The sequence below is a fragment of the Pinus tabuliformis genome, chromosome 9, assembly GCF_031772625.1.
Source record: "Pinus tabuliformis cultivar Carrire ecotype Pingquan chromosome 9, CPIR1, whole genome shotgun sequence".
NCBI classification, from domain to species: domain Eukaryota; kingdom Viridiplantae; phylum Streptophyta; class Pinopsida; order Pinales; family Pinaceae; genus Pinus; species Pinus tabuliformis.
In genome coordinates this window covers 606,135,123-606,207,211 of record NC_142307.1, presented here as the reverse complement: position 1 = coordinate 606,207,211, position 72,089 = coordinate 606,135,123, and the positions used below count along the sequence as shown (strand labels likewise).

The 72,089-nt window shown below is 38.3% G+C and overlaps 2 pseudogenes; both read right to left on the bottom strand.

Annotated features, from left to right (window-relative positions):
• Nucleotides 1-35,464: 35,464 nt before the first annotated feature.
• Nucleotides 35,465-63,698, bottom strand: LOC149150045 (uncharacterized; annotated as a pseudogene).
• LOC149150046 (3-hydroxy-3-methylglutaryl coenzyme A reductase 1-like) lies at nt 45,218-59,413 on the bottom strand (annotated as a pseudogene).
• Nucleotides 63,699-72,089: the final 8,391 nt, after the last annotated feature.

The following is a 72,089-nucleotide window of genomic DNA, read 5'->3' as shown; positions in this document are numbered from 1 at the left end:
AGTGTTAAAGCACTATAAGAACAGAGGGTGCATTCGCAGAAGCAACCTCAATGAAGAAATATTCACCTTCCATGTTAGTATAGTGCTACTTTGGTTTCAAAGTCCCTTCCTACCTTCTATAATATCCCGCTGTGTTACCTCTGCTCAGCGTGTAGACTTCATTTTAAGCCCCCTCCCCCTTCTTACCCAACTCGCTCACCCCATATCCCTTCATTCCCTTCACTCCCTCCACCCAGTGACCCATTGCAGTGTAAAGCCACTCTGAGCATCCACGCCTCCCATCTTCCCCTCCCTTTACCTCAACCCTACTCCCTGACTATTATGTCCAGATTTCGGTCCTCCTTCAATTCTGTCGTTCTCCGGGACCTCATTTCTATCACAATACAGAGGAAAAACATGATCGAGCACTTAAACTGGACTTCAAAAAAGCATCCATTTGCATCTATATCTATTGCCGGGTCCGCTCTCCCAAGCCTTTTTCGTAGTGCTATTTTCTCTTCTCTCTGATCTCCAATCAAATCTGGATCGTTGATCTGGTGCTCGATCTGAGGGTTATCGATCAACCCGTCCAACCAAACTTGTGTGACTCTCCTTCATCGTCGATATGTCCTCAATGGATCTAACCATTCACATAGATTTCTGGTTGACTTCAAGCCCAGAGATTACCCGCCCAAAAAGCGATTTTCTCTCTCTCCTCCGCTGCTACATGTCGTCCGATCAGTGGAATTGGGTAACCCCCCCTTTTTACCACTAACAGTTTCTTCCCCGCCTGAAATACCATCTCCATTTATAAACCTGCCTCTCTCCTTGGTTATCATTCAGACTTGTTCGTGCCCGATGACCGTAGACTTTAATCATCGACGACTACGATGGTTCCTCCAGACTCCTCTTCCACCAGTGCCTCTCGTTAATCTCCACTGTCCATCCCATGATTCCGAACTATGCGACTTAATCTTGGCCGTTATTAATCTGATAACCTCGTTCATTGATTACAATGGTTCCCTTGTCCGACAAAAGGAAAGTAGTCAACATCAGCAGAAGAAGAAGTACCTCAGGCCATACAAATTCAAGGAAGCACAAAAAAACAAGGAGTAGAACGCAAAGCCATAGGAAGAAAAAGAAATCAAATCAAATGGAATCACAGTGGCATATTACAAAAATAATAGCACAAGTAATGAAGGAGAGAACTCGGTCAAATATGAAAAGAAGAACCAGCTAACTCAGGAGCAAACAGTCTACAAGCCATGAAAAACTATCAAAGAATCCATGACATGTAAATTTCTCTTTCTAGTAGGTCATTTTGTTAGGCAGTACACTAGAATACTCATAAAAATACATGAAGTCTTGAACACCATCCTAGGAGAAGAGACTACGTTCTTATCTCATGGCTTAGATGTTTATCCTTTTACCGTCATTTGTAATAGGAGCTTGCTCCAACAAATATTTTGATAATATATCAACTACCCAACCTTGTTAAAAAAAAAATACATGCCCAACAATAATTTTATCATCATCACCTAAATTCTAATTCAACAATGAAAATTTTTATACACAAATTTGATTATTAACAAATAATTTCCTTACATTATATCTATAAATCCTCCCAACAAGGTAGGTTTCACCATCTAATTTTTTAAAAGTAATAAAAAATAAAATTTATATATATATATATATATATATATATATATATACACATTTTGGAATATAATATTAATTTATTTTTTAATTATTATTAGTTTTTCAAATACGTGGATTCTCATTCTATGAAACCACCCCAAAGAAAGAACATAATTCATTTTATACTACCTAGGCTCCTTATAAATACAAAAAATTCCAAATATCCTTCTAATTTTATTTCAAATTTAATTATTCTTAAATATTAAACATTTCATAATAATAAATATAAAAATTCCCCGCGCTAAATTTATTTCAAATTTAATTAACAATGACCATTAAACTCTTCATTTTCCATATTAAAAAAATATTAAATAAGAAATCATATATTTATGTCAAATTGGCTTAACCACAGAGACTAAACTCTTCATCTTATATATAAAAATATTTTATGAACTTTAAACATTGAATTATCTTTTCTATAAAATAATAATAATAAATAAATAAATCTATGAAAGTAAAATCAAAACGCTGCAAGGATTTGTGCTCTTACCAGGAACAAGATGTTTCAAAATAAATAAGGATGGATGTCACGGTATTGATGGAAGGGCCACAAATTTTTCAACATTCAGGTGCTTTGTTCATGGTATTATTCTTTGCGAATAGAAATCCCCAATTCTTTCTACCTTTTTCATTGGGCTCATGAATAGGTTGGGCTGGGTTGGGCTCATGAATAAGTTGGGCTAGTAATTAGGTGGAATTTATCATAAATTTTTTGGTAAAAAACCATTCTAATATTTACTTGGAGTAAAAATAAAAACCAATTAACTCAATCAGTGTAAAAATTATTTAGCTAAATTATATTTGACATTTAGTCTCCATGTTCGATGTAAATTGAAGTTAGGAGATTTGCAACAAGTTAAGAAGTGCAGATTTCTTGGATTTATTTGTTTACTAAAATTGTTGTTGGTTTATTCACTAATTTTTTAAGTTATTGAAGTCTAGAATGTCGAAGATAAAGATGTAGTCTTGGGAGGGCCAGAGCAGATATGGAGGGCCATGAACATCCAGTTCTGGTACCCAATCCATCAAATTAGCAGACCATCCCAAGATAAGGAATAATACACTTTTAATAACTATTATTTGGCGAGAAGCCAGGTGATCTGCAACCTTGGTGAATATATGATACTTTGTGTTTTTGTCTATGTGGAAAGATGTTTGTTAGTTTGAGTTTTTTCTTATTATAATGATGCACATTACCTTTAAATGCTAGGAAAACACCCTTTCATTTTACAATGTGCAGATTACATTTAAAAGCTAGGAATGCACATTTAGTTTAAGTAATTCTATTTTAGGATTTGAAGTTATACTATTTTCACCTGCAACAACATCTATGCATCTATGTTATTTGTGTTTTTCACATTATAATGAAGAATATTCCCTTTAAATGTTTAACTTTACTCTTATTAGCCAGCCAAACTAGCAGGACCTAATCCCAAAGGCTTCGAGGAGATTTGACCCATGACCAATTGACAAGATACTTAGCAATGAGAACTCGACCAACTAAGCTACCCCTTAGAACTAGTTTAACTAAAATCCTATCTATCACATATCCAAGATATTCCTAAATCTAAAACCTATTATTTTTTTTGCCAAATCCTTCCCAACTTAATAGATTTAAGGTGATGAATCTATGCTAATACATAACATTTCTATGACATAATTCCATGGCATCATGTTATAATATGTATGCCTATTAGAAAGTTGGAGGCAGTGTGCAATGCGAAAGCGTGGAGGCGGAGAAGGAGAAGTGTGAAGTTGATAGTGATAATGAGTTTCGAACCGCGATTACATTTACATGAATTACAAGCCAGGCCATTAATAGAGAAGTTCAGTCATTGTCATGACCAGTTTTACTGGCTAAAATTCATGCTGGAACATAATAATTTTCTTTTCGAAAAAATTATCATCTTCTACATTGTTAAATTTACAAGTATTCCATTCAAAATGAAGTGTTTAATCCAAACATATAATTCAGTGTGTTACTTGCTTTTATCGATCTATGTTGGGTGAGCATATAAAGCACCCCCTAAATTTAATGGTTTAAATTGATATTTCTATGTTGAATGGAAAAACTTTGTATAATATTCAATATAAATATTGATCAGTCCATTTCTGTTGAGTTATACACTGTTTACTAGTGTAGATGTTTGTAAATAATTCCACCAATGAAACTAACTGCAACTAGTCTGAGCAGTGTATTACATTTGATCAAGAAAATTTTGAAACAAACATCGTAGGAGCCAAACATCCAAACATTCCAAGCGGATTGTTTGGGAAAAATTACAGGTGTTGCAAATCCTGGTCTGTTGCAATTTAGGAAATGAAGCTTGCTTCCGAGTTGTCGTGTGTTGTAGAGAGGAGAGGAAATTAAGCTTGCTATTTGGTTGTCTACTTGTTGCAGGTTGTCAACTTGTTGATGACAGGAAAAGGGGTGCACTTCCCGAGATAAGAACAAGTGATCAATATTCTGCATATATTTATTTCATATTCGTCGGGTTGCATTCAATGAGAATAGGCGACAGTGGAATGGTGATGGCCTTATGTTATGCATAGATATGGATGGATGTCATGGTACCGTGTCAAGCTCTGTTAAGGGTCTTAAATAACCTATAGCATGGGATATATTGGAAGCCCTAGGGAAAGTCATAAAACCCATGATATGTATGACCATCATATTATGATAAGGGTATGTCCACCAAGGATGGGGATGAATTGATGCCTGGGTCGATGGCCATAGATGGGGACAGATGTATTTAAGGAACACTAATATATCAATAGATACATATATATTAGTTTCCCATAGTTCAAGGATATAGGATATTTAATGCACCTTTTAAGACTAACAAACGATATTTACGGTGGCAAGCCTTATGCAAAAATACATAACCATGGTATGCCCATGTCGTTTGCTGAGATGTGATGCGCTAACATGACCAACCTACTCAGGGCAGGTGTGCATGCCATCAAACATCATGCATGGCATGAACATGTGCTATGTAGATTTCATTGATGATTTGGCTATGGCGTCGTTGTCAAGTCACCGCATAATTCATGCTTATTAGCTTCCAAATTTTGAATTGAATAATGACACTCATTCAAATTTGAATTTTGAATTTCTAAATCAGTCCTACCCTATTTATTTTGAATTTCTAAACCCGTCCTACCCTATTTTTTTATATTAGAAATTTGAAGCAAAAAGCAGATGGGCTCTTACATTTGGGCTAGCAGGTTTGGGCATTGAGCAAATACTGAGTGCTGCCTGAGCTTGTTTATCGCTCTCGCCCTCTCTCTTCACTATCTAGGCTTGGGTGGGCATTCACCATTATGAATAAGAAATGCCTTGCTTCTAAACAAGGTACCTTGGGCCAATGGATTTATGAAGAGACATGGCTGAGATGGAACAGGTTGGCTGCCCGGAGCCTTTCAGGGAGTAGCAATGTGAGATAAACATTTGGAGGTGTGGCCATGAAGGCTCTCTCAGTTTTTGGGTAGAGAGAAAATTTGGTATTAAGCATTAGGTTTCCAATACTGTAGATTTATGTTTTGTAAACTGCAGAGTTGTTCCTACAATGACCTCTCAGAGGAGGTCTCCACATGATCAACAGGGTTAAAATGATGTCGTATTCTCATTTATGGCAGTGTTCATTTTTTATGTGTAGTTGATTGGCCTCATTATCTTACATGTAACTTTGTGCAAACTACTTTTGTATTTTTTCAAATTTTTTGATTATTACCATGTGAAGGATCAAATAACTATTATTATGAAGATCTATGTCCCATCTTGCGCCTTTGTTTTTATTTTTTGGATTATAATGATTTGTCTGCAATAGTTTGTATTTTGCTATCAAGATGGATTAACTCTTTGGACTATTTTTTTGTAATCATGAAGAATTAATGTTGTGGCTTATTTCTATGTAACCATTTATTTTATGATGCGATTTTTTAGCTGCATATGTAATTACTAGCCCAATTAAAATGAATTAGGCCTGGCGGAAGAATCAGGATTGCATTTAAAATTACAACTTCTTTTCTTCCAATTGAATTCATTGAATTAGGTATCCCTATGAGAAACATTTAAATTTTTGTTCATCTAAAAGGAAGTAAAATTAATATACCCTCTGACCCATCCAAGTTGTATACATTTTTTATTGGTAGGATTGTGAAAATTTTCTTTGAATTTATCTGCAAACTTTCTCAGATTTTTAGTGTAATGAGGTCATGATCTTTGTGCATAGGGCGAGAGCATAATATTGATATTAGATTTGTTTATGTATCTCATAAAAATATTTTATGGGAGATGGAGAGAATATAAGGTTATAGTCAAATTTGCAGGTTATGAATCTGACACCATTCCAGAACAAAATTTCAAATGATACGCCATTTCATTATCCTCTATTGTCTTACTTGCATATAGTATCATATATCATTACATTGTCAGCCTTGCCTTTCTTTTCCGTCAGTGGGATTATTATATTTAACAGGCAACACATTCCAAAAGAAATGAAATGAAATTCAATAAGCTGGAAATTGATGCTTTTGATGCTGATGTATAGTTTTTAAATTTGCTTAAACATTAAAATTAAAATTTAAAGATAATAAATGAATTAGGTTAATCAGATTGCGAGATTGACTTGTAATTTCACAAAATTTTTAATGGAAATGTATATTTATTTGAATGTATATTTTTTTAATTGGGTGATAATGTTGGGTAAGATTGTAAATTCTTTAAATGTGTTAGTTATGTTGTTTGAAAATGTTTTTAAATGTATAAATAAATTTGGGTTTTGGAAAACAAAATTGTACATTCATATTTTACAAATTGTACAATTCAAATTTACAATTGCAATAAATCTTTATTAAAATTTGGATAAATATAAAAATAAAAATAAAAATGTCCATAGTTCAACTACATTTATTTCATAAAATATAAATAAAAAATACTAAATAATATATAAAACATAAAAAGGTCAATATTGGAAGTAATGCTTCCATGACTTCCAAGTTGTTGTAGGTTATCATCATGAGTCCCTAGGCATCAATCTAGAAGTAGTTATTTCCCTATGTGTGTGAGTTGTCTATGAGCCATAGATCCACCTTCTTAGGATCTTATCATCTAGAAGTTGGTGATCAACAACTATATACATAATATGTTATTTGCTCAATAATATAGTGTATGATTTTTGTTGTGTGAAAATCTTTGTGCTCTCTCAATTTTTCTAACATGGTATCAGAGCCTATTCTAGCTTGACTCCCTCAAGGGAAGGCCAGGAAGATGTGAGAGTCATAATAGTTGATTTTTTGTAAATAAATAGAATAAGGTAGAAGCGTTGATTGCCTTTATTTTTATTTTTAGTAGAATAAATTATTCTTTTGAGAGGGATTGTCAGATCTATCTGTCTTTGTAAAATACTTCTTGTAAGATCTATCTGTCTTTGTGAAGACTTTCTTTCTGCTTGCTCAACCTGCAATTCGAGTTCAAGGAGCACTATTTTGGAAGAAAATGTGGGAATTTCTCCATAGCCACAAGTTTAACACCAAGAGGATTCAGGCCTTATTGCTAAAGCTCAAGGTCATTGTATGAACGATTGTGACCCACAAATACTGTCATGATTCTTCAGCCTTGAGCTTGATGATAAGCATTTGCTGGTGTGTGGGAAATCATAAGAAGGATCTAGTGGTTTGGTGTGTGTTTATTGTGTGAAAGTCGCATGGGTGTCCAACAAAGCTTATGGACTTGCATTCAATTTTATGAGGATTTCCAGCGTCAACCAACATCCAACATCCAAGAGGTGAAATGGTTCCACCGACTAGAGTACTATCATGATATGGGAAAATAAATGCCTACGTCTATGTGAGGAGTCTGCACGTGTCCCTACAAATGATCCCTACATAAAATCCCTCTAGACGATCTATCATGTCGTGTCCCTACAAACGATCTATCTTGTCGAGCAGTCATGTCAAGCGATCACTGTTAGGTCCCTATAATACTAGTGTATTCCCTCATTGTTATTAGTGTAGCCCCCTTATTTTTAATTTTGTGCCCCATAGAAGCCCACTATTGTTATTGTTGTACCCTTACATTATTATTGTTATGTCAGCTCTGATTATATTGTGACCCCTTAGACTCCTATATATAGAAAGGAGGTTTTGTCATTTGAATTATCCAGGAATTTTTTATTTGTGTAATATAAAGGAGGTTTCCCCCTCTAAGAGGCTGATTTTGAAGTTGTTGATCTATATTTTCTTCTATTTTTTGAGTTGGTTGCATAACATTTGGTATCAGAGCTTTGGATTCTAGGGTTTCGCTACTTCAAACATGTCATCGCTGAATTTTCGCTATAACGTTTTTTCTACGAAGATGAAAAAGATGGAAAAAAAACTCATTTGAGACGACATCTAGAAGAACTTTGTGTCCTAATTTTAGACTGTTTCTCGCAAAATCTTCGGAGATATGAATCGAGGAAGTTAGGCATTTTGCAGGCTCCCGAATTCCATCCCAAATAGGTGACCTTGGGAAACTCGTCATAACTTTCTCTTTGAGCATCAGATTCAAATTTCGTAAAAATATATAGAAAGAGGAAAGAATTTAGTTTGTTGGGTATCGTTTTCAGGGCCGAAGGTGGAAACAGTGACACGTGGCACTTCGTACAAGTTCGCTCTACGAAACTAGTGTATAATCAAGTCATTTTGGGAGATTGGGCATAACTCTTTCTTGAAAAATCCAATCTTGATCAGACTTGTTGGGTTGGAAAGAGGACTCAGTAGTCTATGAAAAGATGAAATTTTAGACCTTGGAGATCCAAAATTTCCAAGATACATCATAGAGTTCCTACATAGAAAAATAAAAAAATAAAAGGTGTGTAGTCATTTTTAAAATTTGCATAAGTTTTGTTTGAAAAATTAGTTTGAAGTGATTCAAAGGGAATAGTGAAGGATAATTATCATTAATTGATACCCTGGAGAAATAAAATGGAAACACATAATAAGAAACCCGAAAGCTCTTCTATGACTCATGAAGAAGAGGAAGAAATGCAACATGATATATCAAAAATTACGAGACTAGGTGCAACAAATTTCACTCTCACAAAAAGTAACAGAAGCTAAGATGGATGGTTTGAAGAATGGCATGGAAGCTAAGATTGATGGCTTGAATAATGGAATCAATGAATAAAAAGGCAACATTGAATATTTGAAGAAAGACATGGGAGGTTTGAAGGGAGGTTTGGCAAAGTTGCTACACGAAATGCTTCCTAGTGGCGAAAAGGTAGTAGAGGAAACTCACGATGAGAAAAAAAGAAATGTTAATCATGATTTCATAGACTCTAATATTGGATTGAAGACCCACCATATTCCAAATATCGATATGAGGAAGTTTGATGGCAAGGATCTCGTAACATGGATACTATAGATGGAGCAATATTTTGATCTCCATAATGTGCAAAACACACAAAAGGTACGCATTGCAATTTTATATTTAGAACCCAATCAGTTTGTATGGTATCAGTGGCTTTTCTCTCATAAACAAATTGTCACTTGGTCAATTTTTACGGAGGAAATGATAGTACGTTATGAGGATACAAAGAGAAACACATTCTTTAACAAATTGATAAATCTCAAACAAAAGGGTTAAATAGTGGAGCACATTGATGACTTCCAAAAGTTGAATATAAGGGTAAATGATATTCCAGAGGAGCATAGGATTGATGTACTCATAGGGACTCTAAAAGATAACATCCAACATGAGGTTCACCTTTGGGAACATGATTCATTGGAGAAGGAATTCAGGTTGGCAAGAAAAATTGAAAGCAAAATTATGGAAACAAGGAAGTCTACCACTCACAACCATAAAGATGGAAGTGTGGTTGCTCCTAGCCTTCCACAACCTACAAGGTTGACACCACAAAAATTGGAAGAAAAAGAACAGAATGGTTTTGTTACAGTTGTGATAACAAGTACACTAAAGGTCATAAATGTGTTGAGAAGAAATTATTTTACATTGATTGTGAAGAGGAGGAAGAAAAGGAACAAGAAATGTCAAAAGAAGAAGATATACACCAGGAACCAACCCCAAAGAAAGAAGAAATGAATCTAACAATATCTTGTAATGCATTGGCAAGAATTACCACTCCTCAAACTCTCAAGATAGAAGGACATATCAAGAAGAAAAATGTAATAGTTTTTATTCATACGGGTAGTACCCATAATTTTATTCATTGTAAGATAGCCAAGGAATTAAATTTCTTCCTATATCTAGCACCAGGGTGTCAAGTGATGGTTGCAAATGGAGGAACCATAAATTTCTCAGGAAAGTGCCATAATATCAATCTATCCATGGGAGAATATGTATTGAATACTCCAATTCTTTCCATTCCAATTGGCGATATTGATGTTGTATTAGGAGTCCAATGGTTACAATCTTTGGGTACAATAGCTTTTAGTTTTAAAGAACTTTTCTTGAAATATTTTTAGGAAGGAAAGGAATTTGAATTAAGGGGTATCACAGGAAAGCCAGGAAAGATAGTCAACTCTAATAGCATGAAAAATATTCTAAATAAAGATCAATGGGGCGTAATTGCACAATTATGTTCACTTGAGGTTCAAACATCGAAATCATCTATTTCTCCAAACCTCCAAAAAGTCTTGGACAATCATTCCAAGATATTTGAGACTCCCAAAGGCCTCCCACCTATTCGTGATCATGATCATGCTATTCATTTGATTCCAAGAATTATTCCTCCAAGTGTCAGGCCTTACAGATATCCCTATGCCAAAAAGAGTGAAATTGAACATATGGTTGCATAAATGCTAGAGGCTGGTATAATTCAACCTAGTCAAAGTTCTTTCTCTGCTCTAGTGGTATTGGTGCGTAAAAAGGATGAATCATGGTGCATGTGTCTAGATTATAGGGAGCTCAACAAGCTCACTATTAAATATAAATTTCCCATTCCTATCATTGATGAATTATTGAATGAATTACATGCAGCAATTTACTTCACCAAGTTGGATCTTTGTTCAAGATATCAACAAATAAGAATGAAGACCAGAGACATTCCAAAAACAACATTTAGAACTCATGAGGGTCATTATGAATTTTTTGTCATGCCTTTTGGCCTTACCAATGCACCTTCTACATTTCAAGGTTTGATTAATTCGATTTTCAAGCCCTTAGAAAATTTGTGTTAGTAGTTTTTGATGATATACTATTATACAACAATTCTTGGAAGTATCATGTTCAACATGTTGACAAGGTGCTTGAGCTATTAAAGGAGAAACAATTATATGCAAAAACCTTCAAATGTTTCTTTGGAGTACAGGAAGTGGAATATTTGGGTCATATTGTATCTCATGAAGGCATTAAGGTAGACCCTAACAAAATTAAAGTCATTAAAGAATGGAAAATACCCACATCCATAGAGCATCTGCGTTAATTTCTTGGCTTGACCGGGTATTATCGCAAGTTTGTTAAGAATTATGGGAGAATAGAAGCACCTCTAACAACATTACTGAAGAAATATGCATTTTCTTGGAATCCATAAAAAACTAAGGCCTTTGAGCATCTTAAAGAAGCAATGTGCGAAGCACTGGTCTTAGATACGCTAGACTTCACATATGCTTTTATTGTGGAATGTAATGCCTTAGGAAATGGAATTTCTGATGTTTTAATGCAAGAAGGAAGACCCATTACTTTTGAAATTCATCCAATCAAAGGAAAGTATTTACAAAAAGCTATTTATGAGAAGGAAATGTTGGCAATACTACAGAAAGTGAAGAAATGTCGACCTTACCTAATGGGAAGGAACTTCAAGGTAAAAACAAATAATGATAGTCTTAAATACTTTTTAGAACAAAGATTATCTTTAGAAGAGTAGCAAAAATGGGTCAAAAGATGTTGAGTTATGACTTTGAATTTATCTACAAAAAGAGAAGAAAAATGTTGTTGCAGATGCACTCTCAAGAAAGGATGAGGATGTGGAAGCATTTCTTTGTGCTATTTCTATTATCCAACCAGATTGGATAACCAAAGAAAGCGATGAATTGAAGAATAACGAAGAAGTGTGGGCACTCATTCAAAACTTGCAGCAAGATCCTAGTACACTTGAGACATTTTTCTAGAATAATGATTCATTATGGTACAAAGATCACTTGTACCTTTGTAAGAATTCCCAACTCAAATAAAAGATTCTTTGGGAATTGCACACCTCTCCTTTAGGAGGGCACTCAGGATTTTTTAAAACATACCACAGGGTTAAGAAGGATTTTTTTTGCGATGGCCTTAAATCTGATATTCAAAAGTTTGTGGTGAAATGTTTGGTTTGCCAACAAAATAAAGTTGAGACAATTAAGACCCCGAGTCTGTTACAAACTTTATCCATTCCAAGTCAATGTTGGGAGGAGGTTTCAATGGATTTTACCACAGGTTTACCCAATTTCGAATGAAAGAGTGTCATCATGGTGCTAGTTGATAGACTTACCAAGTATGCACACTTTTGTGCATTATCTCATCCATTTAAAGCTAGTAAAGTTGCTATTGCATTTATGGAAACAATTCAAAAGATACATGGAAACCCAAAGATTATTGTAAGCGACAAAGATCCTATTTTCACTCAAAAAAATTTGACGAAATTATTTTCTTGTCTGGGTACTCAATTAGCTCATAGCTCATCTTATCATCCTCAATCATATGGACAAACTCAAATAGTGAACAAATGTTTGGGATGATATCTTCGTTACTTTTTATATTATAAAAATACACAATGGTTCAAGTGGTTACCTCTAGCTGAATGGTGGTATAACACTTCCTTCCATACTACAACAAAAATGACCAAATTTATGGTACTTTATGGATATCATCCACTGTCCATCACATCATCTTTACGAGAAAATTATAAGGTTCAAGCAGTGGAAGATCACATCGAGCATCAACAACAAGTTCTCCAACTCTTAAAGCATAACCTCACTTTGGCGCAAAATAGAATGAAATAATAGGCTAATCAACATCGCAACAAAATAAGTTTTGATGTAGGAGACTGGGTATTTTTACGGCTACAACCATACAAACAAATGTCCCTCAAGCAATCTAAGAAGGATAATAAATTATCACTAAATTATTATGGTCCTTACAAGGTGTTGCAAAAGATTGATACTATGGCATACAAATTAGAGCTTCCTACATCTTCCCGAGTGCACCCAGTTTTCAATGTTTCATGCTTAAAGAAGGTTACAGGTGACAATATTGCCATAACTTGATGAGGAAGGAAAAACCATATTGGAACCTGAAGCAGTCACAAAAAAAAGAACTCGATAGCTATGAAATTGATCAATTTTAGGGTATCTGATCAAGTGGAAGTACTTACCCGTGGAAGATTCCACATAGGAGGATGAGAATTTTATACAGAAGCATCCAAAACTACTCAAGCATTGAGGACAACACTTTTTTTTTGAAGGAGAGGGCCATGTTAGGTCCCTATAATACCAATGTATTCCCTCATTTTTATTAGTGTATCCCCCTTATTGTTATTGTTGTGCCGAATATAAGCCCACTATTGTTATTGTTGTGCCCTTACATTATTATTGTTAAGTCGACTTTGATTATATTGTGACCCCTTAGAATCCTATATATAGAAAGGAGGTTTTGTCATTTGAATCATCCAAGAATTGTTCATGTGTGTATTGTAAAGGAGGTTTCCCCCTTGAAGAGGTTGATTTTGAAGTCGTTGATCTATATTTTATTCTATTTTGTGAGTTGGTTGCATAACAATCGCTAAGCCAAAGGATGGTGTGAAAGTCGTGGAAGTAACCATTGCTCAGGATATATCTGTGTGATTCTTTGATGTCGAAGATTTCATCCGCAGATCCTCATAGTGGGATGTTACAGAACTAATTCCTCATGTATTTGATGATGATGTTCTCCAATCTATAACAATCTTCCTGTCATCGCTATCGTTCGACCCAGAGATCTAGAGGCCAAGTGAGAAGATCTGGAGGTCATTTCAGAAGTTGTTGCAGTGGGCGACAAATTGGTGCTTTCATTCATGGATCTACAGGAGAAGGTAGCGGTAACTGAGAACATATAGTAAGCATAGGCTCGATGGATTTGTTAGAGAAACCAAGTGTAGATCTACACAAAATATTCGATGTCAATCAGTAGATATCAAAATTGTTGCAGCCAGCTAAAGAAAGGAATCTAGATCTGCTGTGAGAAGGTCATATACATTTGTTTTCTGAAGAAATCACATTTATTCCAGGATTCAAGAACAAGAAGATGAAATCCTGGTTCCTGTACATGAGATCTCATTTGCAGATGTTAATATATTGCTGGTTTTTTTGTTTGGGTTCCAGATAGTCAATCGATTACTAGACATCATGATGTGTCATTGTGCATTTAATGTTTTTTCTCTTGTTTCAGTGGTTGATCTTGTCATTCGTCTCATTCTCTATGAGCATGGCTTTTCATTTGATCATTCATGGAGTTAGAATGATGGTGATTTATATGTGTTAGTAGTGAGTGTTTATTGTTTTAGAATGGAGTCATATGTGTCAATTTTATTTCATTTATGAAGGAAGGTGTCTCACACTATTAGATTTATGAGATGATCAAATATGCAAAATCACAAAGAATAGGACAATTATTCAACAAACTAATGTGACTCATCGTGCTCCAAGAGCATTGGTCACATGTATTTCTTAATAAGGTCAAGTTGGTGTGACCCCTCGTGCTTTGGGAGCATCAGTAAAGATAATTTATACAAGGTCAAGTTGTAGAATTGTCTGTTGAAGACATTCTATATCCAGAATGTTATCCTAGATAATTGTTGAAGGCTGCGGAGGGCCATGGATTCAACAAATGGTGGCACTTCCATAGGATGGTTCAGTATCGAGACTGACCCGTTGAGCTCTGGGAGGTTGAGAAGTGTCAATTCTGCAAAGCACGTTAACGATGGTCTGAAGCGGTTATGTCTTAAGTGAATCAAGTGGGAAGCTTGAAAGTGTGGTGAAGAAAAGAGCAGAAACCATGAGATTTCAGAGTGGATATGAGTGCTAGTGATGCCCATATCAGACAAATTTTACAAAGATTCATTCATTGTTGTAATGTTTACCTTCTAGTTTTGTCATGTAAGCATTAATGGAGGGTATTGGAAGTAATGCTTCCATGACTTCCAAGTTGTCATAGGTTATCATCATGAGTCCCTAGGCATCAATCTAGAAGTAGTTATTTCCCTATGTGTGTGAGTTTTCTATGAGCCATAGATTCACCTTCTTATGATCTTATCATCTAGAAGTTGGTGATCAACAACTATATATGTAATATGTTATGTGCTCAATAATATAGTGTGTGATTTGTGTTGTGTGAAAATCTTTGTGCTCTCTCAATTTTTCTAACAGTCAATAATTAGAATACATTTATTTGATAGATTGACATAAAATGCATCTGAAAGATTTTTAAGGCCTTCAAACTTTACAAATTACAAACTTCAAATTTACAATTTTAGGAAAGCCTTGTGAAATTTAGATAAAATTGATGAGAAATATATCAAAAAAGAAGAAATTCTATATTACATTTAAGTTCATATGTGTGTGTGTGTGTGGAAAATCTATTATAACTTAGTTATCAAACCAAAAGTGGGGGATTGCTATTTGCCAATCCAAAGTGACTCATCACTATTATTCAAAGAAATCCATGCCACATAAAATTTAATATTAAATAAAATATAATAAACATTTATTTAATAGATTGACTTAAAATTTAATGTTATATAAAATATAATTAAAAAAATTAATAGTTAGATTATATTATGGATTTCATTGAGTAATAGTGATGAGTCATCTTGGATTGGCAGATAGCAATCCCCCACTTCTGGTTTGATAACTAAGTTATAATAGATTTTCCATATATATATATATATATATATATATATATATATATATATATATATATATATATATATATATATATAGACACCCCCGCCCAACACACACACAAATATATATATAAACTTAAATGTAATATAGACTTTCTTCTTTTTTGATATATTTCTCATCAATTTTATCTAAATTTCATAAGGCTTTCTTAAAATTTTAAATTTGAAGTTTGTAACTTATAAAGTTTGAAGGCCTTAAAAATATTTCAATTGCATTTTTTGGTTGTCTATTAGAAAAATTGAGAGAGCACAAAGATTTTCACACAACATAAATCACATACTATATTATTGAGCACATAACATATTACATATATAGTTGTTGATCACCAATTTCTAGATGATAAGATCCTAAGAAGGTGGATCTATGGCTCATAGACAACTCACACACATAGAGAAATAACTACTTCTAGATTGACGTTGAGGGACTCATGATGATAACCTATGACAACTTGGAATTCATGGAAGCATTACTTCCAATACCCTCCTTTAATGCATGACAAAACCAGAAGGTACACATTACAACAATGAATGAATCTTTGTCAAATTTGTCTGATATGGTCATCACTAGCACTCATATCCACTCTGAAATCTCATGGTTTCCGCTCTTTTCTTCACCACACTTTAGAGCTTCCTACTTGATCCATTTAAGACATAACTGCTTCAGATCATTGTTGATGTGCTTTGCAAAATTGACACTTCTCAACCTCCCTACTAAACCACCCTATCGAAGTTCCGCCATATGTTCAATCCACAACCCTCCACGGCCTTCACCATTTATCTAGGATAACATTCTAGATAAGAATACCTTTAGTAGACAATTCTACAACTTGAACTTGTATAAATAACCTATACTGACGCTCCCGGAGCACAACGAATCACATTATTTTGTTGAATAATTGTCTTGTTCTTTGTGATTCTGTATATTTGATCATCTCACAAATCACAAATCTAGTAGTGTGGGACACCTTCCTTCATAAATGCAATAAAATTTACACATATGACTCCATTCTAAAACAATAAACACTCACTGCTAACACATAATTCACCACCATGGTAACTCGATGAATGATCAAATGAAAAGCCATTCTCATAGAGAATGAGGCGAACGACAAGAGAAACCGTTGAAACAAGAGAAAAAACTGAATGCACAATGACACATCATGATGTCTAGTAATCGATTGACTATCTCGAACCCAAACAATAAAAAAAAAAACCAGTAGTATATTAACTTCTGCAAATGAGATCTCAGGTACAGGAACCAGGATTTCACCTTCTTGTTCTTGAATCCTAGCATAAATGCGATTTCTTCAGAAAACAAATGTCTATGACTTTCTCACAATAGATCTAGATTCCTTTCTTTAGCTGGCTGCAACAATTTTGATATCTACTGATTGATATCGGAGATTTTGTGTAGATTTGCACTTGGTTTCTCTCACAAATCCATCGAGCGTCTGCTTACTATAAATTCTCAGTTGCCACTTCCTTCTCCTGTAGATCCACGTGTGAAAGCACCAATTCGCTGCCCACTGCAGCAACTTATGACACGACTTCCAGATCTTCTGACTTGGCCTTCGGATCTCTGGGTCGAACAATAGCGATGACAGGATGGTCGTTATAGATTGGAGAATGTCATCGAAGACATAATGAATTGGTTCTGTAACATCCCACCATGAGGATTTGTGGGTGAAATATCCCACATCGACAAATCGAGCAGATATATCCTAAGCAGTGGTCACTTCGACGACTTTCAAAACATCCTTTGGCTCAGCAATCGCTCAACAGGATTTGTCACACCCCCAAGCCTACGGTGGTCTTTCAACCGTGCCGGCGAGGTGTGGCACCACCGAACACTTTCTTTTCACCAATACTCATGCACATGGACTACGCCTAATTCACTTGTCCTTACTTAGTTTGTGTTTCGCAACCAAGTAAAATGCATTTATCCTTTATACTTAATGAAGCCCATACTCATTCATTATCCATATGCAATTAACCAAGAACATCAACAATTGCAACAAGTATAAAGGGAGGGGCAACTCCTGAACAGTCTACCCAACAATAATATATTATAACAGTTCTTCAATAATACATCATCAAGTATACTTGGCAAAACTCCAAGTCTATACTTAGAATAGTTTACAACCAAGGCATAGACAGCCTTTACAATACATGTGCCAACCTCATACGGTAGGAGGGTGCTCACCCAAGACACCAAGAACTCCACCTCTAAGTTCTGCACACAACCACCTCAAAAACCGCACTTTGTCAACCTACGACCGGCTCCAGTAAATCTACGCACTTCCTCCTTGAGCGCATGAGTTATGCGCACTTAACTGTGCCCTTTTACCCCTGCTCCAAGTGTAGAAGAGATATGCGAAGTGCTTGAGCGATGATGCTCCAAATGAGCTTTAGGCTCACTTACTTATACACATTCTGCGTGAGTTTTGGGAGGGGTGCCCAGCCTTAAGGCTGACCCCATAAGTTATCACTCTATGCCCATATGTGTGCTCTTCACAAGTTGGCCCAACTCCATTTGCCATCGCATATAAAAGGGGGTTCAACACTTAGTTTATTTTAAGTGTTCCCTTTATCGTCGCACTTATGTCGCATAAGTTCGTCGCACTTTGTCGCACAAGTTTGGAGGTTCGTCGTATGTCCGCCCGCTCGTTGCACCCGTGTGCGCCCGCCGTGCCGCGCGCCCGTCGCTCGCCTGCCCGAGTTGCGAAGGCCTTACATCCTCCTCCACCTGAAATCGTTGTCGTCCTCGACAACATACCATCCTGGTAGCTCTCCACCAAGATCATCATCAACCATGATGTCAACTCCTCCACATAAGGCAAACATCCCTGCAACATATGTAGAATCCCATCTCCATCATGCTCCACCTTAGCAACCAACTGTCACCAAGATACTCCATACTAATGTATGTCACATATCAGATGTCCATGATCATTGACCACCCTGTCACAATCTCCTCATGCTGCTCTCCATCATGGAAGGTTGATCCTTCCAACTCAAGCTACATGTCCACCGCAACAATGTGTCAACTCCATCATATGATCATCACCATGTGCAAAACTGCCCATGTTATGTCTGCAAGTGCTAACACACCTCAACCATGTGTCAACATCTCATCTCAATATATCAGAAGTCATCTCAATCCATGATGATCAATCATCATGTGTCACCCTCATGTGAACTACTGCCATGATGCTCCAACGCAATGCTAACATATCTCTCCACACTGTTAACCCTCATGTCTGAACTAGTTGGGTAGCTAATCCAACCGTCACGCCGAAACCATGAGAATGCACATCCTCATGCCACCATCAGTCGTTCCTCAAAGCATCCTGTCACAACCTGAACTCGATCAAGAATCCATCCATATAGGTAAACCATGCTCAGGTCCATGAAGTAGTCCTCATCTCAACTGCAACATGTCATCCATGATGTTTGGTGTCAATGTGCTACAAAAAGTTAGCCACATCTACTCCAACATCATCTATATGTGTGCCTCCTCCATATGAAGAGACCATCTCATCAAACTCCAACTCTCGGTATGCCACATCCAAGTCCATGAAGCTACCTCCATCATATCTGCAATGTGTCACCCCTAAAGTCTGCCATAGAAACAAGTATCTACTTGTCTCATCTATCCATGTGCTGCCCATGATCATAGATCAATCAGCTCTCATGTAAAAAGGTAGATGAGTCTTGGCTCAACTCATGCCCCAAGTGTTCCCACCAAGGTATCATCATCATCGTAACTCCATCACTCCAAAGTGTCTCATATCGATCCTCCACATCAAGTCACTCTTCCAAGCCATGCCCATACATGTACTTTGAAAGTATGCATCCCATACTGCATCAAAGTCACCTGACCTCAGTTCCTCAATGCATCAAATCCTCTAAGTCCACCATGTATGAAGTCCCTAAAAGTCACAACAACCTCATGTCATCATGAGCTCCACAAGTCATCCCCAATCAACACTCTAGCAAGCATACAAGTCTCGGCCCAAAGGTCTCTACAAGATGCCTCAGCTCTCCATGTAGTAGGAATGCTCCATAGTCTGCTCACAACTCCATCCAAGTCCATGGTCTTGTTGCACAAGAGTGTACAATCTCTCCATAGGCTCATAAGTAATAAGTCTCCATGTCCCACTAGCAAATCCATCTGCACAACATTCCTGCCTTGGCACTCCTCCTTGGATGCTCATAAGTGACAGCTCTACAAGTGCTCCCACATAATGTCCCTGCATAAGATTGCCATGCTCCATGCCTCCACCTGATATCCATGACTATGTTGTCCATGTAGTTCAACCAAGTAGACCTACCACAACAATCGGTCATCCTCATCCAAGTTGCTATCTTCGGTCTAGTGAACTCGGTCACCTAACCATATCATCATCATGGCATCACGATTCCCTTCCATCATAGCTCCTCCACCAAGGTGTCCATCAAGACTATCTCTTGGTCTCGGCCATGAGAAGTCCACCCAAGCATCATCAAATGTGTGCCCTCCTCAACCTATCCATGAGTCATGCCGGGCACTTAGCCAAAGTGGCTAAAGCATGACCCAATCATCCACAATGATCATCAAGTTCCACCCTTGTCAAGGGCCTTTGTACCTTCTACCATAAGGTCGCAAGCAGCCCCAACAAGTCTTGCAACAATCAACAATCCTTGCTTCTCCATACAAGGTTCCATCATAGTCATCCATGGTAAGATGTCCTCTTGCCTTGGCAAACTGGTTTTGCCCTTCTCTGTATATGATCCATCTCCCAAATGCCCAAATGAAACACAAGTATCAATACTTACTTCATCATCGTGAGGCTCCTCCATGAGAGTACCCTCATCCATACATGTCTGCAAACTGCACGATCCTGGTCCAACTTGATCAATCTCAAGCTCGTCCTCCATCATGATCATGTCTGCAACATCTTCAACTATCACAGCTTCCTCTTCCTTGTTTGCACAATCTACAACTTCACCTTGCTCTATTGTCCAACCAAGTTGAAGAAGCTCTCCTTCAACATTCTTTCCCAAGACTTCAAGCTTATCTCGGATCCAGGGATTCTCTTCCTTCAACCTTTTCAACATGTATAAGGTAAGCAACAGCTTCCCTTCACCTTCTCCCAAACTTGCCATGCCTTGTACTTCGTCTTCCCCGGTTCGTACTTTGTTTGGTCCACAGATGCCCAAACCGTGTATACCTGCCCACACGCAGTCCCACTTGTCTACCTGACAAGTGTCCAGATCGTATGACCAGCACGTAGTACCGCCTGCCCAACTCTACGATACCCAGTTCCAACCTTTACCAGCTTCACCAAGTTCCCTGCAACCATGAACCAGCCCTTGTTCACTTCGTGTGAAACGGCTTCCTTCACCTGCAAGTACCTGCTTCCACTGTCATGAGCAACCTTGCTCAAATATCAACTGTCAAGTTTCCAAGTGTACCCACACTTGCTTCACCCAGCTTCCTGCAAGACTTCTCCAAGTCTTCAGACCTGCTCTGATACCAACTTCACTTCGGTGAAGTTGTGTAGCAGCTCAATATCCGGATCAGCTGCTCTGATACCAACTGTCATGCCCCCAAGCCTACGGTGGTCTTTCAACTATGCTGGCGAGGTGCGGCACCACCGAACACTTTCTTTTCACCAATACTCGTGCACATGGACTACGCCTAATTCACTTGTCCTTACTTAGTTTGTGTTTCGCAACCAAGTAAAATGCATTTATCCTTTATACTTAATGAAGCCCATACTCATTCATTGTCCATATGCAATTAACCAAGAACATCAACAATTGCAACAAGTATAAAGGGAGGGGCAACTCCCGAACAGTCTGCCCAACAATAATATATTATAACAGTTTGTTATGAAACCAGCTCAAGAAAAGATAGAAAAGAAAGATCAACGCCTTAGAATTCAGCCTCTTCGAGGGGGCAACCTCCTTTACATTACATAAATGAACAATTCTTGGATGATACAAATGACAAAACCTCCTTTCTATATATAGGAGTTTAAGGAGTCACAATATAATCCAGCCGACCTAACAATAATAATATAAAGCCACAAAAATAACAATAGAGGGATTCTATGGGGCACAGAAATAACAATATGGGGGTAATAGGGGCACAACAATATAAATAAGGGGTATAACTACAATAGTAATGGGGTAATCACTAGTATTATAGGGACCCAACATGCCCCTCTCCTTCAAAAAAGTGTTGTCCTCAACGCTTGAGTAGTTCTGGATACTTCTGCATAAAATTCTCATCCTCCCATGTGGAATCTTCAGCGGATAAGTTCTTCCACTTGATAAGATACTCTGAAATTGATCGATTTCGTAGCTGTCAAGTTCTTGTTTCTGTCACTGCTTCCGGTTCCAATATAATTTTTCCTTCCTCATCAAGTTCTGGCAATATTGTTTGAACTGGGAGCTTGTCGCCTATAACCTTCTTTAAACATGAAACATGGAAAACTGGGTGCAATCGAGAAGCTGCAGGAAGCTCCAATTTGTATGCCATAGTACCAATCTTTTCCAACACCTTGTACGGACCACAATACTTTGGTGATAATTTATTATCCTTCTTAGCTTGCTTTAGGGACATTTGCTTATATGGTTGTAGCCGTAGGAATACCCAATCACCTACATCAAAACTTCTTTCACTGCGATGTTGATCTGCCTGTTGTTTCATTCTATTTTGTGCCAACACGAGGTTATCCTTTAAGAGTTGGAGAACTTGTTGTTGATGTTCGATGTGATGTTCCACTACCTGAACCTTAGAATTTTCTCTTAAATATGATGTGATTGATGGTGGTTGGTACCCATAAAGTGCCATAAATGGGGTCATTTTTGTTGCTGTATGGAAGGAAGTGTTATACCACCATTCAGCCAGAGGGAACCATTTGACCCATTGTGTCTGTTTATCAGATACAAAGCAACGAAGATATCCTTCCAAACATTTGTTTACTATCTCAGTTTGCCCATCAGATTGAGGATGATAAGATGAGCTATGAGCTAACTGAGTACCAAGACAAGAAAATAATTCTGTCCAAAAATTTCCAGTGAAAATGGGATCTCTGTCACTTACAATAATCTTTGGGTTTCCATGTAGCTTTTGAACTGTTTCCATAAATGCAGTAGAAACTGTACTGGCTTTAAATGGATGTGATAATGCACAAAAGTGTGCATACTTGGTAAGTCTGTCAACTACCACCATGATGACACTCTTTCCCTCAGACTTGGGTAAACCTGTGATAAAATCCATTGAAACCTCCTCCCAACGTTGGCTTGGAATGGATAAAGGTTGTAATAGACCTAGTGTCTTAATTGTTTCAACTTTATTTTGTTGGCAAACCAAACATTCTGCCACAAACTTTTGAATATCTGATTTAAGGCCATCCCAAAAAAATTCCTTCTTAACCCTGTGGTAAGTTTTTAAAAATCCTGAGTGCCCTCCTAAGGGAGAAGTGTGCAATTCCATAAGAATCTTTTGTTTTAGCTGGGAATTCTTACAGAGGTATAAGCAATCTTTGTACCATAACGAATCATTTTGCCAGCTAAATGTATCAGAAGTACTGGAATCTTGTTGTAGCTTTCGAATAAGTGCCCACACTTCTTCGTCATTCTTCCATTCCTCCTTTGCTTCATTTATCCAATATGGTTGGATAATAGAAATGGAACACAACAATGCTTCCATATCCTCATCCTTTCTTGAGAGTGCATCTGCCACCACATTTTGCTTCCCTTTTTTGTAGATGATTTCAAAGTCATAACCCAACATCTTTGTGACCCACTTTTGTTGCTCTTCAAAGGATAATCTTTGTTCTAAAAAGTATTTAAGGCTATCATGATTCGTTTTTACCTTGAAGTGTCTTCCCATTAGCTAGGGTCGCCATTTCTTAAGTGCATGGAGTATTGCCAACATTTCCTTCTCATAAATATCTTTACTTAAAAACTTTCCCTTGATTGGACGACTTTCAAAAGCAATGGGTCTTTCATCTTGCATTAGAACAACACCAATTCCATTTCCTGAAGCATCACATTCCACAATAAAGGTTTTTGTGAAGTCCGGTGTAGCTAAGACCGGTGCTTGGCACATTGCCTCTCTAAGATGTTTAAAGGCCTTTGTTGCTTCCACAGTCCATGCAAATGAATCTTTCTTCAATAATGTTGTTAGAGGTGCTGCCATTCTCCCATAATTCTTAACGAACTTGCGATAATACCCCGTCAACCCAAGAAATCCTCGCAGATGCTTTATGGATGTGGGGATTTTCCATTCCTTAATGGCTTTAATTTTGCTAGGGTCTACCTTAACTCCTTCATGAGATACAATATGACCCAAATATTCCACCTCCTGGACTCCAAAGAAACATTTGGATCTTTTTGCATATAATTGTTTCTCCTCCAATAGTTGTAGCACCTTGTCAACATGTTCAACATGATCCTTCCAAGACTTGCTGTAGATTAGTATATCATCAAAAAATACCAACACAAATTTTCTAAGGAATGGTTTGAAAATTGAATTCATCAAACCTTGAAATGTTGAAGGTGCATTGGTAAGGCCAAAAGGCATGACCAAAAATTCATAATGACCCTCATGAGTTCTAAATGTCGTTTTCGGAATGTCTTCAATCTTCATTCTGATTTGATGATATCCCGAACGAAGATCCAACTTGGTGAAGTAAATTGATCCATGCAATTCATCCAGTAATTCATCAATGACAGGAATGGGGAACTTATCTTTAATAGTGAGCTTGTTGAGTTCCCTATAATCTGGACACATGCGCCATGATCCATCCTTCTTGTGCACCAATACTACTGGAGCTAAGAAAGAACTTTGACTCGGTTGAATTATACCAGCCTCTAGCATTTCTGCAACCATACGTTCAATTTCACTTTTTTGGACATATGGATATCTGTATGGCCTGATGTTTGGAGGAACACTTCCTGGAATCAGATGAATAGCATGATCATGATCACGCATAGGTGGGAGACCTTTGGGAGTCTCAAATACCTTGGAATGATTGTCCAGGACTTTTTGGAGATCTGGAGAAATAGATGATTCCAATGTGGAAACATCTAGCGAACATAATTGTGCAATTACACCTCTTTGCTCCTTTTTTAGAAGCTTTGTCATGCCATTAGAGCTGATTATCTTTCCTGGTTTCCCTGCAATACCCCTTAATTCAACTTCCTTTCCTTCCACAGAAAATTTCATGAAAAGTTCTTGAAAATTAAAAGCTATTGTACCCAAGGATTGTAGCCATTGGACTCCTAGTACAACATCAGCACCTCCCATTGGAATGGAAAGCATTGGGCTAGTCAATACATATTCTCCCATGGATAGCTTGATATTATGGCACTTTCCAGAACAATTTATTGTTCCTCCATTTGCAATTATCACTTGACACTCTGATGCTGGATATAGGAAGCAATTCAATTCTTTTGCTACCCTACAATGAATAAAATTGTGGGTGCTTCCTGAATCAATCAACACTATTACCTTTTTCTTCTTGATTTGTCCTTCTATCTTGATGGTTTGAGGAGTGGTAATTCCCGCCAATGCATTACAAGATATGGTCGGATTTATTTGTTCTTCATCTAGGCTTTGTTCCTCGAATATATCCTCTTCTTTTGACCTTTCTTGCTCCTTTTCTTCTTCCTCTTCACAATCTATGTAGAATAATTTCTTCTCAGCACACTTATGACCTTTTGTGTATTTGCTATCACAATTGTAACAAAGCCCTTTTGCTCTTTTTTCTTCCAATTGTTGTGGTGTCAACCTTGTAGGTTGTGGAAGACTATGGGCAACAACATTTCCGTCTTTATAGTTGTGAATGGTATGCTTCCTAGTTGCCATAATTTTGTTTTCCATTTTTCTTGCTAACCTAAATGCCTTCTCTAATGAATCAGGTTCCCAAAGGCGCACATCATGTTGGATATTATCCTTTAAAGACCCTATGAACACATCAATCCTATGCTCCTCTGGAATATCTTTTACCCTTATGTTCAATTTTTGGAACTCCTCAATGTGCTCCATTATTGAACCCTTTTGTTTGAGACTTATCAATTGGCTAAAAAAAGTGTTGCTTTTTGTATCCTCATAATGTGCTATCAATTCTTCCGTAAAAATTGCCCAAGTGATAAATTGTTTACGAGAACAAAGCCATTGATACCATACAAACTGATTTGGTTCCAAATATAAAGTTGCCATACGTACCTTTTGTGTGTTTTGCACATTATTGAGATCGAAGAATTCCTCCATCTATAATATCCATGTGGCGGGATCCTTGCCATCAAACTTCCTCATATCGATTTTTGGAAGATGGTGAGTCTTCGATCCAACATTAGAGTCTATGGAATCATGATTAACATTTCTTTTGTTCTCATCATGAGTTTCCTTTAGTACTCTTTCACCCTTAGTGACCATTTCTTTTAGCAACTTATTCATATTTATCTTCAATTCTTCCATCTTATCATCCATGCCATCAATTTTAGCGTCCATGCCATTCACCTTAGCTTCCATGCCATCCATCTTAGCTTCTACGCCTTTCTTTAAACAGTCCATCTTAGCTTCTACACCTTTCTTTAAACCATCCATCTTAGCTTCTACACCTTTCTTTAAACCATCCATCTTAGCTTCTACATCTTTCTTTAAACTATCCATCTTAGATTCTGTTCCTTTTTGTGCAAGGCACAGTTGTTGCACTTGGTCTTGTAATTTTGATATATCATGTTGCATTTCTTCCTCTTCTTCATGAGTCATGCTAGAGCTTTCAGGTTCCTTACTAGGTGTTTGCATTTTCTTTCCTCGAGGTATCAGTTACCGATAATAATGCTCTACTATGCCCTTTGAATTCCTTCAAAATAAATTTTCAAACCAAGCTTAAGCAAAAATTTAAAAAAATCTACACACCTTTTTTCACTTTGTAGGAGCTTGATATTGCCTCTGATGTATCTCTGTACTTTCCAATCATCTAGTTCTGAAATTGTGACCTGTAGTAGCTCTCTGTGTCCTCTTTCCAATGCCACCAGTCTGATCCAAATTGGATTCTCCAAGAAAGAGTTATGCACAATCTCCCAAGATGACCTGATTATAGACCTTTCCAGAAGAGTGAACTTGTATGAAGTGCCACGTGTACAATTTTCGACCTTTGGTTCTGAAAAATATATACAAGAAACTATAGTTCGTCCTCTTTTTGTACCTTCTTACGAAATTTTAATCCGATCCCTAGAGAGAAAGTTATGACGATTTTCCCTAGGTCACCTGTTTTGAATGTAATTCAGGAGTCTGCAAAAAGACCAACTTCCTCAGAGCATATCTCCGCAAATATCGCGCAAAAAGATCTGAAATTCAGACCCAAGGTTCAGCGCAATTTCTTCTCAAATGGGTTTTTTTTTGCGACTTCTGAAACGTCACAGGAAAAAAGTTATAGCAAAAATGCCACGATGACCTGTTTGGAGCAGCGAAACCCTAGAATCCAAAGCTCTGATACCAAATGTTATGAAACCAGCTCAAGAAAAGTTAGAAAAGAAAGATCAACGCCTTATAATTCAGCCTCTTCGAGGGGGCAACCTCCTTTACATTACATAAATGAACAATTCTTGGATGATACAAATGACAAAACCTCCTTTCTATATATAGGAGTCTAAGGAGTCACAATATAATCCAGCCGACCTAACAATAATAATATAAAGCCACAAAAATAACAATAGAGGGATTCTATGGGGAACAGAAATAACAATATGGGGGTAATAGGGGCACAACAATATAAATAAGGGGTATAACTACAATAGTAATGGGTTAATCACTAGTATTATAGGGACCCAACACAGTTCTTCAATAATACATCATCAAGTATACTTGGCAAAACTCCAAGTTTATACTTAGAATAGTTTACAACCAAGGCATAGACAGCGTTTACAATACATGTGCCAACCTCATACGGTAGGAGGGTGCTCACCCAAGACACCAAGAACTCCACCTCTAAGTTTTGCACACAACCACCTCAAAAACCGCACTCTGTCAACCTACGACCGGCTCCGGTAAATCTGCGCACTTCCTCCTTGAGCGCATGAGTTATGCGCACTTAACTGCGCCCTTTTACCCCTGCTCCAAGCGTAGAAGAGATATGCGAAGTGCTTGAGCGATGATGCTCCAAATGAGCTTTAGGCTCACTTACTTATACACATTCTGTGTGAGTTTTGGGAGGGGTGTCCAGCCTTAAGGCCGACCCCATAAGTTATCACTCTACGCCCATATGTGTGCTCTTCACAAGTTGGCCCAACTCCATTTTCCATCGCATATAAAAGGGGGTTCAACACTTAGTTTATTTTAAGTGTTCCCTTTATCGTCGCACTTATGTCGCATAATTTCGTCGCACTTTGTCGCACAAGTTCGGAGGTTCATCGTATGTCCGCCCGCTCGTTGCACCCATGTGCGCCCGCCGTGCCACGCGCCCGTCGCTCGCCTGCCCGAGTTGCGAAGGCCTTACATCCTCCTCCACCTGAAATCGTTGTCGTCCTCGACAACATACCATCCCGGTAGCTCTCCACCAAGATCATCATCAACGATGATGTCAACTCCTCCACATAAGGCAAACATCCCTGCAACATATGTAGAATCCCATCTCCATCATGCTCCACCTTAGCAACCAACTGTCACCAAGATACTCCATACTAATGTATGTCACATATCAGATGTCCATGATCATTGACCACCCTGTCACAATCTCCTCATGCTGCTCTCCATCACAGAAGGTTGATCCTTCCAACTCAAGCTACATGTCCATCGCAACAATGTGTCAAATCCATCATATGATCATCACCATGTGCAAAACTGCCCATGTTATGTCTACAAGTGCTAACACACCTCAACCATGTGTCAACATCTCATCTCAATATATCAGAAGTCATCTCAATCCATGATGATCAATCATCATGTGTCGCCCTCATGTGAACTGCTGCCATGATACTCCAATGCAATGCTAACATATCTCTGCACACTGTTAACCCCCATGTCTGAACTAGTTGGGTAGCTAATCCAAACGTCATGCCCAAACCATGAGAATGCACATCCTCATGCCACCATCAGTCGTTCCTCAAAGCATCCTGTCACATCCTGAACTCGATCAAGAATCCATCCATATAGGTAAACCATGCTCAGGTCCATGAAGTAGTCCTCACCTCAACTGCAACATGTCATCCATGATGTTTGGTGTCAATGTGCTACAAAAAGTTAGCCACATCTACTCCAACATCATCTATATGTGTGCCTCCACCATATGAAGAGACCATCCCATCAAACTCCAACTCTCGGTATGCCACATCCAAGTCCATGAAGCTACCTCCATCATATCTGCAATGTGTCACCCCTAAAGTCTGCCATAGAAACAAGTATCTACTTGTCTCATCTATCCATGTGCTGCCCATGATCATAGATCAATCAGCTCTCATGTAAAAAGGTAGATGAGTCTCGGCTCAACTCATGCCCCAAGTGTTGCCACCAAGGTATCATCATCATCGTAACTCCATCACTCCAAAGTGTCTCATATCGATCCTCCACATCAAGTCACTCTTCCAATCCATGCCCATACATGTACTTTGAAAGTATGCATCCCATACTGCATCAAAGTCACCTGACCTCAGTTCCTCAATGCATCAAATCCTCTAAGTCCACCATGTATGAAGTCCCTAAAAGTCACAACAACCTCATGTCATCATGAGCTCCACAAGTCATCCCCAATCAACACTATAGCAAGCATACAAGTCTCGACCCAAAGGTCTCTGCAAGATGCCTCAGCTCTCCATGTAGTAGGAATGCTCCATAGTCTGCTCACAACTCCATCCAAGTCCATGGTCTTGTTGCACAAGAGTGTACAATCTCTCCATAGGCTCATAAGTAATAAGTCTCCATGTCCCACTAGCAAATCCATCTGCACAACATTCCTGCCTTGGCACTCCTCCTTGGATGCTCATAAGTGACACCTCTACAAGTGCTCCCACATAATGTCCCTGCATAAGATTGCCATGCTCCATGCCTCCACCTGATATCCATGACTATGTTGTCCATGTAGTTCAACCAAGTAGACCTACCACAACAATCGGTCATCCTCATCCAAGCTGCTATCTTCAGTCTAGTGAACTCGGTCACCTAACCATATCATCATCATGTCATCACGAGTCCCTTCCATCATAGCTCCTCCACCAAGGTGTCCATCAAGACTATCTCTTGGTCTCAGCCATGAGAAGTCCACCCAAGCATCATCAAATGTGTGCCCTCCTCAACCTGTCCATGAGTCATGCCGGGCACTTAGCCAAAGTGGCTAAAGCATGACCCAATCATCCACAATGATCATCAAGTTCCACCCTTGTCAAGGGCCTTTGTACCTTCTACCATAAGGTCGCAAGCAGCCCCAACAAGTCTTGCAACAATCAACAATCCTTGCTTCTCCATACAAGGTTCCATCATAGTCATCCATGGTAAGATGTCCTCTTGCCTTGGCAAACTGGTTTTGCCCTTCTCTGCATATGATCCATCTCCCAAATGCCCAAATGAAACACAAGTATCAATACTTACTTCATCATCATGAGGCTCCTCCATGAGAGTACCCTCATCCATACATGTCTGCAAACTGCACGATCCTGGTCCAACTTGATCAATCTCAAGCTCGTCCTCCATCATGATCATGTCTGCAAAATCTTCAACTATCATAGCTTCCTCTTCCTTGTTTGCACAATCTACAACTTCACCTTGCTCTATTGTCCAACCAAGTTGAAGAAGCTCTCCTTCAACATTCTTTTCCAAGACTTCAAGCTTATCTCGGATCCGGGGATTCTCTTCCTTCAACCTTTTCAACCTGTATAAGGTAAGAAAGAGCTTCCCTTCACCTTCTCCCAAACTTGCCATGCCTTGTACTTCGTCTTCCCCGGTTCGTACTTCGTTTGGTCCACAGATGCCCAAACCGTGTATACCTGCCCACACGCAGTTCCACTTGTCTACCTGACAAGTGTCCAAATCGTATGACCAGCACGTAGTACGGCCTGCCCAACTCTACGATACCCAGTTCCAACCTTTACCAGCTTCACCAAGTTCTCTGCAACCATGAACCAGCCCTTGTTCACTTCGTCTGAAACGGCTTCCTTCACCTGGAAGTACCTGCTTCCACTGTCACGAGCAACCTTGCTCAAATATCAACTGTCAAGTTCCCAAGTGTACCCACACTTGCTTCACCCAGCTTCCTGCAAGACTTCTCCAAGTCTTCAAACCTGCTCTGATACCAACTTCACTTCGGTGAAGTTGTGTAGCAGCTCAATATCCGGATCAGTTGCTCTGATACCAACTGTCACGCCCCCAAGCCTACGGTGGTCTTTCAACCGTGCCGGCGAGGTGCGGCACCACCGAACACTTTCTTTTCACCAATACTCGTGCACATGGACTACGCCTAATTCAATTGTCCTTACTTAGTTTGTGTTTCGCAACCAAGTAAAATGCATTTATCCTTTATACTTAATGAAGCCCATACTCATTCATTATCCATATGCAATTAACCAAGAACATCAAAAATTCCAACAAGTATAAAGGGAGGGGCAACTCCCGAACAGTCTGCCCAACAATAATATATTATAACAGTTCTTCGATAGTACATCATCAAGTACACTTGGCAAAACTCCGAGTCTATACTTAGAATAATTTACAACCAAGGCATAGACAGCCTTTACAATACATGTGCCAACCTCATACGGTAGGAGGGTGCTCACCCGAGACACCAAGAACTCCACCTCTAAGTTCTGCACACAACCACCTCAAAACCGCACTCTGTCAACCTACGACCGGCTCCGGTAAATCTGCGCACTTCCTCCTTGAGCGCATGAGTTATGCACACTTAACTGCGCCCTTTTACCCCTGCTCCAAGCGTAGAAGAGATATGCGAAGTGCTTGAGCGATGATGCTCCAAATGAGCTTTAGGCTCACTTACTTATACACATTCTGCGTGAGTTTTGGGAGGGGTGTCCAACCTTAAGGCCGACCCCATAAGTTATCACTCTACGCCCATATGTGTGCTCTTCACAAGTCGGCCCAACTCCATTTGCCATCGCATATAAAAGGGGGTTCAACACTTAGTTTATTTTAAGTGTTCCCTTTATCGTCGCACTTATGTCGCATAAGTTCGTCGCACTTTGTCGCACAAGTTCGGAGGTTCGTCGTATGCCCGCCCGCTCGTCGCACCAAGGAGCGCCCGCCCGTCGCACGTCCGCCCGCTCGTCGCACCCGTGTGTGCCCGCCGTGCCGCGCGCCCGTCGCTCGCCTGCCCGAGTTGCGAAGGCCTTACAGGATTGCTCGATAGGATAGATTGTCTATAGGGACACGACCGGATAGATCGTTTGTAGGGATCATCTGTAGGTACACGTGCGGGCTCCTCACACATACGTAGATGTTTATTTGCCCAAATCATGACAGTACTCTGGTCTGCAGAACCATTTCAACTCTTAGACGCTGGATGTTGGTTGGTGCCGAAAATCCTCATAAAATTGTACGCAAGTCGTCAAGCTTTGCTGGACACCCATGCGAATTTCACACAGTAAACACACACCAAACCACTGGATTCTTCTTCTTCAAGCTCGAGGCTAAAGAATCATGACAGTATTTGCGGGTCACAATCGTTCATATAGCCACCTTGAGCTTTAGCAACGAGGCCTGAATCCTCTTGGTATTAAACTTGTAGCTATGGAGAAATGACTGTTGTTTTTTCCAAAACAGTGCTCCTTGAACTTGAATTGCAGTTTGAGCAGGCAGAAAAAAAGTCCTCACAAAGACAGACAGATCCCACAAGAAGTCTTTTACAAAGGCAGATAGATTGACAAACCCTCACAAAAGAATAATTTATTCTACTAAAAATAAAAATAAAGGCAATCAAATCTTCTACCTTATTCTATTTATTTACAAAAAATCAACTATTATGACTCTCACATCTTCCTGGCCCTCTTTTGAAAGAATCAACCCAAAATAGGCTCTGATACCATGTTAGAAAAATTGAGAGAGCACAAAGAATTTCACACAACACAAATCACACAATATATTATTGAACACATAACATATTACATATATAGTTGTTGATCACCAACTTCTAGATGATAAGATCTTAAGAAGGTGGATCTATGGTTCATAGACAACTCATACACATAGGGAAATAATTACTTCTAGATTGATGCCTAGGGACTGATGATGATAATCTATAACAACTTGGAAGTCTTGGAAGCATTACTTCCAATATTGACTTTTTTATTTTTTATATATTATTTAGTATATTTCATTTATATTTTATGAAATAAATGTAGTTTAACTATGCACATTTTTATTTTTATTTTTATATCTATCCAAATTTTAATAAAAATTTATTGCAAATGCAAATTTGAATTCTACAATTTGTAAAATATGAATGTACAATTTTATTTTCCATAACCAAAATTTATTTATACATTTTCAAACAACAAAAATAACACATTTAAAAAATTTACAATCTTACCCAACATTATCACCCAATTAAAAAAATATACATTCAAATAAATATACATTTCCATTAAATTTTTAGTGAAATTACAAGTCAATCTAACGAGCCTAATTCATTGATTATCGTTAAATTTTAATTTTAATGTTTAAACAAATTTAAAAAACTATACATCGACATCAAAAGCATCAGTTTCTAGCTTCTTGAATTTCATTTAATTTCTTTTGGAATGCGTTGCCTGTTAAATATAATAATCCCACTGACGGAAAAGAAATCCAAGGCTGAAACTGTAATTATATATGGTACTATATGCAAGTAAGACAATAGAGGATAATGAAATGGCATAGCATTTGAAATTTTGTTCTGGAACGGTAAGATAATGAGGCCAACCGACTACACATTAAAAAAAACATTGCCATAAACGAGAATACAACATCATTTTAACCCTGTTGATCATGTGCAGACCTCCTCTGAGAGGTCATTGTAGGAACAACTCTGCAGTTTAAAGAACATAAATCTACAGTATTGGAATCCTAATGCTTAATACCAAATTTTCTCTCTACCCAGAAACTAAGAGAGCCTTCATGGCCACACCTCCAAATGTTTATCACATTGCTACTTCCCGGAAGGCTCTGGGCAGCCAACCTCCCGCCTCAGCCACGTCTCTGCATAACTCCATTGGCCCAAGGTGCCTTGTTTAGAAACAAGTCATTGCTTAGTCGTAATGGTGAATGCCCACCCAAACCTAGATAGTGAAGAGAGAGGGCGAGAATGATAAACAAGCTCGAGCAGCACCTAGTATTTGCTCATCAAATTTCTAATAAAATAAAATAGGGCAGGGACGGGTATAGAAATTCAAAATAAATAGGGAAGGATGGATTTAAAAAATCAAAATTCGAATTTGATTGAGCGCCATTATCTAATTCAAATTTGGAAGCTAATAAGCACGAATTATGGGGTGACTTGACAACTGAGCCATGGCCAAATCCTAAACGAAATCTACATAGAACATGTTCATGCATGCATAATGTTTAATGGCATGCACACCTACCCTAAGTAGGCTGGTCTTGTCAGCGCATCACATCTCAGCAAACGACATGGGCATACCATGGTTATGTATTTGTGAATAAGGCTTGCCACCGGAAATACCGTTTGTCAGCTAAAGGGTGAATTAAATATATTATATCCTTGAATTATAAGAAACTAATATTGCCTAGTGTAATCAGCCGAGGAGTTGCCCGGAAAGTTATGGAAATTCCAGTTATATTTAGAGAAATTCCAGCAAAGATTTTTGTAAATCCAAGTTAGAGTTGTTAGACTTCAAAATTTTAGGTGTCCTAGATGTTTTTGATGATGCTGAATCCATTTCTACCATCACAAACACGATTCAAACACGGATTCAATACCATCAAAAACACGATTCAAACACTGCCTCTATAAGATTTTTTTAAAAAATTCGCTCGGATTCCAGCCATTTCTGATTGTCAAGACAATTCCTCCAACTCTTTAGACTACTCCAACTAATATACTACTCCAACTAATATAGGCAATTCTTAAAAACAAGTCACTAAGGCAATCATTAGTGGCTTAGTGCATCACACCATGCCCTACCATAGGATGTATAATTACACATGTCCATACATTTTCCGGCGGATTTATCAATCCAGCTCCCGAGGCTCCACGAGTTAGTGTAATTAATGCAGATATCGATTATTAACGTCCATACCATGTCCATGTCCATGCATGCTACTTCATGGATCATTGATTTTTTTTATAGCTCCATCTTTCCAACGTCATTAGGCCACACCAATTTGACTTTAACTGTTCTCACGTACGTAGTTAACGCAGTAAATGTAATTGGTGGGAAATATATTTCAAACTCAGATAGTCAACCGGGAAATTTCAAAATTTGAAATGAAATATGAGAGGGAGGGAAGCATGAAAATTTAGAAAATCTGCAGCGAGCGATCACCCCTCATATTGTGTTTTAGAAAATAAAAATGTGTAGCTTGGCTTACCTTCGCAACTAGCCTGCGCCAAGCCGAAACACCAACAGCTGCTGCAGGTTCCGGATACCCATGTATTGGGTGGGAAGTATAACAGTCTGCTTCGTCCTGCGGAACACCAATAGTCAGTTGCTGTGGGTTCCGGATACCCATGTATTGGGTGGGAAGTATAACAGTCTATGAAAGGATTCAAAAAATGGAATTACTTGCACTGCCCCTGCTCTATAAAAAAGAATGCTCTTCGCTGCACAGTTGCATGCAAAGTGAGCAATGGGAATTCATTGTGCCATAAATATTACGAGCAGAAAATCATTCAGAAATATGTGCGTTTCATTCTTTCTGTCACTTACTTATACTGCCCAAAAAACATATTCATGACTAACCTGTTGAACTGACCCATGCTCTTCATGTGCTGCCGAGCTATCTTGTCGTCAGCGACGAACCCCTTCTCCTTCAGCTTTACTAGGAGCTGCCGCATCTCATCAGCCTTCTGTGCCCTCAAGAAGGAAGCCACCAAAGTGACATAAGTGGCATCATTTGTCTTCGAGCCATAGCCCAGCATCTCAAGCATATATTTTACTGCCTCCTGAATGATGGCCCAGCCCTGGTGACGTGGTCACAGCCACGTGACTCACCTCAGTCCCACGCGGTCACACTTGGGCGCGGACAAATATCTGCCCACAATACCGAGGCGCATTTACAATCCTATCTGCCGGTTAAAAGGTTTGGTCACCGGTTCTCTCCGTCGAAAAGGCTTCCCGCCTTTGTTAAACCCTTAAGGGTTATTCTCGGCTCATTTACACTCTATCTCCCTACTGTTACCAGCTCCGCGTTGTTATGGCTCTGCTCTCTGTGTGCTAACACACCATAACCCTCACTCTGTCACTGTTTGTGGCCTCTCGGCTCAGCTACACTCTGTCTCCCTACTGTTACCTGCTCTGCGTTGTTGTGGCACTGCTCTCGGCGCACTAACCCACCATATCCCTCACTCTGTCACTGATTGTGGCCTTGTTCGAGATGCGAGTCCTTCACTGTAGCTGCTGTCTTCAATGGTCTGGTTCGGAAGCCCGTGGTAAGGGTTTATATTTTCATGAATTTGGCGAAGTAATCCTTTTAGTTTCCGATTTCTGAGCTCCGGTTCTGTGCAGGTGTTCACAACGACAAGGCTATCTTTCCTCCGAACGCATCCAGGCCTCGAGGTAAACTCTCGTGCTATGTTTTATCATCCTCTGTCACCTGTTGTCGATGCTTACAGGATTTTTGTGCCTTTCAGCTTGTGGTATCGGTTTATGGCTCGGCAGCCTCCGTCGACCCTTGGGTAAGTCCACTATTCTCTTACTCTCGCATCTCACTGTCTTTACTTATCTCCTTCTGACATTTATTCTGGTTATGGAAATGCCTTAACTCATACGGTGGTTCTGTGCAGGTTGGTTGGGAGCTCTGCTCGCGAGGGTTTCAAATTCACAGTCTTCAACTTTCTCCAATCTCTGGTACCCTTGTGACCGGGTAGGGTCTACTCTTATTCCCGCGTTTCTTTAGGTTATGCAATATGGAATTGCCGTAGGTTTCTGTTGGTTAGGTTTTGTAGGGTAGCCGTGCCCCTTTGCTGGCATTTACATCCTCAGGTTTTCGTTCCTCTGTGTCAATGTATGACCTCCATGCAACAAGGTCTTAGACTTATGCTATTACGGCGGTGCCGGTTTTGATATGTGACTCTGTTGTTATTTATTGAACTGTGGTTTACGAAAACTTATGAAATGTTGTATTAATGAAATCAATGGTTCCGGAACTGTTACCTCTTTTAATAGTCGCTGTGTTTGATTTGCAAATGACCGTGTGACTCTTTGCGTTTGCCTGCGGGTTCTGGCCGCAACTTGACTTGACACGATGTCTGTGTCTTTACTTTATCCTCGTATTGTTTGTATGCATGTGCTGTTTGGCCGCCTTACGCTTCTTTGCTGTGTGATAGTCCTGACAATGTAACTTATGGTTTCGGCTTGATGCCTGTAACGCTTCAATATTTCTAGTTACAGCATGTGAATTTCATTCTATCTTAATTCGTTTTCAAAATAACAAATGTTTGTAATACTCAGAGGTATAATACGGAAAAGTAATGAACAATAGTTTATATTCAGAAAAGGAAACAATGCTTCAGTTACAGAGGGTGTCTCTCTATACTGCTTGAATACTGTCTTGCTATATCTTCTTTACTCGTTCTGAGGTGAACCCCCCAAAAAAGGTCTTTCTTTCTTTTTAGCTACACTGAATATAACTATTTAGAAACTAAATTCTACAACTGCTACCTGTTTCTTTAAACAATAAATTAACTAAAACAGTTGCTGGTTACCTAAGCTAACAACCAGTAACTTAACTTGTTCTGTAATTAAATAAAAGAAAAAGAAATGAACAATGATTAACTAAAAACAACAACCAATTTTTCTTTTGGTGACCTGTCCAAACACCCTTGAAGTCGTGTCCTGTTTCTGCACGAACCAGTCATTGATTCTCTGTCTCCTCGGAGCTGGATGCTCCTGCATCAGGCTCCCGGGGTGGCAAAAAGTCATGGCTCCGTTCCATGAGCTCGTCAACAGAGTAGCCTGCTTTAGTTATCTGCGCTGCGTCGAGCCAAGAACTGTCCTCTATTGGACGGTTCCGCCACTTGACCAAATATCGCAGATACTCCTTCCTGCGTGTGCGTCTAGCTACCTGTGTGTCCAGTATTCCTTCGATCTCAAGGGGTGGTGCCTTTGGTAGTTGTCTTGTCCAAGAACCTTCCTCATAGCTGTCTTTCTGTGGTGCTGTAGTTGCTGTATCGTCTTCTGAATTGGCTACATAGGGAAACAGATCTGCCACGTTGAAAATGGGAGAAATTCCAATTTCGGGCGGCAACTGTATTTCGTAAGCGTTCGCAGAAAATTTGCGGATGATTTTGCAAGGGCCGATCTTCTTAAATTTTAGCTTGTTATACTCCCGCTTCGGAAACCTCTCCTTACGTAAATACGCAAGGACTTCATCCCCAACGTTAAACTGAACTTCCCGACGCTTTGTGTCAGCTCGCTGCTTGTATTTCAGACTGCTGTCCTGTAATTTCAGCTTGACCTGTTCGTGTAAATTGCTCATTGCTTGAGCGAACTCTTCCCCATCAGCACTCCGCTTCTCAAGTTTCCCCAAATCCCGTAACTCATGCACTCCTCGCGGATGCATACCGTACAAAATCTGGAACGGACTGTAACCGGTGCTGCGGTTAGGTGAATCGTTGTACGCGAACTCTGCTTGAGCAAGTACACGGTCCCACGTCCGGGAATTTCCTCCTGTCAAACTGCGAAGTAAGTTCCCTAGGCTTCTGTTTACGACTTCCGTCTGACCATAAGTCTGCGGATGATAAGCAGAGCTGAACTGCAATTGTGTATTTAACTTTTTCCACAGAGTTCTCCAAAAGTTACCTGTGAACTTTACATCCCGATCAGAGACGATGGATTTCGGGAGTCCATGTAACCGAACGACTTCAGTAAAGAATAGGTGTGCAATGTAGGTAGCGTCGCTGGTTTTCCTGCAAGGTACAAAATGTGCCATTTTTGAGAATCGGTCAACTACAACCATGACTGAATCGAAGCCCCGCTGTGTCTTTGGTAGACCCAAAACGAAGTCCATGCTCACTGAATCCCATGGTCGACTCAGAATCGGTAATGGTGAGTATAGACCAGTGTTTTGACTATGACCCTTTGCTAGTTGACAAACTCTGCATCTGCTCACGTACCTCTGCACATCTCGCTGCAATTTCGGCCAAAAATAAAAGTGTTGTACTTGAGCAACCGTCTTGTCGATACCAAAGTGTCCAGCCAGTCCTCCACTGTGCTTCTCCTGTATTATATTTTCCCGCATGGAACAGTTGGGTATGCACAGTTGTCCTCCTTTAAACAGCAGCCCTTCCTGCAAGTTATAATCTAGCCACATGCTATCATTCCTTATCAAAGGGTTTTGACAGGCTTCATATGCCTCCCCAAATTCGGTATCAGTTTGATACAGCTCCTTCAAATGTTCAAAACCCAGAACTTGCATTGTACTTTCCTGCAGAAGCAAGGTTCTTCTGCTCAGTGCATCTGCCACCTTATTTGCTTGGCCACTAATGTGCTTCAACACGAATGTAAAATTTTGCAGATACTCCACCCAAGCTGCATGTTTGTGGTTTAGTTTATGCTGTTGCATACTATACTGCAAGGCAGAATTATCTGTAAACAAAACAAACTCATCTCCCAATAGATAATGCCACCAATGCTTCAACGCTTGTATGATTGCATAAAATTCTTTGTCGTAGGTTGAGTACTTCTGCCTGCTCTCATTTAGTTTTTCACTGAAGAAAGCGACCGGTCTGTCCTCTTGACTGAGGACTGCTCCAATGGCTGTCCCACTGGCGTCACAACGAACTTGAAAAAGTTTGTTGAAATCTGGCAGTCTCAATATTGGTCTTTCAGTAATCTTCTTCTTCAAAGTTTGAAAACTACTTTCTACCGCTTCAGTCCAGTGAAAAGGCTGATTTGCCTTCTTGATCGTGTCCAACATAGGTGCGCAAATCTCGCTGAAATTTCTGATAAATTTCCTATAAAAACTGGCTAGTCCATGGAAACTCCGGACTTCAAATAAACTCCTTGGTGACGGCCAGCTAACTATGGCTGCCACCTTTTCCGGATCCATTTTTAGCTCATTCTCTGCAATAACAAACCCCAAATACACTAGCTCTCGCTGAAAAAAAGTACACTTTTTCAGATTAATCAGCAACTTGTTTTGCTGCAGCTTCCTCAACACACTCTGTAAATGCCTGAAATGATCCTCTTTAGTCCTGCTAAAAATCAAAATATCATCCAGGTAAACTATCACGAATTTCCCATTAAATTCTTTCAATACCTCATTCATCAAACGCATGAATGTGCTGGGAGCGTTACTCAATCCGAATGGCATCACCAGCCACTCATATAAGCCTTCATTTGTCTTGAAAGCTGTCTTCCACTCATCGCCTTCTCGTATTCGAATCTGATGATACCCACTCTTCAGATCAATTTTTGAGAAATAGGCTGCCCCACTCAAACAATCCATCATATCGTCCATCCTCGGTAAGGGAAACCTGTACCTCACAGTAATTTTGTTTATGGCTCTGGAGTCTGTGCACATTCGCCATTCTCCTCCCTTCTTTGGAGCCAAAACAGTCGGTACTGCACAAGGGCTCATACTCTCTCGAATCAACCCTTTATCAAGTAACTCCTGGACTTGCTTCCTAATTTCCTCATGATCCTTGGGACTCATACGGTAAGCAGCCTTATTTGGTAAGCTTGCACCTGGTATAAAGTCGATACAATGACTAATACCCCTCCTTGGTGGTAATTCATTTGGAAGATCATCCACCACTATGTCCCCAAATTCTTGCAGTAACTGCTGAACTTCCTCTGGCAAATCTGACAGCTGTGTGTGTAACACTACTGCCTTTGGTCTCCTTATGACAGCAAAGTTGATTTCGCTGTCCTCAATCTGTTTCACGAACTCCTTTCCTCCCAACAGCAGTGCCTTCACTCCACTGGTTTCTGCTGTATTTTCCTCCTTGATGGGTACAAGCGTGTGCTTTATCCCATCTTTAACAAACTTGTAGCAATTCTTTTTCCCGTCATGAACTGCACCTCTATCGAACTGCCAAGGTCGTCCCAACAGTAAGTGACAGACATCCATTGGCATGACATCACAAAGGATCTTATCCTTGTACTTGCCAATTTGAAATTCTACTTCACATTGTTCGTCAACTAACAGCTGATGTCCTTTTGCAGCCATGACACTTTGTAGGGTGTAGGATGCTTTAATTTCTTCAGTCCCAACTTTTCCACCATCTCCACCGCCACAAGATTGTCCGTACTCCCACTATCAATAATCAATTTACAGCACTTGCCCCGCGACTTGCAAACAGTGCGGAACAAAGCTTTACGCTGATCCGGTTCTGCAACCTCCTTTGCTGGTTTCAACAGCACTTTGTTCAACACCAAAGCTTCACCTGTCTCTGGTGCATTTTCTGCTTCCTGAGGTGTTGCCTCAGCATCCTCAGTCTGAACAACATAAGTCCCTCTTCCGCCTGCTGGTTCAGCTTCAGGACATTCATAAGACTTGTGCCCCCATTTGTGGCAGCGATAGCACTGGACAGCTCCTCTGCCCCGACCATTTCCTCGTCCTCGCTGGGGTGGTCGTCCTCCTCTTGTGCTATTGTCTTTTTCTGTTGCTCCAGCAGATTTAGAACTGCTGCTTTCTTCACTTGGGCCTGCACCTCGGCCTCTTCCAAATACTTTACCCTTTCCCCTGCCAGTTCCACCACCTCTCCTGGCATTCTGCTTCCGGTTAATCTTTTCTTCCGCCTTCAGTGCAAACTGATAGGCTTCCTCCATTGTCCGGGGTGAAAGGATACCAATCTCGTCTAAGATTTCCCCCCTTAAGCCATTCACAAATCTGGCTGTTTTCTCAGGGGTGTCCTCCACATAACCTGCTCGCAAATTTAACTTATAGAATTCTTCTGTAAATTCTTTCACAGTCATTCCTCTCTGCTTCAAGTTCTGTACCTGCCTGTACAGCATAATATGATAATCCTGTGGTAAGAATTTCTCTTTCAGTTTGGCCTCCATTCTAGACCATTTCTTTATAGGCTGTTTGTTAAGCCTCCTCCGTTCCGCCTGAATGCTGTCCCACCACAAGGACGCATGTCCTTTCAGCTTGGTGGCGGCGAACTTCACCTGCTTATCTTCGCTGGTTTCCTCAAATTCAAAATACTTGTTGACTTCACTTAACCAATCCAACAACACGTCTGCGGACAGACTTCCGTCATAAGTCGACAACTCATGTTTTGGCTTATGACTTGACAGCAAGACCGACTTCAACAATCTAAATTCTGGTGTCACCCCCTCTAATTCCTCCTCTGGTTCAACTTCTTCTTCATCACTGTCATCTGCTGGGTTTCTTCTTCCCCCAGCTTCAACCACTGCCAATCTTTCACGCAAAACTCGAATCTCCTCTCGAAGTCCATCATCTACTACCCTCCGGACTACTCTTCCCCTTCCTCTTCCTCTTCCTCTTCCTCTTCCTCTTCCTTCACCTTCACCTTCTCCCTGTTCCATTGGTTCTAACTCAAGAACCTGGCTCTGATACCACTTATGATGGCCCAGCCCTGGTGACGTGGTCACAGCCACGTGACTCACCTCAGTCCCACGTGGTCACACTTGGGCGCGGACAAATATCTGCCCCCAATACCGAGGCGCATTTACAAACCTATCTGCCGGTTAAAAGGTTTGGTCACCGGTTCTCTCCGTCGAAAAGGCTTCCCGCCTTTGTTAAACCCTTAAGGGTTATTCTCGGCTCATTTACACTCTATCTCCCTACTGTTACCAGCTCCGCGTTGTTATGGCTCTGCTCTCTGTGTGCTAACACACCATAACCCTCACTCTGTCACTGTTTGTGGCCTCTCGGCTCAGCTACACTCTGTCTCCCTACTGTTACCTGCTCTGCGTTGTTGTGGCACTGCTCTCGGCGCACTAACCCACCATATCCCTCACTCTGTCACTGATTGTGGCCTTGTTCGAGATGTGAGTCCTTCACTGTAGCTGCTGTCTTCAATGGTCTGGTTCGGAAGCCCGTGGTAAGGGTTTATATTTTCATGAATTTGGCGAAGTAATCCTTTTAGTTTCCGATTTCTGAGCTCCGGTTCTGTGCAGGTGTTCACAACCACAAGGTTATCTTTCCTCCGAACGCGTCCAGGCCTCGAGGTAAACTCTCGTGCTATGTTTTATCATCCTCTGTCACCTGTTGTCGATGCTTACAGGATTTTTGTGCCTTTCAGCTTGTGGTATCGGTTTATGGCTCGGCAGCCTCCGTCGACCCTTGGGTAAGTCCACTATTCTCTTACTCTCGCATCTCACTGTCTTTACTTATCTCCTTCTGACATTTATTCTGGTTATGGAAATGCCTTAACTCATACGGTGGTTCTGTGCAGGTTGGTTGGGAGCTCTGCTCGCGAGGGTTTCAAATTCACAGTCTTCAACTTTCTCCAATCTCTGGTACCCTTGTGACCGGGTAGGGTCTACTCTTATTCCCGCGTTTCTTTAGGTTATGCAATATGGAATTGCCGTAGGTTTCTGTTGGTTAGGTTTTGTAGGGTAGCCGTGCCCCTTTGCTGGCATTTACATCCTCAGGTTTTCGTTCCTCTGTGTCAATGTATGACCTCCATGCAACAAGGTCTTAGACTTATGCTATTACGGCGGTGCCGGTTTTGATATGTGACTCTGTTGTTATTTATTGAACTGTGGTTTACGAAAACTTATGAAATGTTGTATTAATGAAATCAATGGTTCTGGAACTGTTACCTCTTTTAATAGTCGCTGTGTTTGATTTGCAAATGACCGTGTGACTCTTTGCGTTTGCCTGCGGGTTCTGGCCGCAACTTGACTTGACACGATGTCTGTGTCTTTACTTTATCCTCATATTGTTTGTATGCATGTGCTGTTTGGCCGCCTTACGCTTCTTTGCTGTGTGATAGTCCTGACAATGTAACTTATGGTTTCGGCTTGATGCCTGTAACGCTTCAATATTTCTAGTTACAGCATGTGAATTTCATTCTATCTTAATTCGTTTTCAAAATAACAAATGTTTGTAATACTCAGAGGTATAATACGGAAAAGTAATGAACAGTAGTTTATATTCAGAAAAGGAAACAATGCTTCAGTTACAGAGGGTGTCTCTCTATACTGCTTGAATACTGTCTTGCTATATCTTATTTACTCGTTCTGAGGTGAACCCCCCAAAAAAGGTCTTTCTTTCTTTTTAGCTACACTGAATATAACTGTTTAGAAACTAAATTCTACAACTGCTACCTGTTTCTTTAAACAATAAATTAACTAAAACAGTTGCTGGTTACCTAAGCTAACAACCAGTAACTTAACTTGTTCTGTAATTAAATAAAAGAAAAAGAAATGAACAATGATTAACTAAAAACAACAACCAATTTTTCTTTTGGTGACCTGTCCAAACACCCTTGAAGTCGTGTCCTGTTTCTGCACGAACCAGTCATTGATTCTCTGTCTCCTCGGAGCTGGATGCTCCTGCATCACTGAAGAATTCCACCCTGGCACAGCCCTTGAATGAGAACAGAGTAGCTATATGAATTGGGCAAGCACCCCGAGGCCTGCATTATCATGAAGACCTTGAGCGCGTCCTTGGGCTTGCCATCCTTGGCATAGGCTTCCACGAGGGCAGTCTGTGCAACGACATCTGGCATCCTAGACTTGGCCTTCATCTATCCAAGGAGCTTCATGGCCTCGTGGGTTAGCCCGTCCTTGGAGTGGGCGTCGAACATCTCGACGGCTTGCTGAACAAGGTTGTCCTCTCTCATCTTGTGAAAGACCTCCTCGAGGTCTGTGGGGTCGTCGGGCTTCTGAATCACCGAGTTCTCGTTGAAGGAGTCGAACAAGGGTTTGTGTTTTTTGGGGTCCACGGGGCCCTTGGGTTTCTCGGCCTGGGAGTAGTCTACCTAGGCGGTAGAATGGCCTGCTTTCCGTCACCGGCCGGAAAATCGTCCGGCTCCGGCCACCGGCAATCTCCGGCCTCCGCCACCATCCCCTAGCTCTACAACCCTCCTCTCCACCACCCTCCCCTAGCAATCCTGACATTCCCTGACAAAAAATCCGATCGCAGCTGGAGGGCCTGACATCCCCTGACAGATCGGGGATGAGTTGGAATTGCAGCCGCGGAGTATTATTGCCGGTTCCAATTCGAATTGAGGAAATGGTCACCCGCGCACTGCTCACTCACATTCCTCTTCGACTCGGTGCTTCCCGCTCTGCAATTCCGCTCTGCAGCTCGCCACCCAGGTACTCTTCGGTGAACCTGTTAGCATCCTCTCAGTCAAGTATCCCTCGGCTTGCAGGGTTTTGCCAGGGTTTAATTTCCATCATTGCATGAAATTTTCACGCCAAGCTATGAAAGGGGAGCGACAGAATCTTTGCATATACATAATGAATCTTTGCACCCGGAAATGAAATGAATAATGAACGAACTGTGGTGACTTTGTTGGGTTGGCGTATGGCTAGATCATAGGCATGGTGGCCATTGTTTTGGTTTCTTTGTTTGAACTTCTATTGTACTTCATATGGCTCTTAACCAGTTGGCTTGTAGCCAAAGCAGACACGAGAGACAACTCTCCAGCCAAAACGGCTCCTCCCATAATTCTCGCCAACCTCTGAGCATTCGCCCCAGGAGATTCCACGTTAGCTCCTTTCACTCTAAGCATATTGAGGCAAGCAGCGTGTGAAGCCAACTGTGTTCCACCTCCTACTGTTCCCACCTGCAACAAAACCAAGCAAAGCAATTGCCAATTCACCTCACATTCTGCTTTATAACTACTCAAATCAAAACCCGAATGGAAATAGAGCTCCGTTGATGCTTTTCTTCACTTACATTTCCTGACCCAAAGAATGTATTAAAAACACATTAATGCAGATCCTTGCCTCCGTTAGATGCCTCCATCATTGTAATGCAATGAGAGCTCTCAATGTTCTGGGCAGGATCTTGGCCTGTTGCAATAAACATAGCAGAGACGATATTGGATGCATGGGCATTGAAGCCGCCCATGGCACTAGCCAGTGCAGATCCAGTTAAGTTCTTGAGCATGTTCAATTCTAACAGGGTTGGAACAGTGGTTTTCAAGACCTTGCTAACAACTGCCTTAGTGATGACAGCCTCACACACCACTGATTTCCCACGCCCTTCAATCCAGTTTACAGCTGTGGGCTTTTTGTCCGCACAAAAATTACCTGATGACGGGCCAAAAACATTATATTAAACAAAACTTTCAACAACACAATGAAAAAAAGGCGACCAAAGAATGCACAGTGATGCAAGAGTCCACAGAACTAGTGAAATTAGGATGATTTAAAACCCAACTTCCAATCAGAATTGTTAAGATTTGCATGGCCTAGAGAGACTCACCAGAAACACTGATAACATCCATATCAGGAAACTCTTTCTGAAGGAAATCTAAAACATTCTGCACGCCCTTGGACACCATATTCATCCCCATGGCATCTCCAGTGGAACAACAAAACCTCATGTACAGATTCCTTCCTGCAATTGCGCACTTGATTCCTTGCAGCCTGGCAAATCTGCTGGTGCTGTTATTACATACACAAGAACATCACATCACTACTCACAAGATTGGTATACAACAATCTGATTCTCTTAAATGATTGATAGATTGATAATAGCATATCACAACATAGCATTAAGGGATTTTGGAGCGATAAAATTATTAGAGTGTGTACGCATGTGATCGAAAAGAACAAAAAATAATTTGTATCACCATACCTGTTGAAGATGAGAGACAAGCTTTTCTAGTTATTGGGATGTTCCAAGTAAAACTTGAGTTGTGCGGCTCTCCTAGCAGTGGGGAATCGAACAACAGGAGCCCTGGTCATGCCATCTCTAAGAAGAACGCTTGTAGCACCCCCAGACATATGAATGGCCTTACAACCTCTATTTGTGCTGGCCACCAGGCAGCCCTCGGTGGTGGCCATGGGAACCATGATTTCAAAGCCATCGAGCAAAAGAGGCCCTACAACACCCACAGGAATATGCACATATCCAACAGGCAATTCACAGCATTGCCTGAGGATGGATCCATAATCAAATCCATCCAAGGGCAACCCATCCAGACATCTGCTAGTTGTCATCTCGAAAGCCCTTCTTCTCATGGAAGTAGCTCCCCTGCAGTCTCCCTAGAGGAAACTTTCATAGATAATTGCCTGTAGGTTGGAGCATATTAGAATTAACTTTAATACAGGTTAGATAATAACAGATTATTGATATAGCACTTGCAGGAGATCAATAGGCTTATAGCCTTAGAGACTTATCGGTTGGGTACTCTTCCACCTTCTCGCATGTTTTCAGCTATTTTGGTGTTCTTCCATTCCCTTATATGTTCTTTCATCTTCTCTTACTCCATACACAATATTGAAAGTACAAATATTGTCGACCTATTCACATAATTGTTAAATGTGAATTGAGCTTGCACCAAAACTTGATTCCATCGTTTTGGCTAGTCTCTAGCTAAGTGTGTCAGAATATTTCCAAGACTTTGGATTGTCCATCTATATGAGGGCGTCAAGACGAATTGTATTGTAGCTTTATTACTATATTCTTTCACAACCTCTTCCAAAAGTGACTAAGAAACCTTGCATCTTTGGATGTGGTCATCTTTGACAATCCATGCAATTACACCACCTCCTTGAACAATATCTTCACTCGATATATTGCATCATTGATCTTCTTGTATGGTAAGAAATGTGCTATCCTAGAGAACCTATCAGCCATAACAAATATTGCATCAAATTTGTGTTATGTTCTCAATACTCCAAGAATGAACTCCATTGATATGTCCTCTCAAGACACATTTGGAATTGACAATGGTGTATACAATCTTGTATTTTGACTAACTCCCTTCACCATTTGAGACATTTTGCACCATACCACTAATTTTCCAACCGCCTTCATATTAGATCAATAATATATTTCTTCTAGTCAAATTTGTGTTTTATCATGCTCAAGTGTTCTAGTTTATTATCTATCATTGTGAAACTCTCTCATCAGATTTTCACATGTCAAACTTTTTGGTATGCATAATTGCTTCTTCCTAAGCAAAGACCCCCCTTGGATGAGCCAATCCAATTGCACATGTTTGCAACCTCTCCAAAGTCTTTGTCACACTTGAACAAGTCCTTATTTTCTTGAAGCCAATTGTCTCATTCTTCATTGTTACCAACATCAACACTATCTTACGAAACACATCTATGGCTTTGTTCTTCTTCTCGGATTTGTGCTTCATCACAAATATGTAATTTCAAAAATTTGATCTATTTCCGATATCTTTACAACACATGTTGTTTGATAAGCTTCAATCCCTAATGGTCTATGTATAGTACGAAATCTCACAGCAATAAATATTGCCTATAATTCTTTAGTGCTTGAAAATTAGGGTAAAATTCAATATCATAAGTTGAATAGTTGTGTTGCACTTCATTCAGGTTCATTCAACAATGCTATTGGTTGCCCTTCTTGCGTTAATACCGTGCCAACAACTATTGTGCTTGCATCATAATCCTCCTACAAAATCTTGTTGAAATGGGGTAATGCTTACACAAATTCCTTGTAATATTTTGCTTAACCTATCAAAGCTTTGTTGTGCCTATGAGCTCGATTGGAATCCTTGCACCTTCATACATTTTGTCATTGTCATTGAACTTCCTATAAACATTTGCTATAATGTAAACTCTTAGCCTCTATAATGCTGCAGGTGTAGGTCATTCTGATATTGCCTTCACTTTCTTTGGATCCATGCACAATCGATCCTTGGGCACCATGAAACCAAGGTAACCCAACTCCTTGAAGCACTGACACTTCAAGTTGATGCAAAACTTATCCTTTCTTCGCTCTTCATACACCAATGTCAAATGTTGTTCCACTGTGTAGTTGTTGAAAATCAAAATATCATCTAAATAAAGAACTACAAACTTACTAGTGCCTAATCACATGACAGTGTGGTGTTGGTCAATTCAAACGACAAAACTAGTCACTCGTACAAATTGCCTTTGGTCTAGAATGCATAGTTCCACTCGTTGCCCTCGTTGATCTTGATTTGGTGATATTCACTCTTCAAGTCTCTTTGCAAAGTATCCCATACCACTCAAATTATCCATTAGATTGTCCATTCTCGTTGGAAACTTATACTTGATTGTTGTTTTATTCAATGATTTAGAGTTTGTACACATCTTACATCTTATATTTGATTGTTGTTTTATTCAATGCTTTAGAGTTTGTACACATCTTAGAGTTTGTACACATCTTACACTGTGATCTGAATTAATCTATTCACACATCCGAAAATAAGGGAATCTGTACTTACTATCAACAGACACACCAAAAAATGATGTGAATTAGTCTATGATCAGAATTATTCCTATTCACACATCCAAAAATAAGGGAACTGCATACAATATTCACTTCCTTGAGTATCATTTATTTTAAAACTCATAGATGTATTTGGGTCCTATAATGAGCATTTCATCTATATAAAGTGGTGATTGCTAAATGTGTTTTTTGCATAATAGTTGCGAGTATTAAAAGTGTTGCAGTGTAAATGAACACAAATTATCTGCTTTTTTTAATTATATATGATTGAAAAACATGTTGAGTATTAGGAAATAGATAATTGTCTACTTGTTTAACATGAATTTATTGTTATTTATTTTTCAGGTTTTTGAAGTGTAAAAAATGGTGCAAAAGTGGCGTTTATGCATTGAAGTGTCTTGCTTTCCAAATCCAGGCCGAGCAGTTATTAAATTCGTCCTTTACAATATGGCAACAAATCATTTATTTCATGGAAAGAGATAAGTGCTTGGAATGACGACAAACAATGAGGCATATTACATTGCCCTTGTTGAAGGGTTAAAAGAGGCAAAACAACATGATGTCAATGATATTGAAGTCTTCACCAACTCGGAGTTGATATGTAATCAGATGAAAGGCATCTATCGAGTTCAGAAGGATAATTTGAAACCTCTTCATAAGGAAGCAATAAATTGGAGTTGTCAATTCCAACATTTTACCATCAATCACTCCGCAGATATTGAAAAGATGTCCATTGATATAATGTCCAGAGCATTTTTAAGCACATATGTAGATGCCAAATATGACATAGGATCACCATCCACTGCAATAGAAATCATTGATCACCATCAATATAAATCCCCATTGTGCGAATGGGTTGTTGTTATCATTTTTCTGGGGTCTATCATAGCATGGTTCTTTCACTAAAGAAGAACCTATTAATGTTTTATTTTTCCCCAACATGCAATGATTACTGTTTTTTGTATGGGAGACAAATTTATGGACAAATGTAATATATTCCATGTACATGGACAAATGTATTTTGAGAAAAGTAACTGGTTCATGATTTTGTGATTATCATCAATACATTACGATGTTGTTTGATCCTTCCAAACACCTTCTCAGATCTTTTTTTCTGGAGAGATATTGATATGCTATGTGATTTGTTCATTGGTTGTTGATCAGTGATGAAAGGTTTCTTTACCTATGTGTCCTCCTCATCCAATAGATAATAGATAATTGTCTACTTGGGGTGGGAAATCTAGAATGGTATGTCAATGAGGTTTATGCATGCTCCCTCTTCAATTTGTCTCATCTCTTATAGTGAAAATATAGACATCCTTGTTTTAGGCACTGTTTCTATCCTTTAATTGTTGTTATCAATTTATAGGAAAAGTGCATGGTAGATGAGGTTTCCAGTTTTAGACTAGTGTGCATTAGTCTAGGAGTGAGGCTCTCTATTCTAGGAATCCTCTGAAAGCACCTTGGGCGCACTTTCTTAGAAGTGAATTAGGGTTGAATTAAGTTAATTAGGATGGTGCAATAGTAGTAGTTTCCCTCTACTTTTGTTATTCATTCAGTTTACAAAAGAGCGGATCCACTTTGTTTTGTTTTCTTTCCGGAGTTAATAAAGAAAACAAATATGTTTTTCTAAGTTTTGTTGTTTTCTTTTGTTGTTCAAAACTTTTTGGTTAGCTTAAATGTTTTCAGATCTTGCATAAAGAAGCAGTTCTGAAAGTTTCTTATAGCTTTCCAGTTTTCTAAGTGTTCTTAGTTGTAGGTTTGGTTAGTGTTTACCATGTACTGAAATTTAACTATCTTCAATCAATAGAAGCACTATCAATAGTACTTGCATGCATGATAAAAGGCATAATATCATAATTTCATGAAAAATGTAAGTCTTCTCAACCTCCCTCTAACTCTGATAAGATATGATGCTTACAATTGCATGATTTCATATTAAAAATCATTGCTTCTTTTCAGATAGATATTTTGAGGATCAACTCTGCCTAAAATGGGATTCAGTTTTAAGAGTAATGGCACAATCCTAATGTCCAATGCTATTCTTGAAATTTCTATTGTATTCTTCAATTCAGATTCAACGTGTTCTACAAAGAAGAAGAGTAGCATACATTCCCTAATTATCATGCAGATGTAGAGCTAATGTTATACAGTTGAGCACTGTTCTATTACCGATCGTTTTGGAAGATAAGTGCTATTGTTAGAACTTCTATGCTTGGACAGTTTGGTATCACCTTCATCCATAAGAGAAAAAGAAGAATGGTAGTTTAATAATCAATGCCCAATGTCCTTCACTATTCTTCAGAAAAATCACAACTTTCTCCTCATCTTATTTCTAAGTTAATGGCTATGGTTAAGCTACTCTTGTAGGTCACTAAAAGGAATTAATTTGTGACATTTATCTCATGTCCCCTTAGGTTCTTTTGAGCAATAGTGAGATCCAAGATTTGTTTAGACCGTGTTTGTAACAGCTTTGATTAATTGAAGACACGTTGTTGGGTTTATTCAAGTGGTTTAATTGCTAAAAATCCCTTGTAGGATATTCTCTGTAACTGAAACTTTCAGATTTAATATTCATAAATCAGCAAGATTCGATTCACAACTCCTTTATTGATTTTCTTCTTTCCTACCCTCTTTTCTCACTCACAAGGACAAGGCCCTGGTCAATCACATAAATAGATACCCTTGACTGCTGATTTCGAAGATTCATTTAAAGATTTCAAGAATCTGTTCACTGATCTGCAAGTTTTATTTGCAGATCTATGTATTTTACTTGCTAGTTTGAAGCGTTCAAATAGCATATTTCTAAAGTTTGGATCAACAGGATATGTTAGGGACATTCCCCTTAGATTTGCATGCACTAATCCAGAAGTGAGAGGCCCATTGCCAGTGTTGAAGTGGCAGAGATATTGATATGCTATGTGATTTGTTCGTTGGTTGTTGATCAGTGATGAAAGGAGTCATGGGAAATTTGCATACCATACATACATGTTTATCAAGCTTCTTTGAGCCACTTAATGATGAATTAACAAAATCTTATCTACACACTCTTGCCAAAACAAAGCTCCAAGAAAGTTTTCAATTGTTTTTCAACTACTACTCATTTATAAAATATACCAAAAGCAAATGCTCAACAAAGTTTCGAGATGCATTTGAACTTTTTATAAGCATTTCTCTATTTCTTCTTGAACTATTTGCTTTTTCTCTTACTATTTTTTCTTTTCCTTATGTTATTCTTCTACTATAAACCTAACAAAAATATGTGTATTCCCAATTGAACTACAACAGATTATTGGGGTTCTCAAACGAGCTGATCTATTTTTCCCGCCATACAAGCCATTCTGTAGCGAGTGTAAACAATTGATTAGAACATCGGATTGTCAAGTCAATAACATGCTTTATTGTACAAATTACGGTGACAAAAGCTATTTTCTTATAAACACAGTCTGCAATGTACAATAAAAGATGCAGATGGCAAGCTAGATTGCATCCTTCTAAAAGACCACCTTCAAATCTTCTTTCCAAGTCTTCTACAAATATCCTTTGCAGAATATAAACAAAACATCTCTGCAACTATTTTCATGTTACGTGCATTTTCACTAAAGGGAACCTTCACAATTTCGATGGACAATATCTTTCTCGGTATCAAGTAGATCTAATACCTTTAATTACTTTGTAAAGCTTAAGTTTTGCGATATGTATGTTAACAGTTCTATTAACTCTCAGTTTTTGTAACATGCATCTTAATAGTTGTAAATATGAAAAAAAAATTGTTGTTCAATGAAAAAAGGATTGTATCTTCTTTCTCTTTGTTAATTATTGTTTTTAGCCATCGGTGTGCTTTTTATTGTTTCAATTTTATTTCCACTTCCATTCTTGCCCTTCCATACTGTATACACTGTCAATTGTTTGCTTAACCCATCCCCACAACCTAATCTGGCTTTGAATGCTCTTCTTAGTTGCTTGGTATGTCTCGTTAACCTTTCAAGGATTTATACTCACTACAGACTACTTTTATTTACAAATCGGTTTTTGTTAAGTTGTCACCAGATTTCAGATCATTGAATGATTGCCCACAAGGATACTTCTACAACCGTATATACATAGAGCTCGGTATCTTCGAATTTCGTTTTGGTTATGCATGCTGGAATTGTGATTTTTCCTACAGACTCTATATCAGTCGATTGCCATGCATGGTATCACTAAAATATACTCCAATTCGATTTTCTAAGTGTATTAAACCCCAGTTATGTTCAACCATAACTCCATCCTTTTTACCCCTTATCAAGTAACATGAATAGTTTCTTGAACTCGAGATAGATTTATAGACATCTTAAAACATCTACTAGATCAGTGTAACGTTACGATTAAAGCAAGGATCATAGTGCATCATATATACCTTTTATTTATCCCCAAGACTGTGATTGGATATATTCCTAAGTTGCCTTGTTATGCTATATGAAATCAACCACCTTCTAGAATGTAAACTTAATTATTTTCTTCATTTGTTTCAAGTCAATTGCTCAAAAGGGATATATGTGCAATTTTTTACAACTCGAAGGTTTAGGTTATACAACCTAGCTTTTATCTCACTATTTACTTTTTTTTATCACAGGAAAAAGACTGACTAATTTCAGTTTGATCACTTATGTAATGAAGCTTCTTTCCATAGATATCAAAAGGCTAAAATTGCTTACATAAATCATAACTTTTAGTTAGTTTTTTTACAGGATAAAAGGGTTTTTCATTTCCAGAATTACAATCAAACAAACCATACAATTGCTATAGAATATGCATCTAACCAACTTAGACTTGGATCCTATGCAGCAAGTTTGTCACCAAGATCTTAAGATGGAGAACACACTTTGCTACAATTCTAGAATCTAGTTTCATTCTCCCTTCATCATTTCCAACATTCAAATTTCTATAGTCAAACCTGGAAACCAAGAATGATCACTAAACCTTTCAAGGATTTATACTCACTGCAAAGTACTTCTACTTACAAATCAAATTTTTTTAAGTTGTCACCAAATTTCAGATCATTGAAATCTGATATATACATAGAGGTATATATCATATTTTGTTATGGATGCTCCAATTGTGGATTGTTATTACTGAAATATACAACAATTCGATTATCTGAGTGTATTATGTTCAACCATAGCTCCATGCTTTTTAGGCAACCTGTTCTCACTATACCTTAGAAGGTCCACAGTTGCTCCTTACAAAATTTCAATCACCACAGTTTAGATTCAGTTCATTTTCTTATAGCTGAACATTGCATATCTTTACCCCTTACGAAGTAGAAGGTAATCTGGTTTTACTATTGAGCTATCCCTAGTCCTACTAGCATGATTGTTTGAATTCTGTCCATAATGCATTTGTCTTTGTATGTCTATCAAAATTTGCAGCATGGAAGCCTTCAATTGGTTCTGTTCTTCCTAAGATTTGATCAACATTTCATTATCTACTCTGCATCTTTGAAGTTCTACTGTCAAGCTCCTCATAGTTTCTGCAATATTGGGAGAAGTCTTTTTATTTGTTTGTCCATTGGACTCAGTTTCTGAATTTATCCCATTCAGGTCCTCACCTATGATGTCTACTTCATGCTCACAAATATTACACCTGGCTCAGCCCAACAAGACTAAGCCTTTGCCACCTTGACTGAACAGTAGGCACTATGCACAACAACAACCCGCTAGCTTAAATGACAACAAAACATCATTCTAACATTTGATTTGATTAATGAAGTTTTATGCCCGTCCTGGCCTAGTGTTGTGCTTTCCCTAAATTCATTCTATCATTTCTATTTATAACCCATAATAGCTTCAATGTTGTAGCATGAGCCAAGTGAGTTTCCATAACATAGGTAGGATCATTTCTTTTCTTGTATGCATAGAGTAGTTAGATAACTACTAAATGTATGTAAGTGTAATGTAGATAGCCTGAAAGCATTACGATTCTTCTAGGAGACCCTTTCCAATCACGGTGTCCAGAAGAGAAGCTCTGCAGGACAAAGCCTGTGGTTAGGCAAACGCTCCATTAGGATTTTCTTAACTTGGATTTACCACTTCAATAGATCATCAAACATTTATATGGTTTTGTTCCTAAGCCAATTGCATAAAAGGGATTTACTTCCAATTTGCTTGAATGAGTATCTAGTTGATTGCTTAGAGTTGGCAACTTGGAATTACCTTGCATTGCAGATATGATTGAGAAAATAGAATAGAAACTATTTGCTTTTGATTATTAGAACTTACAGCCAAATTTTTCTTCCCTAAAATTGTTTTTTGTCATTTGTTTGTAGCATAAGTTATAAAGCCACTAATGCCCTAAACTCTGCATATACAGTGCTTGTATCCCGCAAGTCTACACCCTGAAATTGGTAATTAAGTGTGTAGGATTTAAACCAATAAATTGACCAACATTTGTGTTCCTTGTTGTTTAACTTGGTTAATTCATGTCTTACAATATTACCAATTTTGTGATATCTCTACAAGAAAGTAAACTAGCAAGTCAATTTAATCAATGTCAATTCATTTCTCACTAAGGGAATGTTTTTTTCACATCAAATGCCTACCTATGGAAAGAAAATTGCCCATGAGTAGCACTTCGGAATGTTCAACGTTCATGCAAAAGATGAGCGTTATCTTCCATTTAAGGTCTGGTCTTAATGCAGTCCCTAAATAATCATGATTATAAAGTTTTTCTGATATAAATCTACATAGATGTGGGTCAAAATATTAGACACATTGATAATTAATAACATGGAATGCTATCATCAATTTCAATGCTGAACAGGGGTTTGTCGAATCTTATAAATTTTTGCATTAAGATGAATCACATCAGTTCCTCATTTTCCGAAGAAGTTAGATAAAAATGTCACAGTGCACAATGAAGCAATGTCAAGTTAGTGGTTCAAGTCATTAATTAACAAGAGGATGGATCATCTACAGCACAAATGACAGGAGGAAGGCATCAAAAGCATGGACAACACCATGATTTCTTATGTAAAGGAGACAAATGTGTTGGTTGGTATGGACATATTTTTTATTTTTGTACTTTATAAAACTACAAACTTGTATTTATGTAAACATTGAAGGTTATAGAGTATGGACAGTATGCATGATGTATTGGCTAGTATGGATCTAAGGGTTTATTTGTTTACAAGGAGAAAAAAGAAACTATAGCCTCTAGAAGTGATTCATTATGTCCATCTAAACAAAGATATGATATGCTGATCCATGATGGAAAGATAATAAATTCACACAAGCATCCAATGTATCAAACATTGACACTTGAATATGCAATACCAAGCTTTCAAGTGGTATCAGACCTGGGCATGGGCAAGTTTGTAATCTTCTTCAAAAATACCAAATCAGGGTTCAAAATTCCAAATAAGGGGTTTGATTTGTGTCTTGTTTGCTTCATGTTTTTAGAACTGATGGGAAATTTGGTTGTGCAGTTGGTAACAGAGTTCATAATTGAAGCATTATAATAACTAAGAATGCATGTTTCAGGTTGACTTGGTTCAAAAGCAACAGGTTCAGAAAACTGCACGTCAAGATGCTATGAACCCAAGAGCTTCTTTCTTAAATATGAACACCGTAAATAAAATTAGATTTGTTTTGATCATATAACAGATCTAACATTTGAGAATATATTTGAAGAACAATTTAGATTGATGTCCAAAACACTAATTCATTCCCAAATTGTGGTGTGTATACAACATTGTTACAGCTTAGTCTGCAGTATTAGACCAATTACGTGAGAAAATACAGAAACATTGCAATAAAAAGAACCAACAATTAAATTTGTTGAACAATTATAGAGCCATTTGAATTAACTTGACATTCCATGTCAAAGTTCAAAATTTCATGAAACTTCAGGAGAGTAGTGGCATATAATTAAACTTTTACTTTTGCATTGATGAGGACTCAAACATTCCTCGGTGCTCATCAGGCACCCATATTTTTAATATTGCACTGATGAAGGCTCAAACTTTCCTCAAATTTTGTAGGCACCCATGTTCTCAATGTACCTAGAGCCTTCTGAAGCAACCCAACATTCCATGTCAAAACACAAAGTTTCATGAACTTTAAGAGAATAGATTATGTCCATGAACAGATTATGAAAAAGGTATTTTTATAACAACATAACAATGGGAAAACATAAATATACTTATCATATGATAAAGGGCCACCTGATGACACCATAATAACCTAGCTTATCTATTCTTTGTGCATACCTCATTGATTCCCACTAGAATTGAAGTCCTTCTATAGATGATCAGTCATGGTAGAAGATGATGCTTCTCCACTTATTCTATAGTTACCTAGAAAAAAATCAAATGTTATCGCAAAGAAATTTTCTAGAGCATCAAGGTATCTGTGCACACACAATGAAAGAGTGTCAAATGTACCTGGCATGGCAAGTAAGATTGGATGGTCTTGCATCTCCTTTTGGTCTTGGTTATCGCCATGGTTGGGGATTATTACATTGCTGTAAAAATAAACATACCACATGTTAAAGAATAGTGATGATTAAATACTTAAATCTAAAATCATGACTCTATTCAACACATGAAACTCACCTGAAACCATAGAGACGACATTATTTGATCGATGACGTCCTCGCTTATTGAGGTATCGAAGCTCAAATGGTTCATATTCTGATGGATCAACATTTAAATCAATTTCCAAACCATTGTTTTTTCTGCTACTTCTTCTTTTCTTTGTGGGGCTAAGGAAACTCTTCTTCCTCTTCAAAGATGGATCAAGAGATTCCAATCCAGGTGCGAAGTCAAAATCAGTAACGTGCAAATTATTGGCTTCATCCAACATTTTTTTAAGCATATTAGTCAACTGGATTGTCTTCGCCAAAGTAGTAGGAGGGTTATCTAAAATGAGATGTGTATAGCTAAACAACTCCTCCCTTGCCAAATGAAGTGTCTCGGTGTCTGCATCAACAACATTTGTGGCCATATGAGTAGCATTGACATCTTCATCATGGTTTTGGGGCTCTATATTGATCTCAGGTGGGTCATTGCATATGTTATCCTCTGCATGTTGATTAAGCAATGGATTTGAATTATCCGATTGGAAATACAACCAATTAACCTTTATGGCATGCTTGCAAATGTTTCCACAGATAGACCATGGACATTCACACGTTATAAAATCCTTATGATACCAGGTGACAAGGTATTTTTTTACCTTGATCTGTCTGACTTCTCACCCAATAAGCACGGGTTATGTTCTCATGAGGACAACAATCAGTATCCATAATTTTTCTTGCTCGTTCCACTGATGATTCTAGCTGCTTTTCTCTCTTGTAGTTGTTTAGGAATCCTTCTTATTTTAAGATTTCCTTGAACCAATAACAAGGTTCAACTATTGTTAGTAGTATATGCAATAACCAATGCATCCTCCGGGCACATTTTTTCCTTCTATTAGATAGAAATGTTGTTTTTAGGTAACAATGGTATGACTCAACAGCATTATTGGTCTCCTCATTTGCATGAGGAAACTCCCGACAACCTTTCACCCACATACCTAATTGCAAATAGAACGATGTCAGTCTCACTATATCACCTTTATAAAAGAAAAAAATGCATATAATATGAAAAAAATGTTTACTTACGAATCTTATCTCCAGTGACCCAATTCTTGTTGAAATAGTCTAAGAACTTCTCTTCATCTACAAACTTGATAAAAAATTGATTGATTGCATCTTTCACTTCATAATTGAGAGTGTGTTTCATGATGAAACCTAACTCACTGAACATCTCTTTGGCTTTTATGGAACTAGTGGCCAACCGATTGACATTTTTCAACCAAGCCCTCTGTACATGCCAAACGCATAAGATCACATCACAACCTGTGATCCTCCTGCCATATTCAATGCATTTTAGTGTGGTATTTTTGGAAAAAATGCAAGTTTGGTTATATCATGACAATGTTAAAGTTACCTCAAGGCAATGATTTCAGCGAGTGCATCATCAACCATGAAAGCATTGACTTTCCAATCAGGACGGGTTTGGAAACACTTGCGCATGAGCTGCTCCAACCATATTGCAATATCATCTGATGTGTTTCGTGATGCCACGACACATGCAACAGGCACCCCGCTTTGTTGTTCATCAAATTCCATGAGTGTATACAACTGATACTGTCATTTTCAACATTACATAAATTCAAATACATAAATTCAAATACAAGTTATTAATCATTTTGAATGGATACAACTTAAATAAATATATTCAATAAATCATTGGCATCTGACTTACCCCATATTTGTTCGTGTTAAATGTTGAATCCATGGCTATTAAGCTATTGTGCGATAGCTTGACCATTGTCTCAAACATCCACTTTTTTTGAATCCCTATTATAAAAGGGACCTCCACACCATTGGGCTTTTGGTAAAAGAAAAAATCTTCCTGATGCTTTTGATACCAAAGGTTTATGCTCATTTCATCATTTTTGTGAAGTTGATGATTTCCCTTTTCCAACCTATTATAAATGTTTACAATATCTTTCCTACATAAGAAGAAATCTCTATCTCGAGCTGCCACATCGATGTCAACATGTCTCTTAATGTGGGTTCTATACACTACATCAATAGGCACTCCCAAAAAGAAGCAACTCTCTACATATGCAACAATGTCCCTCGAAAGCTTTGGCTTAAGCAAGGCCCTGGTCTCACCTGAAGTGTCACATTGACCATGACAAGCCCAACCTTCCCCATCTTCATGTTCATACATATTGAAAGTTAATATTGCTCTATCAGGAATTTCATGCATAACTTTCACAATAAAGTGGCATTGGCAACCCCTCTTCTGCACAAATGAGGTCCTTCGTTTAGCTGAAAGATTTCCTCTTTTGTCCTCTGGGCCAAATGAACAATGATAACTAAACCAAAAATTTAAATTGTTAGTACATACAAAGAAAGATAACCATGGTTTCAAAAGATCTAAACAATATATATTTTAAATACTCACATATCATATTGCAATGCAGCAGTAGATATTTCTCTTGGTTTACCCTTTGCTTTTCGTACAAATTTACATGGAGCAATAGGATTTTCTCACTCTCCTTTGATAAAGTTAGCAACTCGTCGTAACGGGATTACAGCAACACGATCAATACCATTGTTTTTTGTATTTATTTCTGTCCAAACCAAGTCTTTACTAGAGAAAGTCATTTTGCCTTTGAGGTCTTGCACCTCAAGATCCATGATATATTGCCATTTCTTTTGCTTGCCCATTTTAAACTAATCTGGTCAAACAATATGCAAGGACATCAAAACCAAAATTTCAATCTTAGCAAGTTATTCAACATTAATATAAATATAAAACCTCTTTTATGCTTTTTTTGAGGTCTAAAATATCAATCACTCAATAATGACAAAAATAAATAGCACAAAAGGAAGCAAAAATTTGGGATGCAAGCATTTCCTTTAAGAGGTTGCTTCTTGCCTCATTCACTTTCAACAAGGCATTCCTTAAAGGAAAGATTGCTCTGACAACATGAACAGATGCAATCCAATGAATGTTGGCCATGTTTTTTTAGTGTCACGATTCGCTAAGCAAGACTAGACTTGAATGAAAGGGCTTTCTACAATGTACATTTACATCAAAACTCTACAAACATGAAACAAACAAGACACAAATCAAACCCCTTCACGTCACCACTCCTTTGCATTTTGATTGGCATGCGCATGAAGACTACTACTCCTCTCACTGTTGTACTCGCACGTCATTTTATATCTTCTATTAGCTAGACACTTAAATTTAAACTAGTCTCTTAGTTCTTTATTGTTAATTTTAGGCAACAATGGTATGTTCTATGCTTTAGAGCAATTTTACTTCTTTCTTTATTAGCCCAACATCAATATCCAGATTAGCAATCACATCAAGTAATGTGTCTTTATATGCAAGTATAAGTAATGCCATGTTGAGATATATGGTAAAATAGAATGAGTATTGTTTGTGTTCTATGAGAATAACTAGCTAGCTTTAATGGCTCCTAGAGGGAGCGGAACTCCGAGCGTGGAGATGGTTACAAGGGGCCTTGAGGAATGCACTTCTGTAGAGTTGTATGCCTTGCCTTGGTCATTTGGCTTGGCAAATGTAATCTTCCATCTGTAGGTTGAGTTGTGATGGCTTGAAGAGCTGTATGTGTATGACTCAATGATTAGTTCATTGTATTGTTTGTGCTGAGGGGCTTAAGTAGGAACAACGATCTCAGATTCAGTGGCCAACAAGCTTGGTTTATTTACCATTTGAATCAACTGAAGTCCATGGGAACAACTTTAGTGGCTAATGGACTTATTAGAATTGATGTCCCCAATTCTATGGGACAAACTCATGAGATGTTGGATGTGTTCCATGGTGAATAATGAAGCCATTCATAGGACTACATACAGGCCAATGGAGTTCCATCTTTCGTTCTGGAAAAGCAAGAGAACTGAAGAAATATCCCTTAGTTTGTAAAGACGACTGATGCATTTTAGTCTTCACAGAGCACCTGAAACAGAGTTCATATTAAGCCAGTTATGAAATACAAATCCACTCTGAGTATTTGCACTGGAATGATAGCTATGGGCTATCAGTTCAATAAGTTGAAACCTCAGGCTTCATTTTGGACTGTAGCCATTCTGGACAGCTCTGACTGACCAGGGAAGTCTACCAGGTATAATGGAGAATGGAATTATATCTCTTCAATTTGTTTTCATGACTGCTATAGGTATTGATGTAAAAGCAATGACATGAGCTTACATGCATCCCTTACTCTTTATAAAAAGGAGACTGTGTGTGTCAATTGGATGTAGCTCGGGTGGTTGGGAGAAATGTTGTTATCCTCCCCACCCAGGTTCAATTCTAGCTTGTGACATGTTTGAGATCATAATGAGTATATCTTTGTAATGACTTCAAGCCTTGTTGTTTGAGAACCCCTCGAGGACTGAAACATGTATATTCCTTGTATGGTATATAAAGGTGTGTGTAATGACAAATGAAACCTGCTCCTTGAACAGTCAAGGTTACAGACTTAGTCAATGAGTAAGAATGATAAGATGTATCAGATGAATGGTGAAGTTAGGCCCGAGGGGAGGGAAGGGCACGATGTAAGTAGATGGCATTATAATCACCATAGGTTTATCGACTACATGATCTTTCCACTCCAATATATAAATATATGTTCATAATTCCACACTTGCAGTGAGCTCTGACAATATCCTTGTAAAGCAAGCTCGCTAAGTGACAGTAACTAGTGATAGAAGTGTCCCAATACATAGAATTGTGGATCGTTGTAGCCACTATTTGATTAAGACGGGTGCCCACGTCAAAGGATAAGAGGAAATATGGATCGAGAGCTTTTAGGCACGGCCTATCATCACCATAGGTTAACTATGGTGTCAAATAATCAGTACGATCAGGCTTTGGGTTCACAGCTCAATCCTAAGGTTGCCCTTCAAAAATCGACGCTTAAAGAGATCCCTTATCAGCGAATTGTTAACCCATGTTCATTGGCGCTTTACGAGAATGTACATCGGTGTTTAGGGCTGCAAATATTTATCTCATCAACGATCGGGTGCGAGCTAAGCCACAACGCCTAACAATTTCTTCCTCAATGAATTTTACCACCATGCCTATGATCTAGCCATACGCCAACCCAACAAAGTCACCACAGTTCGTTCATTATTCATTTCATTTCCAGGTGCAAAGATTCATTATGTATATGCAAAGATTCCGTCGCTCCCCTTTCATAGCTTGGCGTGAAAATTTCATGCAACGATGGAAATTAAACCCTGGAAAAACCCTGCAAGCCAAGGGATACTTGATTGAGAGGATGCTAACAGGTTCACCGAAGAGTACCTGGGTGGCGAGCTGTAGAGTGGAATTGCAGAGCGGGAAGCGCCGAGTCGAAGAGGAATGTGAGTGAGCAACGCGCGGGTGATCATTTCCTCAATTCGAATTGGAAACAGAAATAATACTCCGTGGCTGCAATTCCAGCTCATCCCTGATCTGTCAGGGGATGTCAGGCCCTCCAGCTACGATCGTCAGGCCCTCCAGCTGCGATCAGATTTTTTGTCAGGGAATGGCAGGGAATGTCAGGATTGCCAGGGGAGGGTGGCGGAGAAGGAGGGTGGCGGAGCTAGGGGATGGTGGTGGAGGGCGGAGGGATTGCCGGTGGCCAGAACCAGACGATTTTCTGGTCAGTGACGGAAAACTGGCCATTCTACTACCTAGGTAGACTACTCCTCTCGGCCCGCTTCTTCTTCTCCTCTTCGTCGTCTGAGTCGTCCTCCGAGGTGTTGTCTGAATTGGATTGGATGATGAGATTTCATTGTTGGGGTGCCCTTTCGAAGGGCAGTTTTGTGGAGTATACCGTTCTGTATGGAGTGATATAAGGTCTCGACGATTGCAGGGATTTGGTATTTGAAACGAAGTTATGGATATCAGAAGATTTGACTATGAACGGTGGAGGAGAAATTGAGAATTTTGATAGAATCAAAGAATTTAAATGAGGATGGTATGCGAATAAATGCTTACTGATTCCGCTAGATGTTGATAAATGATAGACAAAAGGGCGTTGGAACAACATCTTGCTCGTTGTTATGGCCAACTGCAGTAGAGAGCCGAAGAGTAAAGATTGTAGCTGTCACTGAAAGTGTTTGTTGTGATTCGCTAATATTAATTATACGTAAACAAATTGAAAAATTTATTTTATTTTATTGCACACTAACACTAACATTAATGTGTGGTGGAAAATATTTGTGTGTTTGTTAAGGATCAAGTTTAAATAAACAGTAAGTGATTTTTTTTATTATTTTAAACCAATTAAATAATATAATTTTTTGGTCCGGTGCAAGTACGAACAATAAGTATCATTTAGTGAAGCTGGGAAAGATCACTAGACCCAAAATCTTGGCTGGTTGGGGCATTCTTAACATTAAGTTCTTTGGATGGACTCTTATTTTGAAATCACTGTGGAAGGGTATCGATAGTCGAAGTATTTGGGGAGAGCTGATCCGATCCAAATATATGAAGAATAAGGATTTCTCCTTCTGGTTTAGACAAGGATAAATCGCGAAAAAAGGCGGCTCACAAATCTGGAATAGTTTTGGAAGGTCAATAATATTCTTTTCCAAAATATTATATGGTTTTTTGGATCTGGTAACAGTGTTACACTGGGTAAATATTGCATTGTAGGAGCAGGTGAGGGTGTACCAGGGATAGTAGAACTGATAATGCATCTCAATAAAAGAGGTATTTATGTCCTAAGTTAGTTGATCAGTGAATGGAATGGAAATATTCCAATATGGCGCGACTTCTTCCAATAGAATTTGGTTGATCAGTATAAACAGGATTGGCTACAACTGGTAAAAACATTAAAGGAGGTAGGGATAAGTTATGACAGCAAAGGGGATTGTATGACTTGGGCTGGAAAGAAGAAGATTTCAGGAGAAGTAGAGGTGGCAGACTGTTACCTCAAAATTTGCATGAAGGAAATTCTGAATGTTGAATATTGCTGGTTTTATAGTTTTTGGAAAGTAAACACTCCAATTAAAATTGTAATCTTCCTCTAGCTAACATGGCAAAACAAAATTCTGACATGGGAAAACTTACAAAAGAAGAACCACTATGGCCCTGGGATATGCTATCTATGCAAGAATAATTCTGAGGACAATGAGCACTTATTTTTACATTGTCATAGATCTGTTAGCATTTGGAAACACTTCACAAACAAGAGGCAGATTCCATTCACTCAGTTTAATATAGTTGAGGAGTGTTTAAAATGGTGGAGCACTCAGAGTAAAAGCAGGAGAATGCTAGCTTTGGTCATTTTCTGGGAAATCTGGAAAGATCAGAATCATTTGATTTTTGGTCTCAGCAGAAGGGGGGAAACTTAATCTATGAATCCATAGAACAGTGGGTGGTATTAGATCAGAATGAGGACCCCAAGAAAAATAAAAAGAAGAAGACAGAGAAGGGGAGAGTTCAGTTCTACAACTATCCGGTGGGGTTTTTTGATGGAGCAGCTCAAGGAGGAAGATGTGGGAGTGGATTTTGCTTAAAATTGATAGAAGAGTAGGAATTCTAGATTCACTGGTATGTGGGAGAAGGAACAAGTATGAAAGCAGATGTTGTTTCTTTATGGGGACTATTATGGTTTATCAAGTTCTTGGATATCCCACAAGTACAAATTTTTGGGGACTCCAAATGTATAATAGACCATGTTAATGGGAAGAACAACATTTAGCAAACTTCCCTACAAGGTTGGATGATACGTATAAAATTTATATGGAGTTCCTTCAAGAATTCATCCATTGAGCACATCAGCAGGGCACATAACAAATCTGCGGATGAATTATCGAAAAAGGGACTACAGGACACAGAAGAAGGCATGCACATCATGATGAAAACATGAGCAGAGGAGACAAAAGTAGAAAATGTAAAAGTGTCGGGATAGATCATTGAAGAGAGCTTAAAAAGGTAGAACTTCATAGCAGAGAAGTCCATATAAAATTCCTGTTTCTTTTTGTTTTAAGTTTTGTATAAATTTTGTATTGGATTTTGTATAGAAATCATATAAGAAAATAATACATTAAGTTTGTGATCTATAGAAATGTAAATGATCTTAACCACATATTAAACCCTGTGTAAATTGCAAAAATGGCTGAGAGTAAATAGTTTCATTATGTTGTAACTTATAGACAATAGTTCAAATGGATGTAAGTGCAGAAGCTTCCTCCCAATGTAGTCATGCTGTGAATTTCTCAAGGTTTATGAGGACATAATGTCAATAATAAGAATGTACTATTTTATCCATAATATTAAAACAAACTATTTTTTTCCTACTGAATTTTTTTTTCTTGTTCATTGGAAATTTTGATGAAAAGTATCATTGATACCATCATATTCATTACCAACAAATTTTTAAAAAAGCCTAGTTTAATATAAATATCAAGGTTATACTCATTAAGATATGAGAACGTTTTAATGTTAAAATACAATTAAAATATGATTATAAGTTTTAAGGATTATAAGTAGATGTTATTATTATTACGTATGTCTTTAATTATAAGCATAAATAGTTTGATAATTTATGGAAGTGATTGGATTAGGTATAGAAATTAAGTTTATTTTTATTTAGAATTTTGCAAGTCAAATATAACAAGAACTTCTAATTTACAAATGGCCAATATGTGCTTATCCTTCTACTTTATTACAATAAACTAAGATAATTTTTACTTTTTAGCTTTTAATTCTTCATTTTCCTACTTTCCTTACTTAAAACATATATAAAATTACATACATTTTAACCTTATCACATAACCCTTTTTTATATATAATCATTATAATTGGATAACTCTATTTTATATTAATTATAGCATTATGTTATAATTATATACTACATTAAACAAAATTATAACAATTTAAAACTAATAGATTCCTATAATATTTTGCTTAGTTAAAATATGAACTTGGCTAATCCAAACAACTACTAGATAATGGGATATTCCCTATGGGATAGTTGCGCCTAATGATTAATTTCTCACCTAATGAATGTAGCCATATAAAATAGGTGCTACCTTTAAGAAAAAATTAAGCTTAATAAAGTGAGGAATAGGTACATAAAGTACTCAATAAATAACTTACTCATTCCAAAAAATTAATTAGGATCATGATATTGCCAAGATTATTATAATATGATAATGGTTCACCATATGTTTTAATCGATGGATTTATATTACAAGTTGTCCCATGGTTGTCCCCTCACTCTTCCAAACATGTCTATCATATACTAACAAACAATGACATGGGTATCTTCTCCTAATTGCACATATTATTGTATGTTGTTACCAATATAGAGGAATAACATGACATGCAATGTGTAGTGGAGATGCATCCATTATTGGATGGTTTATTTTCACCTAAAAGCATCCATGGTCGAGAAGGATCTTAAATGGATACCCAAGCAAACAATTTATGGGTGGTCACCTAAATTGTTTAAATGCTTACATTTATTAGTTTAATTCATTGATCAAATCTAACTAATAGTGGGAGAATGGAGGGTACCTACCAACTATTTGACAAAATTTGTGAACAAGGTTTGGTGTTGTGAATTTCGTTGATTATTGGTTAAGATTGGGTATTATAGCAAGGCCTTAGAGCTCATTGCAGCAATAAAGCATTGACTTGAAAGCCATACTTGGCTATGGGAAGTTCCTAATTGGGGTTTCTGCATTAGAACTTAGTACATAACTTATTTGATGAAAAGCTATAGTGAAATGTGATTTAATCACCGATGGTGATAACATTACGTACTCATAATGCAAGAAAGGCTTAGAAATGTAGCATAGAATGGAGTGTGAATGCATTCATTAGGTCCTAATAATGCGAGGGTAGCACCGATCTAGGGAATAAAAATCATAGTGATTTACTATTCTATAGCTTTATTTGCAAATCAAAATGGTTTAGTAATGGTTAAGGATACCACTGATTTAGGGAAAAGCCAATGTCAAGAGATGCTTGTAAAATCTAGTGCACAAGCAATAAGGAAACCTTCTAGAAATGACTTGTCATCTATGATCAATGTAGATCAATATGCAACTCACAATTGGCTATTGACATATTTTGTTGTTGTTGGTCGCCAATAAAAAAAATTCTCTTTGGAAGAATATGAAATTTCTTTGGTAAGTTCATCCAACAGTTCTGTTATATTGCCTATTGGAGAAAAGTATGGTAGGGTTTCTATCAGACTAATTAGGAAAGGTAAATTCACAAATCACTATTGTCTCAATGATATGTAAGGAAGATCAATCACCTGTTAAAATAATCATCAAATATTACATATGTAAACAAGAATCCTATCTGATTATAATATTGGAAGAAGTGACAAAAAAGATATAAATAGAAAGAAAATTGTATAGTTTCCATATTTTAGCTTAATGGTGTTAAAATAGTGGAATTCAGGTAACACCTTTCAATACCTTCCCAAGTTAGGAAAAATATCATATAAAAATCCCAAGGGTGCCCTTAGCATCGGATAATACTAATACGAGCTAGTGAGAAGATGTGAGCATATTGACCCAAGGATTTGAACTCCAATGTTTACTTTTGGATGAGCAATCCTATAGGCCCATACCATGCTTGCCCAACATTTGGCAGATGGAGACTTTGAATGTCTAAAATAAAACGAAACAATGATAGAGGACTAACCTAAGCTAGAGCATAGGGCAATACATAATACATTCGTACAACCCTTTCTCTGTAGAACACAATTCTCTCTATTGAAACTACAGGTTGCACATTTGAATAATTGTTGATTACTAAGAATATAATTGCTCCATACAAATCCCCAATGACACTAAAGAGATCATTTTTGTTGTCCCTGATATATAGTAATCTAGTCATTAGTTTCTAAGAAGATTTTATATCATACAAAATTAGATCACACATTTTGTTGATTTTTCTATTCAAACAAAATGTTTTGGGTACTAATATGCCATACAATGTTAAATTTAAGTACATACAACTTTGTGTTGACTTTCCAAAAGATTGTTACAAATAGAAAATCACCTAATAGCATTATAATTGGGACCATGCTAGTAATTCCACCATTGCTTCTACACACATGACATGAATTGTCCGAAGAATGATTGTGAGTACTCGGTAGCGAAGTATAGATATTTTTGTTGGGTGTCGAGCCTCATTATCTTTTGTATTCAAAGGTATCGCCGCATTGGACCCCAGTTCGTAATGGGGCGGCAACATCACCTGTAAAATATTTGCTGAAGGGGGGGTCCAAGGGGGAGGGGTGCAACTGTGACCTTTGGGAGCCCCCCCTGGCGGGGGGATCGGGGGTAGCGCCCTCGAAGCGAAGAATAGATGCAAAATTTCCTTGTAAAATGTTGTAATTTCATAATCAATCTAATCCATTCATTAGGTGAAGATCTGACTGTAGAAGTTATGTTTAATTTAGGGGTTTTTCCCTAGAAGGCAACCCCTCGCTATAAATGAGGGAATTGTATTGCGTCTATGTATATTTGTATTCTGAGTGAGGAAGAGAGAGGAGATTGAGAGTGAAGAGGGAATTACAGTGGATATGTTGTAGGTTGTATCTCTTCAGTTTGCTGGATAACATGAAAGGAAGGACTAGTTGTTTCTCCGTGGACATAGCCCAAACTGGGTGAACCACATATATCTGTGTCTCTCTTGTTTTAAGCGTTTTCTGTGTTTATATTTCTGCAATATTTTATGTGTTCCATTGCTCTATAATATATAATTCTCTAACAACTAGTATCAGAGCTGAAGGTCTATTTGGCTGATAAACTCACAGGAGAGAAGGGTTCCTGGTTCGAGTGGGAGCAATGGCAGAAGATGGTAGGTTTAGGGTCGAAAAATTTAACGGCCAAAAATACTAGCTGTGGAAGATGCAGATGGAAGATTATCTGTATCAGAGAGATCTGTACCAACCATTGAGCGGAAAGACAAAGAAGATGACGAGTATGACAGACACAAAATGGGATATTCTCAACATAAAGGCACTTGGAACAATACGGCTGTGCCTAGCAGCGTCGGTAGCATTTAACATTTTAAAGGAAACGACAATAGAGGGTTTAATGTCGACAATGGCCAAACTATATGAAAAACCCTCGGCCTCAAATAAGGTATTTCTTATGAAGCGTTTATTTAATATGAAGATGTCAGAAGGTGGATTTGTTTTTGATCATTTAAATGAGTTTAATACAGCTACCAGTCAGTTAAGTTCTATAGGGGTGACTTTTGATGATGAAGTTAGGGATTTGTTATTTATGTGCTCATTGCCAGAAAGTTGGAATGGTTTAGCTATGGCCATTAGTAACTCTGTCTCTGGATCTAGTACTTTAAAGTTTGATGATGTTGTCGGTGCAATCCTTAGTGAGGAAATGTGATGGAAAAGCTCCAGTGAGACATCAGGTAATGCTTTTACTATAGAGACTAGGGGAAGAAAAATGGAAAGAGGAAAGAGCCCTGGATATCGCAGTAAGTCAATAAAAGGCAGATCCAATTCTAGATCGGGGATAGTGTCCTGGAAATGCAGGAAGAAAGGACACCTAAAGAAAGACTGCAAGTCTCGAAAGGGAAAACAAGGAGACACGCAGCAAGAAACTAATCATGAAGTGAATGCAATAGGTGATGTGTTGCAAGATGCTTTGATTCTTTCATTAGAAAATATTATTGATGCTTGGGTGGTAGATTCAGGGGCCTCATTCCATGCCACACCTGATAGGAAACATTTTTATGATTATGTTCAAGGAGATTTTGGACAGGTTCAATTGGGTGATGATAAACCCTGTAAAATCATTGGAATGGGTACAGTTTTCATAAAACAACAAAATGGAAATTAGTGGCTATTGAAGGAGGTAAGGCATGTTCCAAATCTGAAGAAAAATTTGATTTCAATAGGGCAGTTGGGAGGTGAAGGTTGCGTAACTACTTTCACAGATAAAACCTGGAAGGTCACCAAAGGATCCCTGGTAATAGCGAAAGGAGGAAGGGTTGGTACATTGTATTTATGCAATGGTATTTCTAATTCTGTTAATGCTTTAACCTCTACAGGAGAAGATACAAAATTGTGGCATCATAGGCTCGGGTACATGAGTGAGAAGGAGATGCAGGTTCTTCACTCAAGAAATTTGTTGCTAGGTTTGAAGCATGTTGATTTAAAATTCTGTGAGAATTGTGTTTATGGAAAACAGAAGAGAGTCAGATTCCTTAGAGTTGAGAAAGAAAAGAAGAGCGAAAAATTAGAGCTTGTGCATACATATGTATGCGGACCTGCTCAGGTATCATCTCTTAGTGGCTTTTGTTATTATGTTACTTTTATTGATGATGCAACCAGAAAAACTTGGATTTATTGTATTTGAAATAAATCTGATGTATTTGATACTTTCAAGAAATGGAAAGCTTTGGTTGAAAATGAGACAGGAAAAAGGTTGAAGTGTCTCAGATAAGACAATGGAGGTGAATATTGCAGCAAAGAGTTTGATAGGTACTATTCAGAGAATGAAATTCATAGAGAGAAGACAGTTCTAAGAACACCACAAGAAAATGGTGTGTCAGAAAGGATGAACAGGAAAATCACAGAGCGTGCAAGGTGCATGAGATTGCATGCAGGATTGCCTTTACAATTTTGGGTAGATGTTGTAGATACTATTGTTTATCTAATAAATAGAGGGCCTTCAAGTTCCTTGGATGGTGGTATTCCAGAGGAGGCATGGAAAGGTAAAAATGTAAACTACTCTTTTTTAAAGAATTTTGATTGTGAAGCCTTTTTCCACGTTAATAAAGAAAATAGAGCAAAGCTTGAGGCAAAATCAAAGAAATGTAACTTTATTGGATATGGTGTTAATGATTTTGGTTATCGCTTTTATGATTATGAAAAACACAAAATCATTAGGAGCAGAGATGTCATATTCAATGAAAAGGTTTTGTATAAGGATCAGCTGCAGGAAAAGAAACAGGAAAAAGAAAACAAAGAATACAGAGTGCTTGATGAGATAACAGAAAAAGTGATGGTGCCTGAAAAGCATAATGATCAATAGCCAGAACAACAACCACAACAACAACAAGCACCTCAAACACCTGAAAGTGGTTTTAGAATATCTACCAGGATAAGTAGACCCCCTGAACGATACTCTCCTTCATTATATTATGTATTGTTAACTGATTCTGGTGAACTAGAATGTTATGAAGAAGTAGTGCAGGTAGAAACCAGGAAGAAGTGGGAGCAAGCCATGAAAGGAGAGTCGGACTCCTTAGCACATAACCAGACTTGGGACTTGGTCAGATTGCCTACAGGTGAAGTAGCATTGCATAATAAATGGGTTTACAAGTTGAAGGAAGAAGATGGAGGTAGAAAAAGGTGTAAAGCTAGACTTGTGGTCAAAGGGTTTGCACAGTAAAAGGGTATAAACTTTGATGAGATATTTTCTCCTGTTGTTAA